Here is a 58,661-nt window from a genome sequence, read left to right as displayed (position 1 = left end):
ACTCCATCCACACTTGTGGTACAAGGTTACTATCCCTACCTTTGAGCCTGGAGAACCCAATTCAAGTACCACTTATTCCAGAGGTATATAATAACATCTCTGAACAGGTTGACTAGAAAAGTCTTTTCCACTCCCTCCACTATCAAGGCACAGTGCACACTGCAGCTACTACCTACAAAATGAACTGCAGGAATTCACGAAGGCTCCTTGGACATCACAACCCAAACACACACCTACTCCCATCTAGAAGGATAAGGGCTTTAGATGCATGTGACCTGCTAGTTCCCCTCTGAGCCACTCACCATCCTGACTTGGAAATATAATCACCATTCCTGCATTGTCACTAAGTCAACATCCTGGAATTCCCTCTCTAACAGCATGATGTTTGACTCAGCAAATAGACTGCAGCAGTTCAAGAAGGCAGCTCACCACTAACTTTTCAGGGCAACTAGGGCTCGGCGATAAGCTGACAATATATGGCCCAGCCAGCAATGCTCACATCCAATGGATGAATACAAACAAATGCTTTGATGTCCATGTGTGACTAAAGTATGTGTCTTGGTGGCAACGATCACAAACAAACAGAATAATCTGTTTACTCTAGTATAAGAATGGACAGTTTCTAACGGATTTCGATGAGATCTTATCTGCGATATATTATTTTCATGTAGGCAAAATATAGCGTAGAAAGGATTGTGATCTTTAACACATCTTCATTAGCATCTCTTCATGCTCACTTAGAACAATCACTCAAATCTGACATCAGTGAAATCTGCTCAGAGTTCTCCATTTTCTTGAAGTCTACTGTGATGAAATCAGTGTTAGAGGAGATTGAGAGCAAACACCACATGAAGATGAAAGATTTTTAATATTGTTCACAATATTGTTGGCAGGTAAACTGCCATAACTATGGCCTCATCAACTGCACATTATCACGACTGTCTGTTAATTCAGAAGAACTACAGACCAGTGAAGTGATTGTAACTGTAATTGGCACATGCACAGTAAGACTGTCTTTTTTTCATCCCCCTGTCAATCAAGTCCTGCACATCATGTCTTTTAAACTCACCTTCTGGATGGGCAGCTGTGTAATCTTCCCGAAGCTGGTGGCGATTGTAATGGGATCTGAAGTTGACCCTGCCTTCCCCAGCATGCTCATGCAGGTGAGGAGAGGATCAGGAAGTGAAAAGATCCTATTACAAGTTTTTGTTTTGAAAAGAATAACTTTCCTTGTGGTGCTTGGATGGGTTGACATTATATTTCTAGTAACAGACCAGACAAGGAAAGCTGAGATTTTCACTGATCTGTAAACAGATCCAATCTCTCTCTCTCTCTCGCTCTCTCCTTGTGATCCACTGGATCCTACTTCCCCATGGGTTGGCAGCCAAGGAACACCCGAATTTTCCACCCACTTTCACCACCCTAGATAGGAAGCAGAACAGTGCCATGTTACCAAGGCCCAGCATTGTACTGTAAACATCCTTCCCAGCAAGATTCAAACTTATACAAGTCCCATTATGAAGCTGATAAAATGGCAAGCTGCATGCTAAAAATAAAGTTTCCAAAATCAATGCTGCACTATTTAAAAAAAAACAAGTGTTTTTGTCCAATTTTGACTTTGTTACATATGCCCTAAAATTCAGGGCAAAGTTAACAGTCACTCGGACCAATGTGGATTAAGGAAAGTCGACACAGCTTTGCTCAAGACTAATTATGTTCAACTGACTTGACTATGTTTATGAAGCAAGAAAGGTGTAATATTTTTACTGCAGTTGCGCATTTGGTGAGTTACCATTAAGCCTGTAGAATAATAGGCACAGTACTGGCAAAGATGTAAAGTTGGCTAAGTGACAGGGAACAGAGAGTAATGGTGAAATGTATTGCAGCCTGGAAGACAGAGCAGATGAATAGCATAGCAGCACTGATTTAACCATCCCATAATCCAGGCTATGCTCTGGGGAAATGGATTCAAATCCCACCATGACAGATGATGCAGTGTGAATCGAAGAAAGCTAGCCTTATGGTGACCGTGTGAACATTGCTGATCGTTGTAAAAAACAATCGTGTTCACGAATATCCTTCAGGGAAGGAGATCTATCATCCTTACATGGTCCAGTTGACATGCAACTTCAGACCCACTGAAATTCAAATGATTCTTACCTGCCCTGTGAAATGGCCTTAGCATCTTGGGATGGGCAATAAATGCTGGCCCAAGCTAATGACAGCCACATCCCACAAACATATTGTATTGGGTTCCCCAGCCTAGTACTAGGAATATGAATTTTCTTAATCCATATTAAATGACAAGGACTTGCAGGTGGAGGGTCAGATAGCAATGCAGATAACAAATCTTACCAGTAGTGTGAACAGTCAGAAGACTGATGAAACAAGCACAGGCACAGTTTGGTGGCATACACACAAGACAAAATTTAATGCGAGGGTACAAAATAGTACATTTCAGCTAAAAGGATGAGGTGACAGTATATAACAAAGGATACAATTTTTTTTTAGCGGATGCAGGCAAAGAGGACCTAGAGGCTATATGTATTCAGATCACTGATGGTGGCAGGATAGGCCGAAATAAAAACTTAATAAAACACAGAGGTCTGGGCTCTATAAATAGGACTATAGAGTAAAAACGCATGATAGTTGTATTGAATATTTATAATACAATTGGTTCAGCTTTAATGGAAGTATCAGGCTGAACTCTGGGCACCAACATTAGAAACAATATTAAGGTTTTAAACAGGGTATAGAAATGTTTGACAAGGTGGTAGCAGGGACATTGGCCTTCCTTAACATGGATTGCTTGGGAAACTGGTGCTGCACTCGCCAGATAATGTTTGGCAGAAATATTCAAAATGGACAGCATACTTAGAGTAACTATTTCCATTGGTGGAAAGGTCAAGAAATGAGGACACAGATTTATGATGATGACAAAAGGAACAACAGCAACATGAGGAAGATATCTGACATGCAGTGAGTTGTTAGGACTTAGAATGTACTGCCTGAGAACCTGGAGGAGATAGATTTATTTATGACTGGCAAATGAAATTTGGATAATTATCAAGAGAAAAAAAAGCTGTGGAGGGTTACACAAAAGTGGCGAAGTAGGACCAGGCAAATTGCTCTTGCTGATAACTAGCAGAGACACCGAATCGGATTCTGTGGGCAAGTCCAAGTTCCATCAAGTTTTTTTTTTGGAGGGCTTGTCACTGGGTCTTCTCACCATGCATTACCAAAACATGCCTCATTAACCCACCCATGGCATCACTGACCCAATTTCCATCTCCTAGCACATGCTATTCCCAGGACAAGGTGCCACTCAGCAGATGCCTGCTGGAAGAATGGCACTCTATGTACCCAAACCAGCTTTATGAGCACATGGTCCACCACTGCCCAACATATTTGCTGACATTTATCACAGACAGGGAATTCAGTGCCTGGCTTTGCCATCATGTCTGCACTAAGTGGCAAAGCAAGACAGCAGCACTACCTGCCTTCTATCTCTGGTTGAAGGGTCAAAGTGCAGGGATGCTGTGAGTATCCAGGGAGGCTGAGAGTGCGAGCTTCGAGAGCAAGTGAGGAACCCAGAGATGCAGCTTGGTCCTGTCCATGAATGTTGATATTAGCTGAACTGTATGGCAATGTAAGAATTCACTAATTAATTACCATTTAATTGTTCATTTACTGAACAGAAATCATTTAAGATGTGCGATTTATCCCTTGAACAGAATGGTTTTCACTTACGCAGATTATGATAGCTCTTTCACTAATTGGAAAGAAAGTGCAGGTCGTAAAAGTTTAATTTGAAAGGTCAATTTTGGAACACAGTGTCACCTTTAATTTTACACATTCTCCTCCAGCTTCAATCTTTTATTAGTTATCGTTATTCTGTGCAAACATCTTTAAAATCTACATAAGAATACGCAATAATGCTTGGCTGATCATTCAGGGTTTTGAAACAGCTACATCAGAGAAAAATGTTGCTGGACTGACAACTCTGTCCATTTAAATAAACATTGTGAAATTGGCAAAATGTGTTCTAGCACTTGCAGTTTCTGCTACCAGTACTTAAGGATCTGTATTATCAATACTGTTATTGGGCTGTAATAAAAGCAATTTTTATGAATCACTTAAATTGTACTGATAACATCCTATGAACAGAATAGGGTTCATTTGGTTCGACACACAATAGTGTATTATGTACATAATAGCATGGAAGTGCCATAGCCTGAAATGAAGGGTATAGTTAAGATTTTTTGGACTTTACCTTTTAAAAAAAAAAAGTAATTCCTAGACTCTCATGTAGTCTAGAGATGTTGTGAACCAAGAGTCCTTGGACAGCTTGTTCCACTCCATGACAATTGCAGAGGACGAGGTCATGCCCATGTCCTAAGAGCATTGTTCAGATCAGCAGTGCAGAGTGCAGGCTCACAACCCAAACCAGCCTGCACCCTTAACCTCCACTAAGCAAAAATTAGGACATTCAAGAAAAGGTTACTGAATCCTGGAATTGACTTCCAGCCATCATTTTCATACCTTCGTGGAATCTCCCCAATTCCTTGAAAACCCAACCCACTAAGTCATATTGCTTACAGCAAAATGCATCCAGATTTCTAGTCAAATTCTTGAATTAGAATTTGGATTTGCTTCTGGAGGGTAAAAGACCAAAAATAAAAAAAGAAATTAAATTGCCTTTTTTTAAAAAAATAACAAAATAGCTTCAGAGTGCCCTGGACTAAGGGGTTAAAGCTTTGGTCAAAAGATTTTTTTTTAAAGTTCTAAAATTTGGGAGATTAAGTAAAGACTCTGCCAGCAAACATTATAAATTTAAAGCGTTACATTGTTAGGTGTCACTCAATGCACTCACTAAAATAAAAATTACTTCCTAAAGGCAGGTTGATAAGACCTGATATTAAGTCCACATCCAAACTAGTTCATGCATTGTTTCACATTATAAAAGGATACATCTTTTATTACACTAGGCTAGATCACTTTAAAAGGTGTTTATTGGTCATATACAAAATAAAGTAAGCTGTATCTCAACAAACATACAGTATATACAGAAATAAATTAATGATGTGTCCAATGGAAACGGATAGTTAATTTTCATGGCGGTTATGAATACATACTTATCTACAGATCATAAAGTACAATAATTTAGGCAATAAATACTTATTAAATGGACTCTTTATACAAAGTACAACAGTGATTCATTACACCCTTTGAGCCAGAATTTTGATACAGAGCATTAGTCAAAATAGTTTTACCTTGAATTCATCTAATACTGCACAAATTTCACATCACCACATTGGTTGAATGCTGGTACCTCAACATTTCAATCCTCAATAGTGTGATTACAACGCTCCTGGGAAGTGATGACTAATAACTTTTTCCTTACACTTCAAAAGAAACAGATTGAGATCTGTTAAGCACCCAGGCTAACATCCCATTACCTGTACTTTGTATTGATGGCATACAACATTTTTATTTTACAGTAAACACAAAATCTTTCAAAACATAATGGGCTCCAAATATTAGACAAATTGCAAGGAAGGGCAGTAAATTTTTTCAAGCATGAAGTTCAATCCAGTACTTAGGTTTGCAAATAATATAAATAAGCCAAATCTGGTACAATGTTTTGTAAATACAGTGATATACCAATCAGCTGCATCAAAACCAACAATTGTCAAAAACTAAGATAATGCAGCTAGATTCCACCGCCCCAAAAATCTATAACAGCATTTTTCTCTAATGCATATTCACTTCCCAATTGATTGCCAGAAACAGGTTGTCATTTCAAGTGATCAAAACAAAATATAGGGACTGACAAGTACCTGGCTTCCATATTTCAATTTCTTTACTAGTTCCTTGCATTTAACTTCCCAGTGACATGCAATCATCCAGTAATGCTCTTGCCAATAGTGGGGGCAGTAATGCTTTGGAAAATTTGCCAGCGTCTGGTCAAAGGTCCGTAATAAATGTAAATCTGGATGCAGCACTCTGGCAACAGTACAACAGTGAAACAATATACCTGTCCGATTGACTTCAAAACAGGATGAGCACTGCTCTGAAGCAAAACAGGGATTATAGATCCTGGATTAGAATCTGATTTACAATAAAATGCAGAAAAGAAGGCAATTGAAAATATTTCACTTTATCCAGTAGCATACTCCAATTTAGCCTAAATTTGACTTGTATGCAAAGAGCAGCATGATTTAAGGGTTGCCTGTAAAGTTGGAAAACTCAAAACTAGTAATCAGCTAGTCAGGTGTGAAATGTGTCATCAGGCTAGAGGTGAACATCCAATCAAATAGGCAGCATGGTTTCTGATTTCTGAACTTTGAGTCTCATTTAGTCATTGTACGTATCAAGAAACTATTTCTCACCACGTCAAAAATATGCTTCATGTAGGCTTTGAGTCTAAGGGTTCAAATACAATAGTGATGTCCATTTTGTTATTTGTGTTAATGGATGAAAATGACCATTGGCATGTTTAACTCCAGTCTAACTTTAAACACAACAAAAAAAACAGAGATACACACACATACACTCTTGTAACACAAGATTATTTAGCCCTTATATCAACACATTATTTGCACAATAAGTAGTTACCCTTGCTATCAGTAGGGTACTATTCCAGCACTGTTGTCCTGGACACCAATTGCTGCTTGCATATTTGAAGAACCTCACTTGACAACAGTCACCAAGCCGTACACATGTACGCCACACACCTCACATACAAAGCACTTGCTAAAACAAGCACTTAGACTATTCACAAAATAAACGTCACAGGCAGACAGCATTAAAAGAACAGAGAAAAATAAAACACCACAGAGCCTGAATGGGAATCAGAACAAGGCTTCAGTTATTTCTCATTCTTGTTATGTTCAAGGGGTGGAGGGGATCTTTTCTCCCCTCACTTACTTGCTATGTATTGATCAGTTTGGATACACAATACCTGCTTTGAAAAGGTCTTGACAATCAAAAAAAAACTTCATTGGCATTCAAAACCTGTGTCTCAAGTACCCCTTTCTCCTGACAATCAGGATAGATATATAGACTAGGTTTAACAATGTTGAGATGACTACTTGTAAACACCACCTCTCTGAAACTCTATTTCTAGTGCAATTTCCTTTTCTCTGAAATAAAACTCCTGTTTCAAATATCATTAAACACTATGTTGGTATAATTACTGTTCATGACTTTTTAAGACTATTGCTGAAATAGCATGTAATTTCTAATTTAGAAATTGTTTTTCTCTTGGAACCAACTCTTGCTGGTATTATGCAGTTAAACATTATAGTTTTAAAAATCTAGTTTAAAATCTAATTCTCAAAATGGATTTGAAACAAGTTTTCATAAATTTAAAATCAAATGGGGTATTTACAACCATGAATAAACACATCCTAAGTGAAGGGTGGGAGGGTGGAGGGAGAGATTCATTAGGTATACAATTTTAATTATATTAAATTTGATATTTGTCTCAATCCAACTTTAAAACAGTACTGTACTGTGATTGGCCAATAGGCATGTGTCTTAAGAATGGAAGTTTAAAAAAAACCTTCCAGAATCAGTTGTTTTCACCACAGCATCAGCTTAGTGTTAAAAGCAATTAAAACCGAAGTATCTCATTTGATACCTGTCTGTATAATTCCACATTCAACAATATGCTCATTGCTAGAAGACTACACTCAAATTTCAAAATTTCTAGCGATAAGCTGCTGTGTCCTCGTGATTGTTTGATCACAACACAGCTTATGCATTATTAAAAACATCTACACATTGCACTAAAGCTGGCCAAAGGCAGGCATGGTGTCAGCACCGGACACTCAACATCTCAAACTGGCATCTACAAAGTATGGTCTATGGACATATTTTGTAACTACATTATGCAGCCTTATAACATAGTTCTACAGTTTAAAAACTGATGTATAGTTACATAATCAGATTCAAAAGTCCTAAATAAATCTTAAGATTTGTACAAATTAACAGATTGTAATGGGATAAGTTACAAATCCTTTTTGCTTTAAATTGGGTTGATTGGGATTCTATCCAGAAATTCTTGGTAGTGATGCTCAGCAGGTAGTCGAGTAGATCGAAGCCAGGTTGCGTTGAGATGCTGAGGGTTTTGCACAGCCCTTTACACACAGATAGAAATAGTTTCTGACAATAAAAATAAGTTTATTCTTACTGAAAAGAACTGGTGTAGAACACAATTTTCTACAAGTATTATATCACAATTAAATAGAGGTGTGCGAGAAACAAAGTCATATATGCAGTTTAGCCAAATAGATTTGTATTTCAGACCAAACATTGGGTTAACAGTGAACAATCAGCAACTCCAATAACAGCTCAACAATTGAACAGCACCTTCAATTACACATTCAACATAAAATTACATTAGACATTGAATATATTTTGCATTTCCAAATCTGTAATATATATTCTACTTCAATACAAACAAAGAACAAATCTCTTGGTTTGTGTTGGCTGTAGATGTGTACAAATCAATACAAAGTTCAAAGATACAAGGGAATCTTGGAGATGACGATGGTACACAAGCCAACAAAAGTTCAACGAATTAAAGGCTTATCCCACATATTAAAATAACTGCAGCATGGATATAGGTCTCAAATAGTTAACATTAGATGCTGTGCAATAGTTTAGTTTTCCTGGTTTGGTTAAGGCGGGCCAAAAAGTATTTCAGAAGAGACTGCTGATCAAACTGAACTTGAGGTTCACACACCACCTTGAAGTTTGTTGCATTTTTTTGTAAAATTCACATGTGCAGCAAGTGTGGAAGAGGAAACAAAAAAAAAATGCACACAACATAAACCCCCATTGTGTTCACACACAAATAAATACAGAATGAAACAACTGTAAAAGAACACTAAACTGCATATTAACACATCACAGATACGTCACCCCGGATCCACTTAACACGCTGATTCACTAGAAAGCTATTGATTTCAATAAGCCACTCTAGAAACATCTGTAAAAGCTATTAAACATTTTTTTGTGATTTTTTTGTATATAAATATTGTATGATAATCTGTGTACTTATAAAAATTAAACTCGAATACCCTTACATGTTGACAAAGATACTTTGTATACATACACTAAAGAGGAACTTTTACTATCAAAGATTCTCTGAATAAATTTTCATTCATATGGTTAATCAGCCCCTTCTACTCACACTTGCTTTTTTAAGAAGCAATTTCAAATATCTGTAAAGGTTTAATACAGTCATTTCAATTTTTTGTTTGGCTGAGGAGAGAGAACTGGGGATGACTGGTGGAACAGCAGCTAGTTCTAGTCAGCAGGAATGAAATAAAATAAATCAGCCAACTCTTAACTTCTGACTTTTGAAAGTCAAAGAGGATTAAACCTTTTCTTCAAAAGAAAACATACAGCTAACAAGGTTTTTGCTGAAATAGTGTTCACTCTTCTGGTGCTTATATCATACTTTTCTTTAACCACTTAAATATCAAGGGAAATCTAAACATTCTCCATGACGTTCAAATATTATACAACTGTTGAATTCATACGTTTAAACACCATGTTATGGAAAAGATTTCATTAAATTTGTAAACTTGAAACACCAAACTTCTGGAGTTCTGTCTGTAAAATATTCAACATTTATACATGACATAAATGAATAAACCATAAATAGAAGATTCACAAAGAGATAGGATCATCAGAAGCGGTTTATCTTGAAGAATCCAAAGCCATAAAAAATTGAGCTTTGTTATGAAGACTGCACATTTTGAATAATCAAAAGCTTATTATACAGTCAGGCTGACATTCCACTGCCTTCGTTGGATAGTGACAAGCAGATGGCAGGGTTTCTGTAACAGCTTAGATAGTGTTACAAAGGGTGCTATTAATTCTGCCTCCTCCCATCTCTGCACGTTTTTAAATGTTGTGCATTGTCTTCCAATGATTAACCTTTTTTTAAGTGTACAAATTAAAATCAACATTTCTAATTTGTGCTATAAATTTTTCCAAGAAATACCCAGTAGTATATGAATAGAAAGGAATACTTAACCATATGAACAGGTCATTTGAACTACCTTACTCCATGGTGATACGGTACACCGTGTTCAGATGTGCATGAATATGAGAAGCTGTTCACTGGTCAATGCACAAAGTTAGCCACAAGATTTCAGATCAAAAATAAAAGCTTCCAATTAAAAAGAATTGTACTCAGAGTCCATTTATAATCTAATTGATAAAAAAGTAATTTACAATACTGGGATTTGCTTAAACATGTCACATTGTCTTCATCCAAACGTAATTTTTATTTTTGCAAAGTTTGCTCAAATTTCAGCAAAAAAAAAATCAACAAGCTTGTCCATTAAGGTGGCTGTAGAGCTACCATGGTTTGGTCTGTGTGAAATATTGTCAAGTGGCAAGATCTTCCAAGTTAATGAAGGCCTCCATTTTATTCACTGTAGCTGCGCTAGGGAACTCCGTAAGAATTTTGATGCTGAAATAAAAGAATGATTCCTTTTCATTTTGGAAATTACTCAGAGTTCAGTTAAAACTGCAAGAGGTCTACAGGAAGTGTGCTAGAGATGGACTAACTCCATCTAAAAGCCTGAACATAACATGACCAAATGAGAGTTTGGACTCTATGAAAAGAATGAGATTGACCTTGTAACTACAGTGCTTTGCTAATTCGCCAATCTGCCGCAGTCTGGTGATCATGTGGAGAAACTTGCCTGTATTTCTTTTGGTGGGGAGAGGGTTTGGTGGAGGATGGCGGGTAGGTTATTTATTCAAACATTTGTGTTTAACTCCATGAATTGACCAGTGTTACGAAGAACTAGTTTGTCTCTGGCCTGTGTCTACAGCAGTATGTACTAAGATCTTGCATCGGTTTTGGATTTGACTATTGTGATGACACTGGTGGTAGCCACTTTGCCCGGCATAATGGGCCCAATGGCAGAAGTGATAGGACCTCTAACCGGCATGACGGGTCCTCTGGCTACGGTCCTGGCGAAGCTCTGCAAGGCCTCATACTTGGATCGCAGGGCATCCAGCTCTAATTTCATGCTGGCATTCTCAGATGCCAGCTTCTCTACCTCTTGCTGAAGTTCTGCTTTCTGCTTCTCCAATTCCTCCTTCTGAGTTACCCTCTTGACACGGCAGCTGGCAGCGTAGCCACGGTTCTTGAGTGTTCTGCGGCGCTGCTTCAGCCGGATGATGTCTTCTTTAGTTAGGCCCCGCAGATGTTGGTTCAATTCTCGAACGGACATAGAAACGAGCTCCTGATCTGTGAGACTGGCTCCATTTTCACCTGGCTCCCGCTTCACCTGTGGGAGAAAGGCCAGGGGAAGAAGAGGAGACTTTCAAAAATGCGGCACAAACTTAAAAGACAGCTTTTAGAAATGGAGTCATTGGACAGATTTCCATTAATCATTTAAATGCTGAATGCTTTTCAGTTAATAGCAAACCTTTTTATAAGCACAATGCAAATTACCCAATACAGGTGGAAGCCTTCAATGGAAATAGATCAATAAATAACCATCCCATGCATATGCTTGCTTACAATTTACTATAAATATTGCAAACTGAGATAGAGTTAACAGTTTCAAAAAAGTTATTTATGAAAATACTTTAACAAAATGAGGCTTGATTCTTTTGACACTACAAACATATCTGCATTTCATAATTATAAACATAAATTATACTGAGCCCAGAAACGTTTGTTTCCAAAAACATTTTGATGCACAAGACATGGCTGTTACATGCAACAGTTTCCAATGTTTAACTGACTAATCTATCTTACCTGCACTGAGGCAAGTGATTGTTTTATGAGAAAATATTGGACACATCAACTTATTTAGTGCTTAAAGAGACAAAAAGGCACTAACAGTAATTAGGATATTTTTTTTGGGGGGGGGGGGCAGATAATCAAGTTTTCCACTCAAACTATATAGAGGAAATGAAAGGCTTTTAAAACAGAGTGAAAATGGTTCAAATGGAAACACATGAGCGATCAAGTAGAAAGGGTGATAAGGTAATGGGAAAAAGGAGGGAGCAGCTTGTTGGGCTTCATCTTAAGCAGTTAATTTGCAGGGAACAAAGTTCACAGATATAACAGCATGCCAGAAATTCCTAACTCTATGATTTAAAGCAGTTACATGATCTAATTTGATATTTAGAAAGCTAATACTTTTATACTGTAATAATTTCATTGGAATTTCAGAAAACTCAGACTTAGATACTGTATATTCACAGTGTGGAAGCATGGCACAATTTGGGGCTTAGTTGTGGTTCGATCTAAAATATTGTTGCTATGAAGTTGGAAAATTATATGACAGTATTTTTTTTTAAAATTCAAATCATACCAGATCATTGTTTGCGCAGTTTCACGTAATGGCCTTAAATATATTGACAGATTATTAAATGTCTGGATGATAATTTCTTTAGAACTTGTTTGCTTAATACAAATAACTGTTCATTAGCTGGAATTATTTGTTGCTCGATAGCAATGAGTGAATGGAACTGCATAACCTCTTGCGGATTTTAAATAAAAATGAACATTTCTTAGTCTTAAAATTATTAATAAAGGCTGGCCCTTGGTAAGCTCCCAGAAACAACGTTTACATGGCAGTGCACAGCTTAAGTCGTGTTAAGAGGAAGCATTGTATTCACAATTAACACCAGTTGGCACCAAGTCCATTTTCAGAGTTAATTGCAATAGTTTCCTAGTTTTCCTCAAGTAAAACTCAAATATTATGGCTCTAGCTCAGTGGTATATTTAATTCTAATTTAACTATGTATTCACTAAAATACAGTGCAGAAAACTATAAGGCTTCAGGTGACTCAAACAGGTTAAGTGGATATCAAATAAAAGTGCACATCATGAAAGAATAATATTTATATACATGGATAATGACAACTTAAAAATAGTAGAGTGCAGAATCAAGAATTCCGACATGCAACTCTTTTCAAATGGCAGACAAGATGATAAAGCTGTTAAAAAAACAAGTGGGACAAAAATTTTAGAAGCAGGGCAACCAAGTGTAATGGCAACAAGGTAATGCTGAACCTATGAATTAAGTGGTTAAGCAGCAGTTACAATCTCGTCAGCTTTTAGACGTCCAACTTTATGAACAATGTGACTGAAAATTTTGCCAACGTAAATATTATTTCTGCTTATTGGCAGGTCAATAACAAAAGCCACCAACTTAAGATAATCACCAAATAAAAAAATGATAACATTTGGGAGTAAATGGCATGGAACACCTATCCTACCAGAAAAGGTGACAGAAGCAGAATCTATTTACATTTAAAATAAAAGCAAGTAAGTTTCTTCTTTAAAACGGGCACAAGAAAAAGGGCTAATTAGGCACATCTTCCTAATAGAGAAAGGATGGAACAAATGCCCGATACTGAAAAAACGAGATAAAGTCATTAAAAGGCAAAATACTTAAAGTAAATTAAAATAACATTATTTGGAGATCTAAGGGTATTGGTTTTGCCAAGACACAGATTACACACAACAGGATAATCATTTGACAATTAGTAAAAAAGAAACTTCTAAAAGGACAGGAAGGAAAATATGAGAAGTCATGTTTGTGAACAACTATGGGATCATGGCTCTTAAGAGTTAAAAATGCAAGTGCACGCAGGTACAGATGTTATCCACGTGAATACAACAGTGAGAAGAACGTGGTCAAGACAGGCTGTGTCGAGAGGTGTTCCGATACAATTTGAGTTATACATGAAAACACCATCTCCAACTAAACAGAATCCATATACCTCATTTGTGCTTCACTTAGACAACACAAGAGTATAACTAGTTAAAATTCAATGTGTAACCAACTGTATATGTGGTAATTTCAGAAGTAACAAAAATTCCCCACTGAAACACGCCAGTCAATAACAGAAAAAAAATTACATCCATTCTTTTCATTTCTCTTTTAGCAGCCTCCTCACATGAAAATGAATAACAGCACTGGGGGAAAAAAAAATACACTTAATGTTTAGTTCTTGGGGTAAGATCCCAAAAGAAATGAATAGTTCAACTAGTTGCAGCTTACCCTATTTGACAGATTTAATGCTATTAGGTGCATGTGGAAATATCAAAACAAGAAATTTTTTTTACACTTTTTGAATGCGATAAACTAAATATTTAGCACTTCCCTTTCTATTTACAAGAGCACTTCAATGTGTACCTCATTTTTCCTCATTCGCTGTATGGAACTGTTAAATCTATAAAGCAGATTTGGTTTTTGTGATCTTCAGAAAGAGAAATTTGACTTTACATAAAAGAGTTCGTAATGTATCTTCAAAAGACCCTTTGCCAGCAATTTTTTTTTAAAAGTCCACTTCACACGCTAGGGCAGTGTAACAAAATCTGTAAGGAACCAGTCGATGAACATTTTGCCACACGATTACATGAAGAGATTTTGATGCTAGTAAAGCACAAATTTCTTTGTTTTAGTATTAAGATGAATGCAACTATTGGAAGACAGTGGGTAAACATTAAAACATCAACGAGAAAAAGCACTAGATAGCTCTGATGTCTATCAAAGGAAGAGAAGCAGTGGCATTAAAAGACTATAACAAACCATGTAACAGCCATATTTACATAGCTCTCTTAAATTCTTTATAGACAACAATGTGCAATGCATTCTTGACCAATGTTACTTTTGTCAAATGTAGATCTTTTCTACTAGAAATAAAACCCCTACATAGGGAAGGTCAGGAACCGCAAGATGTAGTAATTAGTGACAAAAACAATGCTAACTTATGGCACAGCAAATGGGTGAGGCACGGTAGCTCATTGATTATCACTGCTGTCTCAGCACCAGGGACCATAGTTTGATTCCAGCCTTGGAGTGACTGCTTGTGTAGAGTTTGCACATTTTCCCAGTGTGTGCATGGGTTTCCTCCGGGTGCTCTGGTTTCCTCCCAGAATCCAAAGATGTGAAGGTTAGGTGAATTGGCCATGCTCAGTTGCCCCATAGTGTTCAGGGATATGTAGGTTAGGTGCAGTGGTCAGGGGAAAATGTAGAGTAAGAGGGTAGTGGAATGGGTCTGGGTGGGTTACTCTTTGGAAGGTCAGTGTGCACTTGTTGGGTTGAAGGGCTGTTTTCACACTGTGGAGATTTTATGATTCTATGAAATGAAATAGATGTGCCTGCACCAAAAATAAAAAGAGAGATGGGATACCTATACTGAAGGGTGTAGTATCAGTTTTTTTTAAAATATAGGAAAATAGAAGGTCATAATCTGTATGTTGAACTCCCACCTCAAAAATTCTTAGTTCTAGTTCTACTCCCAGTCTTGCCACCTACAGAAAAAGAATTTGTGACACAGCCAAACTTGTTACTGACCAACCTGCGGACGCTCCCAACATAGCCAGAGAGATTTCTGGTGCTTGATGTAGGTCAGTGCCGATAAACTACAACTATCTTTCTCTCTCTTACAGGTCTTCATGGAGCATGGCTAATTATGGATGGACAAAACAGGTTGCCACCAGCAACCCATTTTGGGGGTTGGGAAAGAGATGGGAAACTGCATTCTTATGAGAACTTTCATTAGATCAGCCAAAGGAAGAAGATGGATTCAAAGTAGAAATAACAAGTTAGAAATGGCATAATGTTAAACAAAAATATTAAAATGTTTGGAATCTTCTACTGCAGAGAGCCTTGAAAGCTCACTTATTGAGTCCACTCAAATCCAAAATGAAAAATTATTGGTCTTATGGAGTTCAGCTAAGAAAAAAAAGAGTTGATAAAAAGGATTATAACCAATTGTATTAAATAATGTGGTGGCAAATGAACTACTCCTACTTATGTAGGAGTGATTTAGGTGTAAATACAGTGATTTAGATTTAGGTGTAAATACAGTTAGAATAATTAAGGGAGCTAGTTTTTCTACAATTTTAAGCGCATGAGTCTTTTTCCAAGGGGACAGATACACACATGGAGCACAAATCAAACACTGGAAATACTCTGACTTTCCCTACTGTGAATTACAGTGTAAACAGGACGGCTCCAAATGAGTCTGTCTGGTACATGAAGCAACTATGTTGAAGCAGCTCCAGAAATCAGTCTAAAAATAGGGTTTAGGATTTTCCCCAAGTGTTGTACGTCAACTTACCAAAACAGATTTCTCATTGTTTACGCAGCTTCTCGAGTTATGCATTTTTGTAGGGAAATGTTGAGTAATTTTTGAATTAGTTACAGCTATAGAGGAACAGTGAATGACTGCTCAGAGTAATTATAGTGAAGAGAAACCTTTGTTCTTACCCTGTTGGAACTTTATCATTTGTCTTTAAAGGGCTGGCCCCAAGTGTACTTGTACTCCACCCCCAAGAATGTCACTACTGCAGGGACTTTTATTTTTAAAATTAGATTTTTTTTTGAGAGTGATGTGCTTATCAACACAAAAGGATTCGCGCTGGGAAATGAGAGGGTTCTAGGCCAGTCACAATGTAAGAATTCAGTCTCTGGTCAGGTCAGGTCCAGCAAGCTCCCCTCTAACAATCTCCATTGCTTGTCATTATCCACATTTCCCACATCAGTCAACCTTCCTACAGAATTGCAAATCTAATGCAATTAAAACTGAATTCAAGGCAATTTCTTTGCAAGTGGATAGAGTTTGTGCAAGTGTACAGGCATGAGGCAGAGGTGGCTTTCAATCCCTCATGTGGGCAGACAATGAGATCAGCGTTCTAAACGGGATTGTTTATGGGGAAAAAAACCTAGAAATTGTATATTCCAATTACACCAAAAAGTAAGGTTTTTGCTATTTACTCACAGATCTACATTTTAATACATGCTCAACTTCTCAGAGGCCCATCATTTCTGGAGTTCCATTCTACTCCCCAGTGACTCCAAGACTATAGGATGCAATCCTCTCCTGCAAAAGTCCCCTCCAGAAGACTATTACTTTCAACATGAGTCATCCCTTGAGACTATACTACAGCTGCCCAAACAACAAAATCAACAGGCCATTCGGCCCTTCAAGGTTATTCTGCCATTTGATAAGACATGGAGAATCAGCACCTCAATCCAATGTGTTAGGTTAGTTTTGTTGCAGTTATCAGTTGGCACTTAGAGTCATAGAGTCAGAGGTATACAGCACGGAAACAGACCCTTTGGTCCAGCTTGTCCATGCCGACCAGATATCCCAACCCAATCTAGTCCCACTTTCCAGCACCCGGCCCATACCTCTGCAACCCTTCCTATTCATATACCCATCCAGATGCCTTTTCAATATTGCAATTGTACCTGCCTCCACCACTTCCTCTGGCAGCTCATTCCATACACGCACCACCCTCTGCATGAAAAAGTTGCCCCATAGGTCCCTTTTATATCTTTTTCCCCCTCTCACCCTAAACCTATGCCTCTAGTTCTGGACTCCCCCACCCCAGGGAAAATACTGTCTATTTATTCTATCCATGATGCTCATGATTTTATAAGCCTCTATAAGGTCACCCCTCAGCCTCCAACACTCCAGGGAAAACAGCCCTAGCCTATTCAACCTCTCCCTATAGCTCAAATCCTCCAACCCTGGCAACATCTGGAAATCTTCTCTGAACCCTTTCAAGTTTCACAACATGTTTCCAATAGGAAGGAGACCAGAATCGCACACAATATTCCAACAGTGGCCTAAACAATGTCCTGTACAGCCGCAACATGACCTCCTAACTCCTGTACTCAATACTCTGACCAATAAAGGAGAATATACCAAATGCCTTCTTCACTATCCTATCTACCTGCGACTCCACTTTCAAGGAAAAATGAACCTGCACTCTTTGCTTAGCAACACTCCCTAGGATCTTACCATTTAGATTAGATTTTTAGATTACATTACATTACAGTGTGGAAACAGGCCCTTCGGTCCAACAATTCCACACTGACCTGCCGAAGCGCAACCCACCCGTACCCCTACATTTACCCCTTACCTAACACTACGGGCAATTTAGCATGGCCAATTCACCTGACCTGCACATCTTTGGACTGTGGGAGGAAACCAGAGCACCGGAGGAAACCCACACAGACACGGGGAGAACATGCAAACTCCACACAGTCAGTCGCCTGAGGCAGGAATTGAACCCGGGTCTCTGGTGCTGTGAGGCAGCAGTGCTAACCACTGTGCCACATTTAGTGTATAAGTCCTGCTAAGATTTGCTTTCCCAAAGTGCAGCACCTTGCATTTATCTAAATTATACTCCATCTGCCACTCACCAGCCCATTAGCTCATTTGATCCCATTGTAATCTGAGGTTACCTTCTTCACCGTCCACTACACCTCCAATTCTGGTGTAATCTGCAAACTTACCAACTATACCTCTTACGCTCACATTCAAATCATTTATATAAAATTACAAAAAGTAGTGGACCCAGCACCGATCCTTGTGGCACTCCACTGGTCACAGGCCTCCAGTCTGAAAAACCCTCCACCACCACCCTGTCGTCTACCTTTGAGCCAGTTCTGTATCCAAATGGCTAGTTCTCCCTGTATTCCGTGAGATCTAACCTTGCTAACCAGTCTCCCATGGGGACCCTTGTCGAACACCTTACTGAAGTCCATATAGATCACGTTTACTGCTCTGCTCTTAATCTTCTTTGTTACTTCTTCAAAAAACTCAATCAAGTTTGTGAGACATGATTTCCCATGAACAAAGCCAGGTTGACTATCCCTAATCAGTCCTTGCCTTTCCAAATGCGTGTACATCCTGTCCCTCAGGATTCCCTCCAACAACATGCCTACCACCGACATCAGGCTCATTGGTCGATAGTTCCCTGGTTGCTGTGACCACCTTTTTTAAATAGTGGCACCACGTTAGCCAACCTCCAGTCTTCAAGCACCTCACCTGTGACTATCAATGATACAAGTATCTCAGCAAGGGGTCCAGCAATCACTTAACTTCTCAGTGTTCTAGGGTATACCTGATCAGATCCTGGGGATTTATCCACCTTTATGCATTTCAAGATATGCAGCACTTCCTCCTCTAATATGGACATTCCATGTCCTTCTACACAGTAGACACTGATGTAAAATACTCGTTCAGTATATCCCCCATCTCCTGTGGCTCCACACAAAGGGCACCTTACTGATCTTTGAGGGGCCCTATTCTCTCCTTTGTTACTCTTTTGTCCTTAAATGTATTTGTGAAAACCCTTTGGATTCTCCTTAACCCTATTTGCCAAAGCTATCTCATGTCCTCCATATTTCCCTCTTAAGTATACTCCTACTGCCTTTTATACTCTTAGGATTAACTCTATCTATCCTGTCTATACCGGACATATATGTTTCCTCCTTTTCCTTAACCAAACCCTCAATTTCTTTAGTCATCCAGCTTACACTTACCAGCCATTCCTTTCACCCTAACAGGAATATACTTTCTCTGGACTCTCGTTATCTCATTTCTGAAGGCTTCCCATTTTCCAGCCATCCCTTTGCCTGCAAGTATCTACACGCAATCAGCTTTTGAAAGTTCTTGCCTAATACCATCAAAATTTGCCAACCTTCAATTTAGAACTTCAACTTTTAGATCTGGTCTATTAGTTTTCCATCACTATTTTAAAACTAATAGAATTATGGCCCCAAAGTGCTCCCCCACTGACACCTAGCGCACCTGTCTTGCCTTATTTCCCAAGAGGTGGTCAGGTTTTACACCTTCTCTAGTAAGTACATCTGCATACTTGTCCCAATCAACAATCAATTTCAATTTTGAAAATTTAGCATTCACAGCAATGAGGACAGGGAAAGAAAGATTTATAAACTTTACATTTTTTTCTGAAAAGGAGTACAATTTTATTGCTGTATACTAGTGGCTTTGCTCTATTTTAATGAGTTGGGGGTGCTGATGTTGGACTGGGGGGGGGGGGGGGGGGGGGGACAAAAGTTAAAAATCACAACTCCAGGTTATAGTCCAAAAGGTTTAAAAGGAAACACTAGCCTTTGAAAGCTAGTGTTTCCATATAAACCTGTTGGACTATAAGCTGGTGTTGTGATTTTTAACTCAAATTTATGATACTCGCTTGTTCTGGATTCCCCAGAGAAAGTAGTTCATTATTCAACTCATCATTCTAAGGAAACACATTTCAATAACTAGTGAAAAAGAATTTTTAAAACAAGTTTAAAAAAGACTGACTCAGTTCATCCCTTCAATTCCTAGTATCAGACTGCTCCTCCCCCTAGAAGGTCCAATTTCTTTATGAGGTGCTCAAAGCAGAATGCAGTTCTGATTAAGAGTCACCAAATTGAAATGTAACTTTGCTTTCTTCCCACAGATGCTACCAGACCTGCTGAGGCTCTCCAGCAATCAGGTCTCCAGCATGCACAGCTTTTTGTTTACTTCAAAAGTATTTGATCAATGAAGCATCACTTTTGAGTTCCAATGATTTCCTTTCAGTACCTGCTCATACAAACCCATTTACTCCACAACATTCAGTCTCTCACCAGGCACAAAATATTCTGATCTACCTTTCGTGCCCCCAGAGGGAATAATCATATCCACCTCCAAGCTGCTCTTGCCACTTTTGCCAACTCAATCTGTTATGGCCCCTTGGAACTTCCTTCTGCAACACATTCCCTTATATACACACATTTATACGATTTAAGTTTGGCTTAGTCTCACCTAATCAAAGCGGTTTTCTTTTCACAAGCAGTTCACAAATCTGTATCATGGTTGGAAATAATAGAGTATGGTTAATTTGTTTATTCCCACAGTTGCATGAGAATTTAAAGAGCCAATGGAGAAGTTACCCCATTCTTTCCTGTTGAAGTACACAGTGTCCTAAATTTGTGCCAAGTGACTAAGCTTTGTCAAAGCATTGTAAAATGATAGACGCGAGACTGCAAACAGAACAATGGGGCTAAGGTAATTAGCGACATGGTTAACAACCACCACATTGGCCACCTGGAGTGTGACAGAAACTCAATTTCTGGAGGTCTCGTTCAGTGTACAACAACAATCATGTGATCATCACAAACACTAGGATTTGATGTGGGGGAAAGGTGTTTCAGTTCATGGGACACTGGCGCCAGGACTGGGCTAGGAGGGAGTAGTTCCACTGGGACAGGCTTCATGTGAGCCTTGCTGGGAACTGGCGCCAAAAAAGGTGCAAGTGAGGACTGCAGATGCTGAGATCAGAGTCAAGATTAGAGTGGGGCTGGAAAACCATAGCAGGCCTGGCAGCAGAGGAGCAAGAGAATCGATGTTTCCTGATGAAGGGCTTATGGCCAAAACGTCGATTCTTCTCCTCCTCGGATGCCGCCTTACCTGCTGCACTTTTCCAGGACTACACTCTCGACAGCTATTTGAATAGCAATACCCAGAGTAAGACAGGAAGTGACAGAGCGTACAAACATAGAAAAACAACAGCAGATAGGGCAAAAAGAGGACAAAATGGTATAGAACGGCAACATTATTGGCTCTTCACTTAAATGTACATGGCATTTTAAATATAAAACAAAACAATTTAATGTGCGAGATTTTATAGGCATTAGAGACACTCAATCCTATAGGATTTGAGTGCCTGAGCCCATAGCAGGATGTGCAGCAGAATCAGTTAACAATTCCAGCAAGGCACACCTCAACTGAGATTATTGTGCCCCACCATATGCTTTTCACAAGCGAGGTGGTGAGATCTGCAGAAGGCACAGGCAAGATGCACACAGGTGCCCATGTTTGTCAAACACCTTGAAAATGCCACAATATGCCTCATTAATATTCAGACTCCCAACCAAACAGCAGACATTGGGAAAACTAGACAGAGCACATGACACCTCAATTTAGCATCTGCTCTGAATGACTTCCACACTGAAACCAGATGTCAACACCTCATGGCATGCTTCATGGGCAATGGAAACGTGTGATCAACACCCATTGGCAACTCTCACGGCACATCTGCAACCCACTTACAGGACACCTCCGCACTTCAATGCTGCAACAGCAACTAGGGCTGTAATGCTTCCAAGGAAACTCTATACACACATGCATATAACTCATGGACTGGGCCAGACTGCACTTTCAGGCTCTTCCCTTGCTTTCACAGCAAGTCAAGATGGATAAACCTTTGCTCAAAAGGGCCCCTCCGACAGGTCAGGGGCAGGCTCTGATACCAGTCAAGACCTCGCTCAGAGTCCAAGCTTTGTCTTATAAATGGGAGAGGAGCCAAATTACAAGCTGCACACTGCTGCATGGAGTCTTTCTGCCCAACTGCAGGCTATCTGGTGAAAAAGGAGGATTTATAGGAGAGGTTAGTGACAGAGTGCTGGCCTGGTAAAAGGTTGCCACCTGGATTAAAACAAACTTAACTATTCCTTTGGGTCCTGGTGGAAAACTGCCTTGAGTGAACAGGCTGCGAAGACAGCACACTGGAGTAGTGATGCTAGGGTTTAGGGTAAGACAGAGTGCGAATGCAGCTAATGGGTGGGTAGAGCATGAGCCTTCATAAGGAGTAGGTGCAGTGGCGGGTGAGAGAGAGGTATCAGACAGAAATTAGGGGACCTTATCAGGCAGAATGGTGAAGGACATTGCCTTTCTTCATACAAGTGCTGGGCATTCCTCCTGTTTTAACCCTGGTGGCAACCTCTGATCACGCCAGCATGACCACCACTCCGGGTTCTGTCAGAAAAAAAAAAGTTCCGTCTCTTCACCACCTGATCCAGCAGCGCCTCTAGGACCCTGCCTGAAAAGTGGGTTGACCATTTCCTGATTGGCCATTTCTGTGACAAAGGTTAAGAATCATGCAGGGCAGCCCTGCACTGACAGGGTTTGCCTAGGTGCACAACAGCATGGGTGCAAGAGATACCAATGCATTCTAGGATATCTGCCGAGTGGCAATTTGGTGCTGGAACATCGTGTGGTAGGAGGACAAGAAAATCAGAAGCAAGTGACATCATCAGGATGCAGCCAGTTTGGTTAACATATGGCAAAACAACTCACTAGGTCTTGTAGTGACAAGCCCTCCAAAAACAAACTCAATAACGACAACTTCACCAAAATAATACAAGATTCAACAGACGTTTTCAATGTGATCAAAGCTGGGAACAAAACAGTTAAGATTACGCACCTTTTCAAAAGGACAAACAAACGGAAAGTGTGATAAGGTAACACTTAATAAAACATGAAAGATGCAAGAAATAATCTCTGATCAGAAGATGTAGAATTCGCATGGATGAGGATAACATAAGAGGAAATAGTGGTCTTCACTAAAACAGTAGGCAGAGAACAAAATCTGAGGGAATAAGGACACGTATAAAAGGCAGCATCATAAGTGATATTAATCTTCATTTGGGTTGAAATTATCAAATTGGCAGAGGTAACCATGAGAAAGAATTTATAATGTTCACTTGGGGCAGGCTCCTAGCACAATGTGCTGTGGATTCAAATCGGGAATCAGACTATTTGGATTTGGTAATTTGCAGTAAGGCAAGTTAAACAAATGATCTGACTGTAAGATCTATGAAACACCAACCATAAAATGGTAGAATTTAGCATTCAGTTTGAGGGGAAGAAATTTGGGTCATAAACAACTGTGGTAACTATAAATATGGCCAAGTACAAAAGGAATGAGGGCAGAATTACATGGAGTGGACTGGGAAATAATGATTCATAGAATAAATACCAATGCCCCTCCACAAAGATATATCCCACCATAGGAGGAGGATTCGAGGAAGGAGATTAACCAAACTTGGTTAAACAGGAAGTTAAGGATAGCATCCAATGGAAATAAAAAATATACAATATGGCAAAAATCAGTAGTAACCCAGAGGGCTAAGAAAGTTTTAAAAACAAAAAGGTGACTAAAACCTAATGATATGAGAAATTAAATTCTGATGGTAAATTAGCAAGTAATATCAAAATGTACAGCAAGAACATCAAATATAAGGGAAGACAGGCCCCTTAGAGAATGAGGCTAGGGCAATAATAATGGGGAAGCAGGAAATGACAGAAGAATTAAACATAGCATCTGAAAAATATTAAATAATCAAGGGGCAAATAGGGGAAGAAATAAATAAATACTAATAACTATCACTAGAGAGTAAGTGCTGTGGAAACTTCCCTACAATCTGATGGAATGCATCCTCAGATATTAAAATTAGCTGTAAAGATAGTGTATGCACTGCAGCAATCTTCCAAGAATCCTCAGATTTGCGTGAAGTCTCAGAGGACTGGAAAACTGCCAATACAACATCTTTTTCAAAAAAATGTAGTTATAAAACAATTAGCATAGAGTCTGTTGTTAAAATGTTATTCTAATGCAAAGAGTATAACAGCAGAGCATTTAGATACATAATATAACCAGAGTCAGCATGGCTTTATGAGGGGGAAATTATGCCCAACAAATTTATTAGAATTCTTTGAGTAAAAAGGAGGTATACTATTTTTGAATTTCCCAAAAGGCATCTGATAAAAAGGTACCACATGTAAGGCTTGGAGTTGGAGGTAGCATATTAGCTTTGACAGGCGATTAGTTAGCTCAGAAGGAGGAATTGGATAACGGGAATGCTTTCAAGGTGTAACTAGTAGCATGTAACTAGTGGAATGCCACAGAGATCAGAGTTGGAGCCACAATTATTTACAGTGCGTGAGAATAATGTGGATGTGGAAAATGAATTAGGTGGGAAGTCAAGCAGTGAGGATGACATGGAGTCTGCAGAGGGATATAAACAGTTTAAGCAAGTGGGTAAGAAAGCTTGGCAGGTGGAATATAATGTGGGAAAATGTGAGGTTATGCACTTTGGCAAGAATAGAGAAGCTGAATATTACTTAAATAAAGATTGATGCATATGCATTGTAGTCCATTCACCACTAACATGTTAAAGAAAAATTTAGCTGTGCCAGCTTTCAGACACATGGTCCCCAGAGTTTAGACATGTATTCAGAAAGCTTGTAAGGCAAGAAGTTTTTTGAAGCCTAAATTAAGGATCAAGAGCTGCTTAGTTTATAGCATTTAGATGTGCAGTGAGTATCTGCGACAGTGCTGGAGGTTCAGCTGATATTATGCTGATTTCTAACAAAAGCAGTATAGATCATTAAAAAGTCACAAATATATTATTCTGCTGCTAAATCCAACATTAAAACAGGCCAACTTCAACAATCTTAAAAAGGGTCTCTGGTCTGAAATGTACCAGGTGAGGTCACAGTGTTGAGTTGAAGTTGATGTATTAGTTTGCAGATTGTCAGGTGCTTACAAGTTTCCAACTGCAGAACAGCCTGTAAACATCCTTCACCAATAACAGAAGTTTTGTTTTGATTGCAGCTTCAACTGAAGACAATGATATACACAGCAGATTTAGGAATGTGCAAATGCAGAATCATAGAGGATCAGATTAGGCAACCCCGGTCCATTACACGGATCTCAACTTCTGAGAAACAAAAGAACCTGCACCTCTATCAGATTTTATCCTTTCCAGTCCCTGGACAATAATCTAATCCTTTCCATTTGCAATAAACATAGCCCTCCCTGCTCCCTTCAATGTACCATTTCATACAAAAAGTAATCGCATTTCACAATCCAAATTTCAAGATCACCTTGTTGCAGTTACACAAGGCCTGGTTGAGGCCACACCTCGAGTATTGTGTGCAGTTTTGGTGTCCTAGTCAAAGGGAAAGACATTCTTACCATTGAGGGAGTCCAGCGAAGGCTCAGACTGATTCTCAGGATGGCAGGTCTGATGCAAGACAGACTGGATCGATTGAGCTTATACTTACTAAAATTTAGAAGAATTTTGGTGGGGCAGGTGATCGGTGAGATCTCACAGAAACAAAATCCTGATTGGAATGGGCATGCTAGATGCAGGAAGAATGTTCCCCATGATGGGGAAGTCCAGAACTAGGGGGTCACAGCATAAAAATAAGGGGTAAACCATTGGGGACTGAGAGGAGGAAGAATTTCTTCACTCAGTTGTGAGCCTGGGGAATTCTCGACTATAGAAAGCTATTGGGGCCTGTTCATTAGATACATTTATGAGGGAGCTGGACATGACCCTTGTAGTCAAAAGGGATCAAGGAGTATGGAGAGAAAATAGGAGTGGGATACTGAAATTGCATGATTAGCCATGATCATATTGAGTGGTGGTGCAGGCTCAAAGAGCTGAATGGCCTACTCCAGCACCTATTTTCTCTGTTTTATGCAGTCTGACTGCATTTGTTGAAAATGAAGCTGCCTTAAATCATAGCATTCCCAATGTGGAATTGCATTTGGGTACTCAATTTGAAAGATGGGAGCATTGTTGAGGAACAGGAACAATTCCTGCTCTTTGTGATTAGTAGTTTGTTAAAACATTTTGAACCATTAAGGCACACAGAAATACAAGTTGAAAACTCTTCATGGAAGGTAAGTGTCCCACACAGTAAAACAGTGGACTTGTTGGGCCGAAGGGCCTGTTTCCACACTGTAAAGTAATCTAATCTAATCTAATCTCCCCTAATCATTTTGCCTCATTAGGCAACAGAGACCTGTGTAGATGAAGTCCAAACCAGCTTCTAATTTCACTGGTTCCCTTTGTTTTCTTCATTGTCTGCTATTGAAATCAACTTCCTCTATATGACAATGCGAACTACTTTCTGCATATTGACAAGCACAGGCCATAACTTGCCAATACAGCAGGTCATAAAAATAGTGAAGTTAGTAAAAATGCTTAGTTCAAAACTAAGTTCCACTTCTTAGCCAGATGGTGGGTTCTGAACATAACCGTTTCGAATCAATGTACTACTGAGGCTTTTTATATTTAAAAGAGTACTGAATGAAGTATGGGTTGTTTGTGTATAATCTTTTAGCTGCTATTTTAAAATGGGTGTTAACCAATTTTACAAGCCTCCACTAAAAAACAGCAGATTAAAAAATATCACACAAACACATTAGGTGCTCACCTGCTGAGACCGTAACATTAATTTCTCAAGCTGGATTGTTAAGAATACACAGATCCCTCCACTTTGAGTAACTCAATTTTTAAAAATAATTGAGATATGAATGCCTCTGACAATGGCAAAACCAGCAATTTATGGCCTATTCTCAATCACATCAGAAGGTACATGTAAGCCACCTTCCTTAACTACTTTAGATACAAACATACCCAGTAATACAGGGAAGGGAGTTCCAGGTTTTTGATCCTGCGACAGCAAAGGCATAGCAAAAGACTTCCAAATCAGAAGTCAGGATGTTGATGTTCCTGTGCATCTGCTGCCCTTACCCTTCCAAGTAGAGGTGGTCAAGGACTCAGGAGGGAGGTCATCGATAAAACAGCTGGAAATGGTTGGGCATAGGACACTACCCAGAGGAATTTGTAAGGCCTATGTGCTGCACTGTTGGTATCCCTCGTCTCGACAAGGAAGCCTGAGTTCAAACATCAACTGCTCCAGAGGTGTGTAATAACATCTGAACAGGTTGATCAGTAAATATGTACCATGAACAACTCCTGAGATGATGTCCTGCTGTAGAGCTATTTGACCTCCGACCACCACACTCCTCTTCCTTTGTGCTCGTTAGAACTCCAATAATTCCCCTTCTATTCCGACTGGATTTCAGTTTTACTAGTGCTCCCTGATACCACACTTGGTTAAATGTTGGTATCTTGACGTCAAGGGCAAAATCACTCTCTTCTCACCTCTAGAGTTCAGCTCTTTTGAACTAATGCCGTAATGCAGTCAAAAGCAGAATAGATCTGAACAAACTGAGCATGGTATTGCTGCACAAGTGCCATTTGATAGCACTGTTAACAACACCTTCCTGTTGATCGAGAGGAAGCTGATGGAGTGGCTATTGGCCAGTTTGCTTTCTGACGACAAGATGGGTAACTTAACATTGTCAGATATACGCCAATGTTGTAGCTGCACCAGAACAGATTGTCAATATATTACACTCAAAATTGGTACAAAACCTATTACTTCTCAAGTGTTTGTTACGGTTTTAAGACTCTATGAAACGGAGATAATTTATTTCCATATAGCACCCAATGACATGTAGACAGGTTTATTTTGAATTGTGCATGTAGCATCTCTCATTACTAATAAGATCTGGAACGCAAATTGCATTGCAACTAAAATATTTCGTCTTCACTATTCAAACATACATACTGGTGGTTAATCATAAAAGATATCTGCAAAAATAAATGCTCAATGGGGCTAGGCTTTACATTCAACCAAAACCACACCAGATCTCAAAACAGCCTATTAAAATCTGCACTGTGATACCTCACATGAATACTGTAGTACCAGTCTATTTCTCGAGGATCTATAGTTCACGGGGGAATGCTGGAATCTAATAACGGTCCCTCCAAGGTACACCTTGGGTAATGATACATCAACTATGATATTTCTAGTTACCTGACCTTGGGGACGGACTGAAGGGCACTTGGTACATAGCCGAGGTCTTTACAGAGAAGGGAGGTAAAGGATAGGGCAAATGGAAGAGAAATGGCATAAAACAAGGAAGGGGGAAAAGAAAGCCAAAAAACAAAGAAAAAGAGCATAAGAGAAAAGAACATGTGGATTGTAAAAGAACATTTCAGTGAAATACTGGCCAATCTTGTGTACGCACTAAACTTCTTCACAATTTTGTGTCCTTAAATGAAGGGTAAAATTAAAGACAGATAGAAATCTAGAAACTAATGTGTAGTGAATTCCAAGCAGGGTTTTAGCTCAGCATGAATTTTTGACGAGCACAATATTACAAATATTTTGCTTTATAGGACGTATCGGCCTGGTATTAAGTGTCTAAGAAAAGGGGAGGTCAGCTGTACCTTTAAGGCCTTGTTTCCCTTGTTAGTAGTCGTCATACCACGGCACACTTTCAATCACACAAACCTATGGGAAAAAGAAAAAAAAAAGAACGGAATTATTTTTGATGCAATTTTTTTTTGTGAAGAGCAAATTTTAAATACTTTGCATCCAAATGCAGCTTCCATTTGGTGCTGTTCAGGAGGATGAGAATGAGAGCTTATTTAAATAAGAACATAAAGTCTAAGGATCTGACCTCTGACTGCTAGTCAGTGCTGAGCAGTACAGGTTTTACAGGTGACCTGAAGGAGGCTGTGGTGCACCATACACATTAAGAAGCTGCTAATACTTATGAACACTTTGCTGTTTGGACAAGATATTACAGAATGGCCTGTAACCCTAGAGAAACAAAGGCTTAGAGAGAGAGAGAGAGAGAGAGAGAGAGAGAGAGAGAGAGAGAGAGAGAGAGGATTAAACAATAGCAGTGACCAAGGATTTTGGATGAGAGACTGCTGAATTTACTATTTAGCAGAATCATAGTAGCAGGAACTTCCTATGAATGTAAACCTCAGTTCAACCCTGCACCAAATGCTGTTCATATGCTAATTATAAATGTGAGAATCATGATGAGTCAGCAGGTTTGAATAAAACATTTAGAGGCAGACTACACCCAAGCCGCCACCATGACAAATCAATGGATTAAGCCACTATGCTGCCTTCTCAAAAAGAAAAAGTTTAAGCAGTTTCCCAAACTTATCTTCTGCAAGCTATTTCAGCTGTGTCTTAGGTTACTTTATGTCAGAAATCTGTGAAACCTCTAACATCCAGTATTTCAGGATTTAAAGTGAACGAAGAAGAGGGGGGGAAAGAAAGAAGAAAAAAAAGTCAAATGTGAAATAACTGTTGAGCTCTGCATGGAAAATGACAAATTGAGTCATCTCCAAGCATGAAGTAATCCATTAATATGTGAAACTCTTTCAACCCTCTCTACCCACCTTTATCACCCCTCCTCCCCCCACCCCAGATACACACCACCCTCTGCAGAGACAAGAACAAAATACTCGCAGTTTTCCAATGTTTACTTTGGTGCTAAGTATCTCAGCTCATTTGATCTAGTCACCTGCTCCTTGTCTCGTCCACGTCTGGTGGTGCTCCCCGCAACCTGAATTAAACTGACATTTACAAAACTAAATCATGCACCTTTATACAGACAGAGCTATCCTTTCATGTCCCTTTGTCAGCTATCAAGACCAGGAAGACAAGCCAGTGCAATTTCCATTTTGTCCAGTATATGAAGCAGGAGCTCTGGATTCTTATGACCAGAATTGTGGAGTGATGGCAGAACAAGATCAATTGCTGGAATCTTGGTTTTTGATCAGTTTACTGATTCTCTGCTGTTCTTCCATTTAGGAATTTAAAATTACAATCTTCAGTTGCCCATTTCTTATTAAGCTGACCATGCTCATTCCTCGTCCCAGATAACTGAATAAACGACACCAGACAAAATCCCAACTTAGTATATAGTGAGTAAGCCAAAAAACTCTTCATTGCCTTTCCCCTCCCTATCCCTGTGGTCTCCTTCCACCTCTCAATTTCCAGAGTTTAAAATCAGTGCTCTTTCAATTCTGGCCTTTTGAGCATCACTAGATTTTAATTGCCTTTTTAATGGTCAGTTTTAAGCAATGTATAACATGGTGTTTTATTGGCTTTTCCTGATCAGGAGAAGCCCAAACAATCTTCACTTTCTTCTAATATGTGCTTGCCCTGTTTAAATTTCAAAGGTTTGGCAAAGCATTTTTTTTAAGAAAGGGCTGCTGCCTCATGGGATAAATTATTACACGAAGATCATTTAGTCTAAGGAACTTCAAAAATGCAATTTTAAAAGGGACATCTATTTTAAATATTGTACCTTGCCCTTGAGGTTCCATTGTATGGATTTCGGTCACTGAGCATAAAGTTCTGTTGCCCTGACTTAAATAATAACAATACACGAGTAAATTACAACCCATGTGCTTTAATTTAACAAGTTATGCATTACCTTTAACTGTTAATATCAGTGACAGACCTGTAAATGCAGAATTTCATTTTAAATGTTATAGAGCTCAAAAGCATTCCAAATTTGGAAGCTGATTTTAAAAGTGTTTCATACTTTAGTAAGATTCATGCACAAACAAACATGATCTGGTTTAATTATTAAAATAATACCACCAATTTACACTTAGTAAAGAGATTATATGAAGTCACCCTTCATTGGTAATTTAACACCTTTTTGGATTGGATACCAATTCAGACTGCACTTTTCTGTTGTGTCACTATTAACCATCGAATTGATACAGCACAGTAAGGGGGCCATTTGATCAATCTTGGCCATACTGACCCCAAAGACATCAAGCTATCCTTTCCAATCCCCTCTCCCTGCAACTTACAGTACTTAAATGTGCAGATCCAGGTATCTTTAGAAAGAGTTTACAGTCTCTACCTCCACTACCAACTCAGACAGCGAATTCCAGATACGCACCACCCTCTGCATAAAAACATTTTTTCCCTCACATCCCCTCTAATCCTTTTGTCACTTCGTTTGAATCTATGACCCCTGGGTTTTGAACTCTCTGCCAAGGGAAACAGGTTCCTCCCATTTACTCTATCGCTACTCTCAATTTTGGATACCTCAATCATGTCACCCATTTAGTCTTCTCTATTCAAAAGAGAAACAACACCAATCTCTCCTCAGAGCTACAATTCTCCAGCTACGGCAACATTCCACTAAGTCTTCTCTGCGTCCTCCCCAGCACAATTACATCCTTCTTGTAATGTGGTGACCAGAACTGCACACAATACTCCAATTATGGCCTCACTGGCATCTTACTGTTTCATCACCACATCCCTACATTTGTATTCTATTCCTCTGCCAATAACGAAGAGCATTCCATATGCCTCCTTTAAAACCATATCTACCTTTACTACTACCCTTATAGGCCTGTACATTTGCACGCGAAGATCTCTCACTCATCTACCGCTCTCAGTATAGATCCATTTATTGTGCATTCCCTTTTATTGTTTGACCTCTGAAAATGCATTACTTGGCACTTATCAGAATAGAACTCCATTTGCAGTTTTCTTGCCACTCCACCAACCCATCTACCATTTTGGATCTTACAGTTACCCTCTACACTCTCCACTGCATTGCCAATTTTTGTCATCTTTAACCTTCCCAATTGTGCTCCCCCATGTTTACACAATCTTTGTATAGCATAAAAGGGTTAATTTCTATCATGGCAGAGCTATGAAGCAGAGAAGATACACACACACACACACACACACAACAGAACCTTGGGTTAGCAAAATATGGAGGATTGCGAAAAGTTCTGGTCTCCATGTTCTTTATATAAAAACAGTACAGAGATGCTAGAGCAAAAGCAAAAAAAGATTTATTAAAATGATACCAGAACTGAGGGATTATACTTATCAGTATAGATAGAGAAAGTTGCATTTCCTTTCTCTAAAAGGGAAAAGAAAACTGAGGCTGCCCTGAAAGAGGCATTAAAAATTATAGCAGAATTTGCTGAGGTAGATATAGATGAGATGCTCCTATTTGCAGGCAAGAACAAAACTGGAGGGGCATAAATGCAACAGAAGTCACTAATAAGACTAATCAGTAATTCAAGGGAAAACCATACCCAGAGTGGACAGAGCATTGGCACACAGTATCTGAGGTGATGGATTGGCAGGGAAGCTGGAGAGGCATGAGGAACATAGGAACAGAAGGACATGTTGATGGTGTTCAATGAAAAAGGGTGGGGAAAAAGGCTCATGTGGAGGAGAAACACTGAAACGGACTGGAATGGTCTGTTTCACTGCTACCAATAGTCCAACTGGAGTATTCCCACTACCAGTAATAACTGAACATTTCTGAGCCCAATATCCAATTTTAAATATCGATTAGTGTAGAAACATAGTAAAAACTGATGCTTTAATTTTAAGCCACAGCTTTCCGCTTACTGTATAGTGCGGTAGATGTTATTCTGGTTCTCTCTTCCTCTACTTGAAAATAACTTCTTTTTTCCTGTCAGTCATTTCCTCTTAACACTTCGCTTCCTTCCTCCGTGGCAAATGTTGATGGGTGACCTATTCTCAGGTATTTGCCAGACAGTGTGCTTTTTTTTAAATATAAAGAAAGTTAGCCAGAGGAAGTGGTGGAGGCTGGTACAATTACAATTTTTAAAAGGCATCTGCTTGGATACACGAATAGGAAGGATTTAGAGGGATATGGGCCAAGTGTTGGCAAATGCGACGAGATTAATATAGGATATCTGGTCAGCATGGATGGGTTGGACCAAAAGGGCCTGTTTCCATGCTATACATTTCTATGATTCACTAACATAAGCCCATTGGGACAGGGGAAGAAATAAAATCACGGTATTTTCCAGAATTGTGATGGGGAAGACCAAGAACGGCCATGAGTTTTTTGATCATATGTTTAAGGTTTCAAAATTAACACCAACACTAACAGTTCAGGAAAATCATCTCTCTTCTTCAAGGAGAAAAATGAAGTAATTTCACGTCTGGAGAAGAACATTTTGACATTTTTCTTTGCCTGTCATGGCGTCCATGCTAAGGCTTATGATCTCTTGCATGCAAAATCTAAATTTCCAAAGAGAAAAAGAGAATGTCTAAATACGACTTCAATGTTGAGTGTTTGACTTAACCACCCTTTCAGGCAGTGAGTTCCAGACTTCCAGAGTGAAATAAGATCACTTCAATTCTTCTCTTAGCCTTCCATCTACAAGTCTTCCTATCCACCCTATGACCCTCAATCTTATACATTTCTACCAAAGTCCCCTCTCAAACGTTTGCTGCTCCAAAGAAATCAACCTCTGCCTAGCCAATCCTCCTTCATAGCTGAGCCCAGGCAGCATCTTGGTAAATGACCTTTGCACCCTCACTATTGTAATCACATCCTTCTTCCAATGTGGTGACAAGAACTGAAACAGGAATGGCTACTGCATAATCATCTCAAATTGGACCTGATCTAATCTTGCACAGTTGAGCGAGCTGTAGATATTTTCCACTCAGCCGGTTCTGACATTTTCTGACACAGCTCTGGAGCAAACGGGAGTTGAACCCAGGTCTCCTGGCTCAGGGGTAAATAATCTATCACTGCAGATGTGGGTAATATATTTTGTACAGTCCACTTGGACTTCAGCAAGGTGTTCAATAAGGTCCTACGTGGGACACTGATTTTGATGGTAAGAGTCCCTAGGTTCTATAAATCCAGCACTAACTGGATATAGAATTGACTGAGAGGTAGAAAGCAGAGGGTCACTGACTGGAAGCTTGTGTCCAGTGGGTTTCACAGGTATCAGTGTTGAGGCCCTTTCTGTTATAAACAGTTTAAACTCAAAATGTAGCAGCGAGTCCAAGTATGTTCAAGAATGACAAAAGTTGGTGGGGTCGTAAATAGTGAGGATAGCTTTAGATTACCGCAGAATGTAGATAAGATGATCAGTGGCAAATGGAATTCAAACCAAATCACTTTATATATTAATGATCTGGATGAAGGAACTGGGAGCATTCTGGCAAAGTTCGCCAATGACACGAAGTTAGGTGGACAGGCAGGTAGTACTGAGGTGGTGGGGAGGCTGCAGAAAGATTCACACAGTTTAGGAGAGTGGTCCAGGAAAAGGCTGATGAACGTGAGCAAATGCACTTTGGAAAAACGAATACAAACATAAACTATTTTCTAAACGGTGAGAAAATTGATAAAGCCAAAAGTACAAAGGGATCTGGGAGTGCTAATCCAGGATTCTTTAAAGGTTAACTTGCAGGTTGATTCCGTGATTAAGAAAGCAATTGTAATGTTGTCATTTATCTCAAGACGGTTGGAATATAAAAGCAGCGATGCGTTTCTGAGACTTTTAAAGCTCGAGTTAGACTCCATTTAGATACGGTGTCCAACTTTGGACCCCACACCTCAGGAAGGATATACTGGCACTAGTCTGTCTCCAGTGGAGATTCACACAGATGATCCCTGGAATGGTCTAACATACGATGAATGGCTGAGGATCCTGGGATTGTATTATTTAGAGTTTGGAAGGTGGAGGGGAGATCTAATAGAAACTTACAAAATAATGCACGGCTTAGAAAGGGTGGATGCTAGGAAGTTGTTTCTGTTAGGCAGGGAGACTAAGACACGTGGGCACAGCCTTAGAATTAGAGGGGGTCAATTTAGAACAGGGGAAATGAGACATTTCTTCGGCAGAGGGTGGTGGGCCTGTGGAATTCATTACCACAGAACAGAGTGGAAGCCAGGACATTAACGGTCTTCAAGGCAAGGAATTTAGGGCTATAGGGAGGGTGCGGGTAAGTGGAGTTGAAATGCCCAGCCATGATTAAATGGCGGAGTGGACTCGATGGGCCAAATGGCCTTACTTCCAGTCCTATGTCTTACGTTCAGATAAAATGAGGGGCGATGCACTTGGGCAGAATGGACAAGGCAATGAAATATGTGATGAACAGTAGGACTCTGGGATGCACTGAAGATCAGAGGGACCTTGGTGTGCATGCCCACCAGTCCCTTAAGGTAGTTAAGGTGACAGGTAGATAAAGTGATTAAGATGGCAAATGCGATATTTGCCTTTAATAGCCAAGGCACAGAGATTAAGAGCACAGAATATTTATTGAGATTTCTGCTGGAATTGTATAAAACATTCAGTCACAGCTGGACTATAACAGGCAATCTAGAATCCAGAAGGTACTTGATGGTGCAGAGAAAACTTATCAGGATATTGCCTGAGCTGGAAATTATTTTAGTAATTTTGAATAGAGACTGGGGTTACTTTCCTTGGAGCAGAGGAGATTGAGATGAATAAAATTATGAAAGGGGAACAAGATAGGACAGACAGGAAAGAAACATTCCCTTTGGTGGAGGGATCATGACCAGGTTATTAAGGTAAGGGCAGAAGGTTTAGAAGGGATGCGAGAAAAATGTTTTCACCCAGAAAGTGGTGGAATCCTGAGCTAACTGCTTGTATAGGTAGTAGAGGCAGAAACTCTCATAACATTTAAAGAATTGCTCATTATGTACTTATGATGCCAAGACTTACAGGGCTATGGGGCAATTTCTGGCAAATAATATTGGAATAGGTAAGTGCTGGTTTTTGATCAATGTGGACTCAATTTGCCAAAGGGCCCTTTTCTGGATGGTAGACCTCTATGACAATGACACTGCACCACAACAGCCCTATAGTTAGGCTGCAGATTGGAAGAATTGATCCTATTTAAAAGGTGGTTGTCTCTATGTGGGGGTTACAAAGGTAGGCAGACTAATAATCTTGAGACACAGCTTCCAATCCCACCATGGCAGTTCATGGAATCTAAATTCATATTGCAAAACATGAAAGCTCATTTCATGGCACCATTATTGAGGTGATCAATCTTCATAAAAGCTCATCTTGTTCATTCGTCATTGAGGGAAAGAAATCTGCTGTCCTTACCTGGTCTGGCCTATATGTGACTCTAGATTCACACAACGTGGTTGATCCTTAACTGCCCTCCAAAATGGTCAAGCAATTACTTAGTTCAACAGCAATTAGGGATCGGCAACAAATGCAGTCAAAGATTGAATAAAAACACAATCTTATAAATCTTTCTGATTCAAGAGGAGCTTGGTCCTGCTATTCCAAGCGGTAAGGAGTGCTGTGGTTACCAACATCTACAGTACATCGCTTGGCCATTGTTTTCAAGTGATGAATGTGTGCAATGCTGCATACAGTATTGTACTGTGCATGTAAGTCAGCCATTAGAAATACAGCCAAGCAAACCCATAGCTGAGTATTAGCTCTGCATGATATCGAAGAGAAAATATTAGGCCAGTATAAGTTTAGGGCAGTGGGCTTGTATCTGTGGTTGAAAGCTGGTCGGTGGTTACCCAGCTTATTTAATACTGTGCGACCACAAAAGCATCAATCACTTTCAATCAAGATATCATCGAAAGGAAACAGAGCTCAGAATAAGCGAATCAAGTTGCCAAGTGATCAACGTTTTGCCCAACTGTTCAGGAAACAAAAATGAACAGTCACTTTCTCCAACCATTGTCAAATCAGATCAAACCTTCATTTTCTGAAACAGTCTAGCACCACTGGCACACACGCAGAAGATTAGATCAGATATTCTTGAAATTAAACGGTGCAAATTTACAGAATGGTTAACCTCCTCAACTCTCACCTTTCCGCTGTCCCACAGGCATATTGACAGGTCAAATTCCAACACTCTAATGCAACAAGGATCAACAGGCTTTTATTAATTTTCAAAGTTTATGAGAAGATTTGTAGCTCGGGTGCTCATTGTTGTGGTTCTGTTCGCCGAGCTGGGAATTTGTGTTGCAGATGTTTCGTCCCCTGTCTAGGTGACATCCTCAGTGCTTGGGAGCCTCCTGTGAAGTGCCTCTGATGTTTCTTCTGGCATTTATATATTATAATATATAAATGCCAGAAGAAACATCACAGAAACGCTTCACATGAGGCTCCCAAGCACTGAGGATGTCACCTAGACAAGGGACGAAACGTCTGCAACACAAATTTATTAATTTTAGACAAGATTACAGATTGTAATCCAGATCAGAGTGCTACAGGTCTGTGTGTAAAGGCTGAAGTTATTTTATATATAGTAGTTCACATCTGACAGCAGCTCAGTTCTATCTAGGCCAAGGAGAATGCAACTGGGACAACTGCTTTCTTCTGATTCAAATGAGAGCAGGGAGCCCAGGTGTTCCCTATCCTCAATACAATCATCTTAATCTTCCTCCAATATGGACAACATCAAGACCCTGCATCGTAAAGTTTCAACAATCAGTAACTATACATTGTAGAAGCTGAGTTATCATAAAGAGAAAATAAACATTTCAAAACAGAGGGAGAAATGAAAAGCTGGTCTATTTTTACACGTCCAAGAAAGTAGGTTTAAGATTTTTTTTTAAAATGGGGCTGCTCCTTAATTCTCAATAAAAATGTTTGTACTCTGCCCAAACACTGCACATGCCTTTTTTGCATTCTTCAATGAACAGCATGAAGGAACAAAATTCCTGATGGAAGCATCCTGACTTATCATAGCTTATGCTTGGCAGGAGGATGTGGATGGTTGGGTGTGGAGGAGTGAGGTGGAGCAGCAGGTTGAAGGAGGAGGAAGAGGAAGTCATAATAGTTTCTCTGGTTGGATAATGTTTAAAAGCTGTCAGGAAGATAGGCAGACAACTTGATAAAGCGCTGTTGTCTAACATGGGAGGTACAACTGGTTAACAGTCAGTCAATGATTTCAAATTCATACTGCAGGAACAATTTAAATTTGAAACAAAACAACCCAAATTGGCATAGTTGTTTTTTAGTACAACAATTAGTACAAATAATTGTGATATGAAGGATCTCCTAACAAAAGTAATATGCATACACAAGGAAATATCTTACTTCCTTAATTCATTCATTTATTTTGTTTAGCGGGGAGTTTGATTGACATTTTCCTTTTTCTTAAAAGTGGCTTTTTCAACCAGTTGCATTGGGGTTTCAGCCAAGACAGTAGATTTTCCTCAGGCTATCACAAACAGACCCTGTAGCTGCCTCCTGAAAAGGCACCTCAACACATTCTCACCAATCCCTGTTCCAAGGTACAACATAAAAATGCATTTCTCCCTCCTCAAATAAATATCACTTTGAAATGAAACCTTCAATACAGTAGGAAAGCTGATGTTAGTAACTAGAAAATAACACTCTTCTACAGAGGCACACCCAAGATTTGAACGCAACTTTAATTCTTTCAGTTATAGCTTTTGTGTAGTACTTCCTTACTGTTTGCAGATCTGTGCTGCAGCTGGAAGTAATGAAATGGTTAAAGTTGTTCATTCTCAGGATGCTTTGGGTATAAATTAGCTGACTCTGCTGTTCATCTTCTGCTGAAAGTGCAGGATGTAAGATTCATGCCTGTTGATTTTTTTTTGTGGCCACACTCAACACAGAGCACAGACATATTCTTCAAATACAGAGCTGGGACACACTGTTCCATACGAGTTCCCTCTATGCCCATTCCTGGGAATAGTAATATCCCAATTCACTTTTGAATGCCCTTTCCAAATATAAACCACCTTGCCTCAGGCCCTCGCACTAACCACTGCATTTCATAGCTGTGAACTCTTCATGCTCACCCTCTCATCCCATTTCCATCTTCTGTACAGGACATTGGTTAGGCCACATTTGGAATACTGCCTGCAATTGTGGTCTGCCTGCTAAAGAAAGGATGTTGTGAAATTTGAAAGCGTTCAGAAAAGATTTACAAGGATGTTGCCAGGGTTGGAGGGTTTGAGCTATAGGGAGACGCTGGAGTGGAGGCTGAGGTTGATAAAAATCATGAAAGGCATGGATGGGGGAATCCAAAATGAGAGGATACAGGTTTAAGGTGAGAGGGGAAAAGATATAAAAGAAACCGAAGGAGCAACTTTTTCACGCAGAGGGTGGTGCATGTATGGAATGAGCTACCAGAGGAAGTGATGGAGGCTGGTACAATTGCAATATTTAAAAGGCATCTGGATGGGTATATGTATAGGAAGGGTTTGGAGGGATATGGGCCAGGTGCTAGCAAATGGAACTAGATTAATTTAGGATAGTTGGTAAGCATGGACGAGTTTGACCGAATGATCTTTTTCTATGCTATACTATGACTCTGATGCTGTGGAGGTCCCAGTCCCCATTACAACCATTCCTCTCCACCTTATATATTCCTCCAGGGTGGATGCTCCATTTCTGCCACCCCACCAGAAAAAGGACAACTCCCATCTCTGCACTACCACTCTCTCTCCAAAGCATGGTCCCCACCCCAATAAGGCACAGCCCTGTGCCCCCTCAAGACTGAGGTTTGGAGTCTTGAATATGCACGAACAACTGAATTAGCATTTATTGCTGGATCACAAAGCAACGTCAGGTCCTACCTTCATCTGCAGAAGGTAGTAACACCCAGCACTGGCTCGCCACAAACTTCTCATTCCTTCCAGCATTTATAAAATCAGCAGGCTGTTTATTCAATATCTGCAGAACAGTACAGCACAGGAACAGGCCCTTCAGCCCAGCATGCCTGTGCTGACCACGAAGCTACTCAAAACTAATCCCACCTACCTGCACATGGTCCATATCCCTCTATTCCCCACCTGTTCATGTGACTACTTAAATACCTCTTCAACATTGCTATTGTATCTGCTTCTAGCACCTGGTCTGGCAGTGCATTCTGAGCACCTACCACATTCTGTTTAAAAAAAAGGCTTTCCTCGCTTATCTCCTTTAAAAGCTTTCCCCCCCTCACCTTAAATCTTTACATAGCCAATCGGCCCAACAAATCTATACCAACCCTCTGAAGATACTCCCACCCAGACCCATCACCCTACCCTATCCCTGTAATTCCACATTTCCCATGACTAACGCATCTAACCTACACATCGTTGAACATTATGGATAATTTAGCATGGCCAATCCACGTAACTTGAACATCTTCAGAAACCCGCACAGACACAAGAAGAATGCACAAATTCCACACAGACAGTTGCCAGAGGCTGGAGTCAAACTCAGGTCCCTGGCGCTGTGAGACAAAAAAAACTACAGATGCTGAAATCCAAGGTAGACAAGCATGAGGCTGGAAGAACACAGCAAGCCAGGCAGCATCAGAAGGTGGAGAAGTCAACTTTTCTGGTGTAACCCTTCTTCAGGACTGGGGGATGGCTGTAGGGGTAGTTGCAGATAAATTGACTTCTCCACCTCCTGGCTTGCTGTTCTTCCAGCCTCCTACCCATCTACCCTGGTGCTGTGAGGCAGCGGTGCTGACCACTGAGCCACTCGGCTGCCGAGCATTTGACATTTCCACCCTAGGAGAAAGACCGACTATCCACGTTATCCATGTTTCTTATAAAACTTAAAATTCTTCTATTTAGACACCCCTCAGCTTCCTACACACTAGCAAAAACAATCCAAGTTTGTCCAAACTCTCCTCATAACTAATACACTCCAATCCATGCAACATCCTGGTAAACTTTTTGAACCCACTCCAAAGGCTCCAAGTCATTCCCACAGTGATGTCCAGAACTACACACAATTCGCCAAGTGTGCCCAAACTGAAGTCTTATATAGCTTCAACGTGCCAACTTTTATACTCTATGCCCTGGCTGATGAGTGCAAGAATGCTTGTGCCTTCATTACCACCTTATCCACTTGTGTTGCCAATATCAGGGAACTATGTATTTGCAGCCCAAATTTCCTGTAATGCTCCCAAGGGCCCTGCCATGAACTGTATAGATTTCTTGCATTGGATCTCCAAAGTAAATCACCTCACACTTATCTGATTAAGCTAATTTCTCTCCCCAACCTTCCTACCAATCCATACTCTGCTGTATCCTTTGCCGACATTCCTCACGATTCACAACTCTGTCAATTATCATCTCGACTACAAACTTACAAATGATGTAAGTGGATTGATGAGTATGTGTCAGAGAGAGAGGTCCCAGCACTGATCTTCATGGAACACCACTGGTTACCGATGTCAATAATAAAAAAACCCATCCACAACTATCCTCTGTCATCTATGACTAAGCCAATTTTGTATCCAACTTACCGTGGACCACATGTGGCAATCTTCTGGACCAGCCTGCCGTGAAGGACCTTGTCAAAATGTTTCATTAAAACATTCACTGCCCCACCCGCAATTATCTTCATCTCTCCCTCAAAAAAAAACAATCAAATTTATCAGACAAGTCCTCCCTGACAATAAAGCACTCCAATGAAGTGTTTTTGGATATTCATTTACATTAAAAAAAAGGAGCTACATGAACGCAGTCTGTTTCCAAACATAGCGAACAGATTGCCCATCAGCAAGTTCAGTAAGAAATACCTCCTTTCTGTGAAGATTTTGTTCACAATAACGTTGCTATACCATAATGAACTAGCTACAGCTGTATGCATGCCTAGAGGCCGATAAGAGGTTTGACATTTCCTTAACTTGTAGAGTTAGGATCAAAGAAACGGATGAAGATGAAAGTTTCAGAGGGAAAAAAATTAGTATTTTCTAGATATCTTCTGTTTAGAAGCATCACAACATAAAGACTTGGTGAAGCAAGATAAAATGTGCCTTAGAACCCCAGAATTGGTTGTCACCCTCTTACAGGGGGTGGAAGTTTGACAGCAGAACCCTTGAGCAGAACAAAAGTTCACCTCAAGGAAAAGACAGCAACACCAATACCAGCTGAGCACAAATCATAGTTCAACACAAATGTCAAATGGAACAAGAGTGCACGGATTTAAAAAAAAGGTAATCACATAAAAAGAAAAACAATACCACCAAATACAGCGTATGCCAATACAGCATACTGCAACAAAATCAAGTCAGCAATGGCCACAACTAGCCATGTGCAGAACTTTGTGCAAAGGTGCCTTCACTGTGTGAAAATTCACCAGTGCTCAGTCAGGACCCCAGCAAAGTCAAGTGTCTACTGACTAGAATGTCTATACATCTGTAAAAATAGGACATTGCAGTTTGGGAAGTGGGTCAAGGTATTTCAACTTTTGAAAAATGAATAAAAAGAGCATAGGGAGCTTTGGAAAGTGCTTGATAGAAGCAAAAAAAAAAGGTGCATAACCAGCAGGAACGCCAGAGAAAAAAAATATATGTTCACCTCCGAAGCTGTAATATTAAATGTTTGTACAGGTTCCCAACACATTCTTAAATAAATGAATAAGATTCCAAATAAATTAGAACAATAAGCTCTCCTGCAACTAAATGATTAGGAGATTTAAAACCACAAATGTCTTTTTCCCAACCGATTTGAAAATTGGAAGTGTTGTTTTGATTTTTGAGTCATGTTTTGCATGTCAAACTAAAGCAGACAACCAAGATAAGATTCTGAAGTCTGAGATTTGTGAAGTTTTCCATCTTGTACACAAACTTCAAGAAAAAAACACTTTGGCTTTTGATCCAAACTTGGGCAAAAGAATCAGAGGAGAGATGTGTTTCTTATAAACATAGTAGTAGCAAATCACAGATCTGGAGCAAATTGACTGAAAAGGGTGGTGCAAGCAGAACAGAAGTCTTCAGAAGTGAAGTGGATAGATCCTAAAGCCAAATGTGCAGAGAAGTAAGTGAAGGGAAAGGAGGGATTAACTGCATAGCTTTTAAAAGAGAGCTGTCACCAGGAACGAGAGGCCAAACTGAACATTTTCGGTGCTGCAAAACTACATGAACTCATTGTATGTTTTTGTTAAATTTGCAAAAGAGAACAGATTACTAAAATCAAAGATGTCTGTATAAGGGAGATGCTATCATACATTTTGAAGTTGAGCAAATATGTTGGTTCCTAGAGTTTCAAAATTAACTTTGAAAATTTAGAGGGGTGTTTTCAATCATGTGAATATTTCAGGATAACAGCCCTATTCTTTAAGAGTCTCATGTAACTACTGAGTTGTGAAATCATTTGCTGAACTAAAATGGAATGATCATGCGAGGATCACAGCACAGTAACAAATCCCAATCAGTGGTAGAGATATTGTACCAATTTTCAGAAATTGATTGCAGCATTATAAAAGGATTGAAGTGTATTAAGTTTCATTCATTGTGAATTTGCAAACTGATCTTGTAAATAGACTTTATTTATAGACTTAATAAATGGAGTAGGTGGGACTTGAAACCGAGTCTCTTGGCTCAGAGGTAGGGACATTACCACTGTGCCACTAAAGCCCCCATAGAGCTCATTTGAAAAGGCACATAGATAATGTTAAACATTTGGGTGAAAGGGACACCTTCATCAATTATAAGAACAATGAGGGAGGGGAAAAAAAAACTTTAAAACAGAAGGGCCTGAAACAATCTTCGAGCTGCACAGGACTCCAGTAAATTAACTGACATGGGTCAAGAAACTACCTGAAAGCAACAGAACAGTGTGGACCAGTGTCAAACTTTGTCAAGTTACATTTGGAAGAAAATACATTTCTCCCAAATGGGTTTTTAAGAATTTTCAGAACATCAACACTTCCAAACAGTTGTGTGGGGTGCAGTTGCAATTTACTGTATATTGTAGCTCAGTGTCAGAAATAGGACTTTTTTTTTAAAAAAAAACAGAATCATGCTTGTGTTTTAAAAAGCATTGCCATTTTCACCTCATCTTAACTGTTCAAACCAAAATGCTTCCTGCAATGAGAATATCAACAAATAATTGTGCTGGTCTTATTTTGTATCAGGTTACAGAGGGACTATCGTGAATATTTAACCTTGAATATTCAAAATGTGCTCAAAACATCTAATAGAAAGGCTGTATGGCCATTAGGTAGTAAAGGGACACAAGTATAATTAGCAAAGCATGGACCACTATAACAATTAAACTAGGCAACACTTTCAGAGCCATACTTGCAAGCTCTTGGTTATTAACTGGCATTATTGTAGAAACCCTTACAGTACAAAAGGCGGCCAATTGGCACATTGAGTTCACACTGACCTTCCAAAGAGCATCCCACCCACAACCTATTCTACCTTATCCCTGTAATCTTGCATTTCCCATGGAAAATCCACCTAGCCTGCACATTCCAGGACACTACAGCAATTTAGCATGGCCAATCCACCTAACCTGCACATCTTTGGAGCATGGGGAAAAAACCCAGACAGACACAGGAAGAATGTGCAAACTCCACACGGTCAATCACCCGAGGCTGGAATCAAACTAGAGTCCCTGGTGCTGTGAGGCAGCAATGCTAACTAGCAATGAGGTGCAGCGCAGTGGCTAGCACTGCTACCTTACAGCACCAGAGTCCCAGGTTCGATTCCAGCCTCGGCTGACTGTGTGTGTGGATTTTGCTCATTCTCCCAGAGTCTGCGTGGGTTTCCTGTGGATGCTCCGGTTTCCTCCCACAGCCCAAAGATGTGCAGGCCAGGTGAATTGGCCATGTTAAACTGCCCATAGTGTAAGGTGCATAAGTCTAAAGGAAATGGGTCTGGGTGGGTTACTCTTCGGAGGGTCGGTGTGGACTTGTTGGGCTGAAGGGCCTGTTTTCACACTGTAGGGAATCTAATCTGTTAAACCACCATGCTGCCCTTTTACTTTTCCTCAGTTATTGAAGTATTAGCTTATAAAAAAGGTTAAGTTGCCACAATCCTACTCAACTACAGAGCTGGTCTCTCATTAGAGATATGACTGGCGGTGGCACCATAATAGCATTTGCTTTAAACAAAATCATCATACAGCATTAAATAATAAATTAAGATTGGGGGTTATATTTGAACAGTTTCAAATGGAATTAAATATACTTTGATTTATAAAGCACTTGTCACAACCTTAGGACTTGATGAAAAAATGGAACATTTTTGAAAATCTAGTCAACCATCATGATGTAAGGAAACATTTCAGGCAGCAAAATACCAAAATCAAAGACATAAACAACCAGATAACAGTGTTTCAAATCCAAATCCTGCCTTAACTTCACAGTGTGCAAAGCTGAAATTGTCAGCTTAGAGTGTGCACTCAAACCCCGGAGAGGGGCTGGAAACCACAATCCATTGAATCGTGCCCTTGACTTAGCAGCAGCACTTTTGTTCAAAATCACGGGATTTGAATAAAGAGCAAATGGCACATGCCTTCCAAAAGAAATAAATTTTGAAGACTGTCATATTACAGAATGTACCTATTTCAACAGAGGGGTATGACTGTCCAAGGTTCCAACACAAACATGAGAAGTGAAACTGTGCGCGCACTCAGATCAGCTTCAAACACTGAGCTATACAGTATTGGTAACAGACACTTCCTGCCTGAGTTATTTATGCACGGAAAATCATCTTGAACTATAATCTGCCATTTACGATTTGCTGGTCTTCAGCTTCGTACTGAACATGAGTTGGTACAGAATTGCAAAGGAACAGGAGCAGGAAGAGGTCAAATGGCTTCTGCGCCAAAATTCAACAAAATCTTTATTGGTCAGAGTATGTAGCACAGGAGTTGGGAGGTCCTGTTGTGGTTGTACAGGACGTTGGTTAGGCCACTTTTGGAATATTGCGAGCAATTCTGGTCTCCTTCCTATTGGAAGGATGCTGTTAAACTTAGAAAGGTTCAGAAGAGATTTACAAGCATGTTGCCAGGGATGGAGGAATTGAGCTATATGGAGAGATTGAATAGGTGAGGGCTATTTTCCCTGCAGCGTCGGAGACTGAGAAGTGACCTTTTAGAGGCTTAAGAAATCATGGAGGTGCATGGATAGGATAAATAGACAAAGTCTTTGAATTGTATATTCCAGTTACATCAAAACTGGGGGTGGGGGAGTAGGTTTAGGGTGAGGGGAGAAAGATATAAAAGAGACCTAAAGGACAACCTTTTAATGCAGAGGGTGGTACATGTATGGAATGAGCTGCCAGAGGAAGTGGTGGAGGCTGGTACAATTGCAACATTTAAAAGGCATCTGGATTGGGTATATGAATAGGAAGGCTTTGGAGGGATATGGGTCCGGTGCTGGCAAGTGGGACTAGATTGGGTTGGGATATCTGATCGACATGGTCGACCGAAGGGTTTGTTTCCGTGCTGTGCATCTCTGACTCGGACTCTATTATGACTGACCGTCAACCCTGATGCCACTTCTTCACCAGGTAACACTAATAAATCTGAAAATCATAGCAACAGTTAAGTAGTCATACAAATGACTTGACATAAAGACTACACAACAATTCAATTTTAATTCAGAACATATAAAAATAAACAGTTGCACTGTACCCAGTAATCTTGATATGAATACCAACAATATGCACCACAGGAAACCAGTTTCCTGCACACCTAAAACCACTATTCTTGCAAGCAATACATGCGTCCATCGTCACATACAGCAGCCCTTTGCCTGGTCTTGCTTTTTCAGGACAGTGTCGATCCATACCAACAGCCTCATTTAAAAAGGTACCAAATGCCAGTCTGGGTGGTAATCTAGAATACTGCATGACTTGTAAAATCTCAAGTCATACCACAGCACATAGCTAAAAATGAGGTTGGGACAGGATAAGCTGCATATTAAATGCACTTTGCATATTACAGTGCCTACTGAAACATCTTGGCCTTCCACACAAACATTATCACATTCCAAGCACCATTCATTCTTGTAGTGTGGATTACAGTTTATTGCCTTGATGGAGGGGGTGGAGACCGGGATGGTATTTGTTCAATTGTGCAATTCTGATGACTCAGCAATCCCACCTCATGTAAACTATCATATTCTCTATTTACTTTTCCTAGTAGCATACAAACATTCTTCCGTGCAGTACCATCTTGAAAGTACAATTGAGGTTAAAGTATATTCCCAGCAAAAATGCAAGAAAGTACAATGCGCCCTCATCACAAGGATTTAAAAATATTTCTCTTCCTTCCTCCCACACAAAATTTCCGAGAAGGCAAGAAATCTAGCCTCTGTGGTTCCTTTTTCAACCACAAGTAAACAGAGGCAATCCAGATGCCTTTCCCTCCCTGTTTAGAGGAATGTTTTGCCTCTCCATACCTCCACACCCCTTTCCTCAGCTAAAATAGCATGAGATATATTCTAACAGCAAACCATGCAACTTGAACATGGCACACTGCAACATCAAACCTTTAGAAAAATTTGTAAGGGTTTACTTTAGGAATGCACTTCAATCTAAATCTGTTCAACCAATATTCTCCAACCATAGAGAGAAAACAAAAACAACCGCACACCAACCCACTACAAAGAACACTTCCACTTTACTATTTGGAATTCATTTCTCAATGTGGGACTTTCCTCATGGTAAGGAAAATTTGATCTCGCCCCGGAGGACTAAGGCTGCTCTCTGAGAGCCAGGACTGAAGGGGCAATTAATCAGAGAGTCACCACACCCCAGGTGGCTTGAGAAATCAGGTCCTTCATGATTATCTTAGCCTGCATGGGAAGTGAATCCACTCTGTGGGAGTCACCCTGCATCGCAAACCAGCCCACAGTCAAATTAAAACCCACATCATCAACTTCCCATATTCACCGAATATTAAAGATGGCACAGAAAGGTGGATCGACTGAAACTAGGTCAGAGAGTTCACATAAGCATGATCACTCTCAGCTGAATAAAGAAAAATGGCAGCTCCAATGACTTGGATGTCTTACTGCATCTCAAAAGAAAGCCACAGCCATGCCTGTCTCAAATTATTGCGGCTGAAAGCAAACTGGCAGACTGAAATAACATTAACAACACAAGAACAGAGGGCACAGTCCAAACCTAGTTCCAGCATAGGATGTCCTTGTCTGATCCAGCAGGTGGTAATTGAAGAAGAAGACAGAAGTAACAGAAAGGCTGACCATACTCAAGTGGACAAGGCACCAAGTCTAATGAGGTGCATTCAAGGGTATGGAGAGGAACTAGAATAAAACCTGCAGAAGCACTGACAACTTCAAAGTCTTCCTTAGACTCAGTTGAGATACCAGAAGATTAAACAACAAAAAAAAATTAGATCCTTGTTCAAAAAAGAAATTGCAATATTAGGCCACTCAGTTTAGTGTTGTGGTAGAAAACCTCTCGGAAGACATCATTTCGGACAAAACTCGTCACGTGAACAAATGCAGGTTAATTAACCAAAGCTGGCATGCACTTAAGGGAATGTCAAGTCTATCTAACTGGCTGAGTTGTTTTTGAAGCAATAACAGAGTGTGTTGGTAAGGTCAAGGTCCCTAACACCGTGTACATGGACTTCCAAAAGACTTTTGTTACGGTGCTACACAACAGAGACAAAAAGTATTAGCTCACAGAATAAGAGGGACAATGAGAACAACATAGACAGAGTTGCGTGAGCAAAAGAAAGCAACAAAAAAGTGGTTATGGATGTTTTAAAAGGCTGGAGGAAGTACAGAGCCCAGTTTCCTTAAGGGTCAGTGTTGCTTTTCCTGATGTACATTATTAACCTAAATCTTGGTGCACAAAGGACAATTTCAAAGTTTGCAGGTGATATGAAACTTGAAAAATAGAAAGGAGAAATTATCAGCAGTGTTTCGCCTGGAGGCCCACTGAAGATGTTACCTAGTAGGGTGACAAAACGTCTGGAAATGAACCTTCCAGCTCAGCGAGCAAAACTACATCCAAAAAATTGCACTGCAAGAAGGGAAGAGTAAATTATGGCATGTCAGGCCAGGTTAAATGGGGAGTGTGTGTCCAATTTGTGAACAGAAAAAAAGGACAAACAAAAAAACGAAAAAGAAAACTTTTTCACAAGGGGACTGGTTGAGACCTAGAACGTACAGTCTGAAAGTACAGAATAGGCAGGTTCAATTTATACATTTCAATGGGTGTTAAGACTGGTATCTGAAGAGAAACAATGTGCATGGTTACATGGAGAAGGCAGGAGAATTTACCAGATGAACTGCTTATCCAAAGAGCTGATACAAACCAATGGACTGAATAGCCTCCTCCTGTGCTGTAGTAAATCTGTGTTGGTAAGGAATAATTTAATATAGCTGTTATGTTACTACTATAACTTTCCATTTTCAGTGTCTAAATTTGTAAAATGAATTTCCAAGTTCATGAGAGACCCTTCATTCTTAAGAAAGTAAAACAGAAAATCATTAGCACTTTAGGTAAAGAAAACTCCATGGGGTACACAATGGCTCAGTGGTTAGCACGGGGTTCGATTCCAGCCTCAGGTAACTGTCTGTGCGGAGTTTGCACATTCTCCCAGTGTCTGCATGGGTTTACTTCAGGTATTCCGGTTTCCTCCCACAATCCGAAGATGAGCAGGTCAGGTGGGTTGGCCAGCTGCAATGCCCATATAGTGTTCAGGGATGTGTAGGTTAGGTAATTAGTCAGGGGTGAATATAGAGGATTGGGTCTGGGTGGGTAACTCTTCAGTGGGTCAATGTGGATTTGTTGGGCCAAAAAGCCCGTTTCCACACTGTGGGGATTCTATAAAAATTCTTTAAATCCCTTGGGGTACCTGACCTCTTTTTTTTTAAAAACATTCTTGCGATTGAAGCAAGAATGCTACAATCATTAGCATTCATTCTGTATAAATTGTTACACTAGGACTCAGCATCAGAATACAGGCCAGGAAAAGTGAAAAGCACATTTTTGAGATTCCAGGCTCAGCATCTGCTTTTAAAATCCAGGTAAAATAAATAGTAATGGCAGCTTTTAAAAACTGGAGGATAACAGGAACCAGAAAAAGAGAACTAACAGGCTGTGGAAATTCAGATAATGAATACACGACTTGAAGAGGAAGTAGAAATTTAATTTTTCCTTTACCACCACCACTGCTCCCTTCTCCCCTCAAAAAGCAAGCAGCAAAAGTGAGCATGTGCAGCCCAGTAATAACACACAGTTCTATCTGTAGCACAAACGTGCAAAACCTCAGAACAGAAATTGCTATCTGTTGACATTCAGGAAGGAAGGGCAGAGAGGCAGTTATCAGCTGCACACACAGGTTGGGGTAGCACAGCGAACATCAGCAGCAATAAGTGTATTTTTTTTTCAAAGAACTAAACTTTTTCTTACCCTATATATCTTTCATTCTATTTTGAAGATTGTAGCAAAAAGACTTCAAGCAAAGCATTTGCAAGCTTGCAAAACAACCCTGACCACAAATGAAAAGCAAATAAAAGATGACGATAACATTCAGAAGGTTCTGATGAAGAGTTACTGGGCTTGAAATGTTAACTGCTTTCTCCCCACTGATGCTGCCAGACCTGCCGAGTTTCGCCAGCAATTTCTGTTTCAGATCGCTAGCATCCACAGTTCCTTGCTTTATTTATAAAAGCTGAAGACATTGGATATCAGAAATAAAAACACATAGGTTACTCTCGAAATTCTCCGCAGGCCAGTCAGCACCTGTGGAGAGAAAAGATGCATTACCCTTTCAAATACAGGCCCCCCAATTCTGACAAAATATCTACAGCCCAGATATTAGCTGATCTGTTCTTTCCACACATCCTGACTGATATGTTGAATATTTCTATCGTTTCAACTTTTTACAACAGGTTGCCCTGCTCTTCTATACACCAGTTCATCAATACCTTCTTGAGCTACAACACAACAGCTATTTTCCAGACATTCCCTAAGCTACAACAATATCTCCAAAATCATATTTTTGATAGAAGCCCACTAACACTGCTCAGGATAAGCATATTGTTCCCCCCATACCCCCGAAAAGTCCTACTCAGTGGCCGTATGGTGATGTCCCCTTTTCAACAGAAAGAGGTGCTACCTTCAGTATAGCTCTAATCCAATTAAAATTGTAGAACCATCAATTGGTTAGCGTACCTTAGCCAGTCCTACTTCCCCACCCTTTCCTCAGTAGCCCTGCAAACAGTTTTCTCTTCAGATAATTATCCAGTTCCCTTTTTGAAAGTGACAGTTCACCCTGACATTCTTAAGAAATGCATTCTGAACTTAATCACATACGGTGGAAAAAAAGCTCCCCATTCCACCCCTCCCCCTACCCCAGCCCTGTCCGCTCACCTCAGGTTCTATTGCCAATTATCTTAAAATTTCTGAATGCAAATGTTGGTCATCAAGAACAATGTTCAAGTATAGTTCAGTGTACAGCATATAAAACCTGCAGTCCTGTGTCAAGGCTAATTGAACTTGAATCACACAAACTGGATGGCTAATGCTGGAGCTGGTCCATCAAAACCACAAATTATCAACATTACTGAGACCTCAAACACAATTTCAGCATCACCTCATTGTTTCAATTGTCCCCTCACAACTCTGCTTTTCTGCTCGACAACTTTTAGCTCTATTTTTGTTCCAAACAGATTGAAACAACCCCTCAAGTCCGTACGCCTGTCAGAAATAGGAAGTGTAGCAGGCTATTCAGTCTCTCAAGCCTGCGCTGCCATTCAACAGGTTCATTCTAGATCCCTTACGTGTACCTTCCTGTGTTTTCCACATAACCTACAATTCCCCAATAATCAATAATCTTTCTCAGCCTTAAAATGTACACCAGGACTGTCTTCCCACAACTCTGTGACAAGGACCTCCAAACGGCTCGCAACCCTCAGCAGAACTCTCCTCTCAGTTTTAAACTGGTGCCTCTTAATGAAGGCCACACCCTCTGGTCCTCAATTCTTCCAGGAGGGAGAAACATTCTCTCTGCGTTTCTCTGTTAAGCCCCTTAAGTCACATATATCTTTTTTATAATAGAGGCTTTTACATCAGAGGTAAGCACCAACATGCCAGTCTCAAGATTTCATAAACATAACTGAAATTAGTGCATCACTGAAACTTTTTCATTCCTATAGTGTTAAACCAAAAGGTCCACAATACTAATTTCTTCTTTCTCACGTGGGACCTCAAGAGTGTAAGGCCATAACTCCCTCTTAAAACAAAAGAGTTGAAGTTTTAAAAATCCAAACTCAGCATCTTTAATTCTTCATTGCAACTTTGGTACTCTACGCAATGGGTATCAGCTCCTAACTTTCTTTTCCTTAAATAAGGAAGCTACATGCAAGTCAGACGGCAAATTTAACTTATACTGTAATACCATATCGCGTTTATTGAATTTAAGACTCCATTTTAAGTTGCTTGAAGATTTTTTAAAAGTCCAGAAATGACAGTGTTCAAGTTCCAGTCTTGTTAAGTAAATCTAAGCATCATTTCATAAAGTACAGCACAATGTCGACATTTTAAAAATCCCAAACAAAATATTAGAAACACTAATTTTAGTAATAGGCAAAACATTTTTGTGTGATGAAGTAGTAAGGGTGTGACTAAAACCAGGAGTTCAATCACCTTGCCCTGCAACCTCTCAGAAATTAGTTCCAGGCATTTGGCAACTGTGCATGTTGTTGTAACACACATGTCAGGAGTACAATCAGAATGCCAGTGAATTACTAAAGGAAGGACTGAGTTCTTGATACAAACATGGAGTTGAGAAATATAGCCACACTATCAGACACCCAACGTAGAATATTTGACTCCCAAACTATCAAATAAACAGACAATTAGGGGTGAATGAGTACAAGCACCAAGTGTAATCAAAGCCTTTAAAAACAAACTACAAATATTCTTGTTAGAAACTTCATATTCATTAAGTATACCGACTATAGACTTTGGAAATGACTGCTACAATTCAAAAACTTGGAAGTCAAGAACAATAATAAGGCATCGAATGTCTAGTCTTGGCATAAATGTTTGTTTTATATGGGGAGCTTTAAAATACAGTAGCTATGTAGAAGGGATACGTGACAAAATGAAATTTGATATGTTGCTACCATAAATGATCATGTTTAATAAACCCAAGCATACTTCTTCCCTTCATTGAAGTTTAGCTTTGTGCTGAGCACAGATGAATCAGTTAGATTCCTGCTGGCGCACATGCACAGTGTTATAAAATACTGTTGCAGAGAACAGATACCTGGAAAATTTAACAAGGATGTAATTCACTCAGTGGAAGGGATTATATCAAACTGACGAAGTGATGTTCATCCAATTAACTAGTGTCAGCGAAATCGAGAGATTGAATTACATCTATTAACTCCCTCTCCATCAGGGTTGGGTATATTAAATACATACAATAAATTACAAGTCTTTTACAGATTTTGCTATTAAAGTAATAATTCACTAAGATGATAGAATTAAACAACAAATTTAAATAGCTAGTCACCAAGTAGTTTTAGCACAGCTAACTAAATATTAGAAAGGTTAGACAACATTCTGAAATCACAGCTTCAGAATTTAAGTAAATTACATTACATATAATTAAAATAATTCACCTGGCAATAGGTGTATACAATAAAGGTACAAATATAACCTTACATCACCTTGGTTAACTTGGACCACCAAATGACAATCCACCTCCAGAGTTAATTCCTGGCTGCTCTATTCTCTCTCTGTTTACATTTAAAAACATACAAAATACATAGTGGCTCTCCTGTACATCTGCAAGTGCATTTTAAAAATATTTGATCTTTTGAAAAGCCACAAAAAGATAACTACCATCTCACCTTCCTCTTTAATGCCAGATTTGGGAGTCAGGCTGATAAATCAACAACTGAGTCGCATACTCACACTGCTTTTCCCTTTCTGCCCAATCCAGATGCTTCGAACAATACCCTATAGATGAGTCATCATTCATTCCCAAATTCCCCACTACCACCACAATTATCCCCGAGGACTACATGTGTACTTATGGTCATCTCATTACATCTTATGAGTCACCAACTTTCCTGCACACATTACAGAATACCACTTATTTACACTCAACAAGAGCCTAGTCAGCATGTTTGACTTGTACACATCTGAATAATTACTTTTTTGATCCTGTTAATAAGTCAGCTATTGACCAGTAATCAACAATTTTTAAAAATACTTAATATATACATATTGCATTTTTGAAAATGATTTTGCAAAAGAAAATAAACCACTATTCATTCTCAGGAAAACATTTATTGCTAACTTAGTCTGGCCAGACACTTATCCCAGAATCAGCCAAAACAGGTGTAAAAAAGCAGCATGTTAAAAAAAATACAAATAGATAATCATACTATCCTTTTAAAGCAAAAGTCCCCTTTCATCCAACACAGGACATGAGTCTGCTGCTAGTTGATGCATCCTGAGTCAGCAATTCTTATTTTTATGTATACACATTTTAAAAGGGCAAATATTTTGAGTGTTATCACATACAACATATGATCAACCTGCCCTATTTTCTCCATTTGAGCTGAAGCATAGGTAGTAAATGCACTGTGTGTGTGTGTGTGGACCCTGAGTCAGCAGCTCCCTGATTCAGTCACACACACACACACACACACACACAGACAGACAGACAGAGAGAGAGTGTCCAGAAGGTGTTTGTGAGAAGCTATTGCAGTGTTTTCCTTGTGAAAGCAGCCTCCTTGTCCCCCTCCATTGCAAAGCCCGGTGTCCAGGCTGCCTGGCTCAGGTTGGTGTGACCCTGATGATGAGTCAGCAGCTCTCTCTCTCTCCCTCTGTCCTTCCTTCCCTCTCTCCACACACACACAGTTACTGTTTCTATCACACACACATTGCATTTGCACACTCAGCAGAACGCTGTCGGTTTATGGCCCAGGCGCCCCCCCCCCCGAGAGAGGCCGAGCCCCCACTCACCGAGTCCTGGGGAACTCCCCGACACAGCGGCGCGGCTCCGGGACGGCGGGGGGCAGGCAGGCGGGCGGCCCGGTTTCTCCCCTTTCTCACAATTGAAGGAATTTCCCCCCAACTCGGTGTTTGCGCTTGTGCCGAGGCCAGACGTCAGATGATGTTTTTGTCATGTGGCTTCATTCATGAAGCTCGACGCAACGGACAAAGTTTTAAAGGGACAGGCCCCCGGGAGTGCGGCTGGTGGGGAGAGGGAGAGGGGAATAGGGGAGGGAAGTAGTGGGGGGGGGAAATGAGGGAGTGGGGGGAAATGAGGGAGTGGGGGGAAATGAGGGAGTGGGGGGAAATGAGGGAGTGGGGGGAAATGAGGGGATGAGGAGTGAGAGAGTGAGGGGATGAGGGAGTGGGGCATGAGGAGTGAGAGAGTGAGGGGATGAGGAGTGAGTGAGGTGTTGAGTGGGGATGAGGGAGTGGGGCGGATGAGGGGTGAGAGAGTCGGATGGGGATGAGGAGTGAGAGGGTGAGGGGCTGAGGGAGTGGGGATGAGGAGTGAGTGAGGTGTTGAGTGAAAGTGAGGGGATGAGGGAGTGGGATGGATGAGGGATGAGGGAGTGATGGGTGAGGGAGAAGAGATTGAGGGAGTGGGAGGATGAGGGAGTGGGAGGATGAGGGAGTGGGAGGTATAAGAGTGTGTCGGAATGAGGAATTGAGGTGATGAGGGGTGAGGGAGTGGAGGGGATGAAGGAGGGGAGGGGGATAAGTGAATGCGGAGATGAGGGATTGGGGTGAGGGAGTGGGAGGTATAAGAATGTTGGGATGGAGGGAGATGAGGGTGTGGGGGTGAGGGGATGAGGGAGTGTGGAGATGAGTGATTCAGGTGGTGAGGGGAGTGAGGGGTGAGGGTGGTGGTGGGGATGGGGGCATGAGGGGTATTGGGGGTGGGGAGGGGAATGAGGGAGAGGTGTGTGGGTGAAGTGGGGGTTTGTGGGGAGAGGGAAGTGTGTGGGAGTGGTGTGGCGGAGGGATAAGGGGTGTGGGAGAGAGGGGGAGGGATGGGAGAGTCGGGGAGGGGGAGAAGGGGGAGAAGGGGGAGAGGGGGGGGAGGGGGGGGTGGGGGGAGAGGTGAGAGTGAAGGGGGGGAGAGGTGAGAGTGAAGGGGGGGAGAGGTGGGAGTGAAGGGGGGGAGAGGTGGGAGTGAAGGGGGGGAGAGGTGGGAGTGAAGGGGGGGAGAGGTGGGAGTGAAGGGGGGGAGAGGTGGGAGTGAAGGTGGGGGAGAGGTGGGAGTGAAGGGGGGGAGAGGTGGGAGTGAAGGGGGGGAGAGGTGGGAGTGAAGGGGGGGAGAGGTGGGAGTGAAGGGGGGGAGAGGTGGGAGTGAAGGGGGGGAGAGGTGGGAGTGAAGGGGGGGAGAGGTGGGAGTGAAGGAGGGGAGACGTGGGAGTGAAGGAGGGGGTGGGGAGAGAGGGGAAGGATGAGGGGAGGGATAGGGGGAGGGGGGAGGGATGGGGGAAGGTGGAGAGGGGATAGAGAAATAAAGGGAGGGATGGGGAGAGAGAGAGGGTGTTTGGGGAAGGAGAGATGGGGGTATGGGAGGCTGAAGGGTAGGGGGGAATGAGCGGCAATGGGAGGGAGGGGTGTGGGGGAGAGGGTTGGATGGCAGTGGGAATGGGTGGGAGAGGGGGAGTGGGGATGATGGGGAGTGCGAATGGGGGAGAAGGGTGGAAGGAGATGGATGAGTTGGAACGAGATTGGGGAGATGGAGTGGGGACGGAAAGGGGAAGGATATGCGGTGAGGGGGTGGGAAGAGTTGGAGAGGGAGGATGAATGACAGGGTATGAGGGAGGTGGGAGAAGGAATGAAAAAGAGGGAAAGGGAGGGAGGGAGGGAAAGGGAGTAAAATGGGAGGGAAGGAGAAAGGGAAAAGGGGAGGGAGGAAAGGGAAAAGGAGAGGGGAGGGAAAGAGTGTTGGGAGGGAGGGAAGAGAAAAGGGGAGGGAGGGGTGAGGGACAGGGGAGTGGTAAGGGCAAGGAGAGAGAGAATGGAGAAAGAGGGAAAGGGAAGGGAGGAGGGAGGGATAGCATGAAGGGGTGAACTGGGGAGGGAGGGGAATAGGGAGAAGGGAAGGAGGGTAATTGGAATAGGGGACAGGGAAGGAGTAAAGGAGGAGGGAAAGGGATAGGGAGTGTGGTGGAGGAAAAGGGTGAAGGAGGGTAAGGGGGCAGAGGGGGAAATGTGGAGGGTTAGTGGGTGAATGTGGGAGGGTTAGGGGAGGGAGGGTAAGGGGGAATTAGTGGGAGGATAAGTGAGAGGGGGGGTAAGGGGGGGCGAGAGGGAAGGGGAGGGAGGAGAGTGTGTTTGGGAATGAGGATGGGAGAGAGTGAGAGATGAGGAGGGGGTGGAGAGATGAGGAAGCTAGTGAAGTTGATGTTGATGCTGTGTGGTATGAAGGTCCCAAGATGGAAGATGAGACATGCTTCCTCCAGGCGTCAGGTGGCCAGAATATGGCAGTGGAGGAGACCAGGACTTGAATGTTCTTGGCAGAGTAGGAGGGAGAGTTGAAGTGGTCTGCCCCAGGGTGGGTGGGGTTGTTTAGCGTATGTGTCCCAGAGATGTTCTTTGAAGTGTCCAGCGAGTTGGTGTCCTTACTCCCCAATGTAGAGGAGACCACATCGAGAGCAATGGAAAGAGTAGATGACGTGTTTGGAGGTGCAGGAAAATCTCTGCCCGATGTGGAAGGATCCTTTGTGGCCGCAGATTTAACACCTCTTGTAGCAGCAGGGGAAGGTGCTGGGAGTGGAGGGTGGGTTGGGGGGGGGGGGGTTCGTGGGGCGTGGATCTGATGAGAGAGCAGCAGAGGGAATGGTCTCTGTCGAATGCAAATAGGGATGGGGAGGGAATTATATCTATGGTGGTGGGGTCTGATTGTAGATGGCAGAAATGGGGGGTGGATAATATGCTGTATTTGGAGGTTGGTGGGGTGGAAAGTGAGGACCAGGGTGTTCTGCCTTGTTGCGGTTGGAGGGGTGGAGTTTTAGGGCACAGCTGCAGGAAAGAGAGGAGATGCACTGGAGGACATTGTTGATCAAATGTGAGGGGAAATTGTAGCCATCTGAGATCTCCTGGAGTGGAATTGTTCCTCCTGGGGCAAAGGTGGCCAAGGTGGTTAAGAAGGCCATGTGGATTTCATCAGCCAGGGCATGGAGTACAAAGGTTGGCAAACCATGTTGCAGCTGTATAAAACACTTGTTCGGCCACATTGGAGTATTGTGTGCAGTTTTGGTCACCACATTACCAGAAAGACTTGGAAGCTTTGGAGAGAGTGTAGAGAGAAGGTTCACCAGGAAGTTGCCTGGTCTCGAGGGTGTTGGCTATGAGGAAAGGTTAAAAAGATGAGGATTGTTTTCACTGGAAAAACAGCGGCCAAGAGGAGACCTGATAGAGGTCTCCAAAATTATAAGAGGCATAGATAGGATGGATAATTCGAGGCTTTTTCCCAGAGTTGTAGTTTCAATTACAAGGGGACACAGGTACAAGGTGAGAGGGGGATAGTTTAAGGGAGATGTGCAAGGGAAGTTTTTCACACAGAGTGGTAGGAACCTAGAACACACTGCCAGAAGAGGTGGTGGAAGCAGGCACATTGGCGACATTTAAGAGGCATCTGGATAGCTACATGAATGGGAAGGGTATAGAGCGATACGGACTGAATAAGAGCAGAAGGTTTGTTCTTTAATTTAGTTAGGCATGATGATTGGCAGAGGCTTGGAGGACCAAAAGGCCTACTCCTGTGCTGTACTTCTCTTTTATTCTTCGTTCTTTTCTTCATCAAAATTGACTAACAATACACCAACAGTATTCCCCAACTAATAACA

General features: G+C 40.8%; 1 protein-coding gene across 2 annotated transcripts; it reads right to left on the bottom strand.

Moving 5' to 3' along the window:
- Window positions 1-5,003: 5,003 nt before the first annotated feature.
- LOC140464029 (transcription factor MafG) lies at window positions 5,004-54,984 on the bottom strand. Of its 2 annotated transcripts, XM_072558652.1 has the most exons (3): window positions 54,805-54,984; window positions 28,734-28,797; window positions 5,004-11,324 (listed from the first exon to the last, which is right to left on the bottom strand). In XM_072558652.1, exons 2-3 carry the CDS (start codon window positions 28,767-28,769, stop codon window positions 10,872-10,874), a joined length of 489 nt encoding a protein of 162 aa, XP_072414753.1. In that variant the 5' UTR covers window positions 28,770-28,797; window positions 54,805-54,984; the 3' UTR covers window positions 5,004-10,871. The 2 variants fall into 2 exon arrangements, with proteins under 2 accessions (XP_072414753.1, XP_072414754.1); XM_072558653.1 differs by lacking the exon at window positions 28,734-28,797.
- Window positions 54,985-58,661: the final 3,677 nt, after the last annotated feature.

Source organism: Chiloscyllium punctatum, chromosome 39, assembly GCF_047496795.1.
Source record: "Chiloscyllium punctatum isolate Juve2018m chromosome 39, sChiPun1.3, whole genome shotgun sequence".
NCBI classification, from domain to species: domain Eukaryota; kingdom Metazoa; phylum Chordata; class Chondrichthyes; order Orectolobiformes; family Hemiscylliidae; genus Chiloscyllium; species Chiloscyllium punctatum.
The sequence above is the reverse complement of the archived record's forward strand: the minus strand, read 5'-3'. Positions and strand labels throughout refer to the sequence as shown.

Coding starts and splice junctions, on each gene's coding strand:
- LOC140464029 (XM_072558652.1), bottom strand. CDS start 28,769: ATGACGACTACTAACAAGGGAAACAAGGCCTTAAAG. Junction 11,325..28,733: donor AGGGAAACAAGGCCTTAAAG/GTACAGCTGACC, acceptor TTTCTCCCACAG/GTGAAGCGGGAGCCAGGTGA.